The sequence below is a fragment of the Lepus europaeus genome, chromosome 10, assembly GCF_033115175.1.
Source record: "Lepus europaeus isolate LE1 chromosome 10, mLepTim1.pri, whole genome shotgun sequence".
NCBI classification, from domain to species: domain Eukaryota; kingdom Metazoa; phylum Chordata; class Mammalia; order Lagomorpha; family Leporidae; genus Lepus; species Lepus europaeus.
The window spans coordinates 110272296-110335680 of NC_084836.1; the positions used below are offsets into that span (position 1 = coordinate 110272296).

The window sequence follows — 63385 nt, forward strand, 5'->3', positions numbered from 1 at the left end:
GGTGTTACATATTCGGTAGCTGAATTAAGTCCTCCCTGCCCAAAAGTATTGATGTTTGGGGCCAGCATTCTGGCATAGCAGGTTCAGCCACCTCCTGCAGCGCCAGCGTCCCATGTGGGCTCCAGTCCAAGTCCGGGCTGCTCCACCTCCCATCCAGCTCCCTGCTAATGGCCTGGGAAAGCAGTGGAGAAAGGCCCAAGGCTTGGGCTCCTGCACCCACATGGGAGACCCAGAAGAAGGGCTCCAATCTGGTCCAGCCCTGCCTGTTGCCGTCATTTGGAACCAATGGATGGAAGACACTTTCTCCCTTTCCCTCTCTGCAACACTGCCCTTCTAATAAATGCAATAAAAGGTTTAGAAAAAAATGTTGATGTTCTAGTTCCCAAAACTCACCTGAGGGAAGGAGCTTTGCTGATGTGAAGAAAGGTGTGCAGACGTGGGGGGTGGGGTGAGGGGCAGGGGAGGAGGTCAAAGGTCAGAAACATTTGCCATGAAAATGGCAGCAGTCACACTTGGAGACGCCACGCTGCTGGCACAGGAGATGCAAGGAAACACGCTTGTGCCCGGGAGCCTCTGGCAGGGGTGTGGCCCCACGAAGCTCCAGGACCATGAGAATAGAATTGTGCTGTTTTAAGCCACTGAATTTGTGATATTTATTACCACAGCTTCAGAACACGAACATGACAGAAATCTTAAACATTTCACAGCTAACCTTAAGGTCTTGCATCTCTGCGGTCACTGAAGCCAGCCAGTCAGTCCAAGGAGGAGAGACGCAGGGGCTGGAGCTACCCTGTTAGTGCCAGTCACCCGCAGCTTGAAACAGCCCAGCCCTGATCTGCCAACATGCAGAAATGTGAAAAAGTAAAGCGTGGTTGTGTGCCACTCAGTCTGGGTGTTAGCGACAACAGCTAACTGAGCCAGCGCGCTGCTAGTGAACCACGTGGGGCAGGAAACACTAGTCAGTGTTTCACAGGTGATGGCATCTCACACAAGGGTACTCTGAAGACGTGCCTTTCACTTTGCCTAAACGGACTGTCTTCCACTGCCCCTCCCACCCCCATTCTCACTTCTGAGCCTCAGCCCTTGCCCTCTGGTTTCTGCCCGGGGTTCACCCATCCACAGTACCGGCAGGAGGGAGGAGATTGAGGTGGCTGTGTTTTCCCCCACTCCCTCCCTGCGGGGTAATTGAGACCACTTGGCCCAAGTTCCGCTACCCAGTACCTTCTTGCCTAGCCCCTGGTTCTTATGCTAGTAAGTGTGACTTCCCCACGTTGTGCCCGCACTGTTGAATCCGTGCCAGGCACTGTTCTAAGACTAACTAGAGACTCAGTGGTGAAGAGAAGCAGTGACACATCTGTCCTCTCGGAGCTCCTACTCCGTGTAAAAAAAAAAAAAAGGTGAGGGGTTGTCAATGACCTCTGTTGTATCCTCTTCAGATTAGTTGGAGTGTGTGTGTGTGTGTGTGCGTGCTTGCATTTTATTAGGGAGAGGGAGGCAGAGAGAGCCAGATCTTTCAGATCTTCTATCTGTTGGTTCACTACCCCAGATGGCTGCGGCAACAGGCAGAACTAAGCCAAAGTGAAGCCAGAAGCCTGGAATTGAATCCAGGTCTCCCATGTGGGTGGCACAGACTCAGGTACTTGACCATCATCTGCTGCCTCCCAGGATGTGCATTAGCAAGACGCTAGAATTGGAAGCAGAGCCAGACTTGAGCCCAGACACTGATAGGAGACAGGGAAGTCCCACACAGCAGCCTAACCACTGTACCAAACACCCGCCCTTCTAGTGTGCCCCTGGTTTTTCTCATGATCATAACAAATGATAGCAAGTCAACTAAGCAATATACTGTGTGTTTCAGTGCACTGTAAGCTATTATACTTGTTTGATGTAGATTAAGCAAATTTATCAAGTTCGCTATCAAAAGCCAGGGAGAGTTCCCTGAATTGACCATTGTGCCAAGGGATCTTATCCTTGACCTTTAGCTTTCCCAGGGGGGAGCCACCCACTGCCCCTCCCAAGTACCTGACTGACGCGTCAGTCCCACTGTGTCAGTGCCTGGCTTGTTCCAGAAAGCTGATGTGTTTGCTCCTTAATTTGAGTGGAGGAAAACAGGAGATTAGCCGGTCACTTCCTGGCAGGTCACTTCCTGGCAGCCCCATCGTAACAGCTGAGTGTGGAATGTGAAGCTACCTGACAAATGGAACCAGAAGGCTGCCTGGGGCAGACAGAGCCAGAGCAAAGCGAGGCGGTGGCGGCTTCAGAGACTCCCAGGTTCGCGGGTCACCTCTCCTAAGTGATACCTGTCTCCATGTGCCAGGAAATTCCTTGGGGAGGAAGTCTGTGGTACAGGGAAATAAAGCATTTCGTCCTACTTCAGGGACAGGATTCATCCATCATATAATACAGTCCGGGGGCCGGAGCTGTGGCACAGCGGGTTAACATCCTGGCCTGAAGCACCAGCATCCCATATGGGCGCCGGTTCAAGACCGGCTGCTCTACTTCCAATCCAGCTCTCTGCTGTGGCCTCGGATGGAGGACCTCTCTCTCTCTCTCTGCCTCTCCTCTCTCTGTGTAACTCTGACTTTCAAATAAATAAATAAATCTTTAAAATAATAATAATAATACAATCAGGTCTTCCAATTTGTGTGCTTCAGCACAACAGCCATGATAAACAGATACTTGTCCTGCACGCACTGTGTTCAGGCACTGTTTATTTGTTTTTGTAGATAGATTTATTTATTTATTGGAAAATCAGCATTATAGAGGGAGAGACAGATCTATCTCCCATCTGCTAGTTCACTCCCCAGATAGTCACAATGGCCGGGACTGGGCCAAGTGAACCCAGGAGCCAGGAGTTTCTTCCAGGTCTCCCATGTGGGTGCAGGGGCCATCCTCTACTGCTTTTCCCAGGCCATTAGCAGGGAGCTGGATGGGAAGTGGAGCAGCCAGGACTTGAACCAGTGCCCACAAGGGATGCTGGCATCTCAGGCAGCAGCTTCACCCACCACACCACAACACCAGCCCCCTGGCACAAGAGATTTGGTGATGAACATGGCCAACAATGTTGCTGCCCCTTGGAGCTGTTACTCCATGGAGGGAGACAGTGATGAAATAATAGGGGAATGGACACTGTGGCATAACAGAAATGCCAATGGGAGGCCCACATCCCATATCTGAGCACCTGGGATCAAGTCCTGCCTCCACCTCTGCTTCTGATCCAGCTCTCTGTTAGTGCACCTGGGAGGCAGCAGGTGAATGTACAAGTACTGACAAGACCACGATGATATTCCTGGCTCTTGCCTCTGGCCTGGCCCAGTGCCAGCTGTTGGCAGGCACTTGAGGAGTAAAACAGCAGATGGAAGATCTCACTGTGTGTCTGTCTCTGTGTCACACTGTCTTTCAAATAAATAAAGAATAAAGGCCGGCGCCGCTGCTCACTAGGCTAATCCTCTGCCTTGCGGCGCCGGCACACCGGGTTCTAGTCCTGGTTGGGGCGCCGGATTCTATCCCGGTTTCCCCTCTTCCAGGCCAGCTCTCTGCTGTGGCCCGGGAGTGCAGTGGAGGATGGCCCAAGTGCTTGGGCCCTGCACCCCATGGGAGACCAGGAGAAGCACCTGGCTCTTGCCTTCGGATCAGCGTGGTGCACCGGCCATTGGAGGGTGAACCAACGGCAAAGGAAGACCTTTCTCTTTGTCTCTCTCTCTCTCACTATCCACTCTGCCTGTCCAAAAAAAATAATAAATAAATACATTTTTTTTAAAGTGCTTAATTTCAGATGGTAATACATGCTCTGAAGGAAAAGTTGAAGGGCAGGCATTTGGCCAAGCAGTTAAGATACTACTTGGGGGGCCGGTGCTGTGGCATGGTGGGTAAAGCTGCTGCCTGCAGGGCCAGCATCCCATATGGGCACTGGTTTGAGACCCAACTGCTCCACTTCAATCCAGCTCTCTGCTATGGCCTAAGAAAGCAGTGGAAGATGGGCCTCTGCACCTGTGTGAGAGACCCAGAGGAAGCTCCTGGCTTTGGATCGGCCCAGCTCTGGCCGTTGTGGCTATTTCGGGGGTGAACCAATGGATGGAAGATCTCTCTCCCCCTCTCTCTGCCTCTGCCTCTCCCATTCTGTTACTCTTTCAAATAAATAAATAAATCTTTAAAAAAAATAAAAATGCTACTTGAAATGTCTGCATCGCATATCAGAGCACCTGAGTTCGAGTCCCTACTGATTCTACCTTCCTGCCAGTGCACACCCTGGGAGGCTGCAAGATATGACTCAACTTCTGGAGTCCTTGTCACACACATGAGAGACCTGGATTGAGCTCCAGGCTGCTGACTTCAGCCTGGCCTAGTCCTGGCTGTTGTGGGCATTTGGAGAGTGAGCCAATAAATAGAAAACCTCTCTTTCCCTCTTTCTCTCTCTCTCCCTCCCAAGCCCTCTCTGCCTTTCAAATAATTTTCTTTGAAAAGTTGAGAAATAGTTACATGAAAATTCAAGGAGGGTCGTTCTGGGTAGGGGGAACAGCAAGTTCAAGGGGCAGAGACAGAAGCAAACTTAGTTGAAAAGTCGTGAGGCCTGGAGATGAGGGGACAAAAGACCAGGGGCGTAGGCAGCCTCCATGAGGAGCTCGGGTTTTATGTGAATGGTCACAGGCAGCCTGTGGAGTTGACACTCCTTGAAAACCCTGGCTCCAGTGTGGACTTCCTGGAGTCCCAGAGGGGGGTGGTGGTTGGGGAGGGGACCTGACAGCCTGTGTTGGACCTGGGCTTTGGGAGGCAGTACTGATGGGACTTGCTAAGACGGGGAATGAGGAGTGTGAGTATGAGGCAATGTTTTATTACATTTTTATTTTTAGGCTGACGGTTTTTTGTTAGGAGAACTCAGAATCTGAGCGTAATTGAAATTATAGTGAAACATCAACTGTTAATTAATTTATAACTATCGAAAGGCAAATTTGGTTTAGAGATCTAATTGGCTTTTATTTGTGATTCTGAAGTCAGGCGCCACCTCTTAGTATAAAATAGAGTGAGTGTTCCAGTGAGCCGAGCCAACGGAATTGGCTTTATAGGCAGAGACGAGCTGAACAAGGCAGAAAAGGGGCAGAAGGCAGACTGGGGAGAGGGCACTGGGCCTGGCCGTTGACTCTCTGGTTAGGATGTCTACATCCCGCGTCGGTGTGCTTGGGTTTGATGCTGGCTCCAGCCTCCTGCTAATGCAGACACTGGGAGACAGCAGTGATGGCTCTAATAATTGGGCTTCTGCCACCACATGGATTGAGTTCAAGACTTCTGGCTTTGGCTGGTCCAGCCACCATCATGGCCATCGTTTGGGTAGTGAGCCAGCAGGTGGGAACTCTGTCGGTAAGTCTCTCTGCCTCTCAGATTTTTTTAATGAGAGACAAAGCAAACAGAGGAGGGAGGCGGAGCAAGATGGCAGCTGACTGAAGCTCCAGCCTCTCCCCATGGAGACTTCAATTTGCAAAGCTGTTCATACATCAGGTCCCCATCACAAGAGCCAGGGAAGTCAAGTGAGAGACCGCAGTGCCTGGTTTTAGTCTAACGGGAAAGGACACCCTGGGGAAGCAGGCAGGAAAGAGTTACTGGGTGTTCTTCCACCAGTTCCAGGTAGCACAGTGCAGAGAGGAGAGGGGAGGTGGGAGAGATGAAGTCCAGCCTAAACTTAAAACAGTGCCAGGCCTGCTCAGAGAAACCTGGAGTTGGACAGGACCCCACAGGACCCCACAGCCGCTGCCTCCAGGCCAGTACCTGCAGATTGAGCCTTTGGCCAAAGGTCCACCTTCACAATTCCTCTTTCAGCCTCCCTCTGGCACACAGTAGGGCAAGACTCCAGCACTGGGGAGAGAGATAGGAAAGTGAACTTCAGGCTGTGACTTGAAGCTAAGCTGGCTTAGCTGGCATCAGGCCAAGACATGCACCCCGTAGGGATGGATTCATTTCACTCGTATCAGTGCCAGCATCGCTCAGGCCAGATGTCCACGCCAGGATTGCACAGTGCAACCTGGTGACTGAGAGTCAGCTGCCACCCAGCTTGGTGTCAGCCAGGGTGGCCGAGGAACTGCACTTCCTCTGCCCTCCGGCAGACAGCAGAGCAAGATTCTAGCCTCTGGGGAGTAGGATGGGCAAGCGAACTTGGCTTTGCCTTGAAGCTCAGAGCAGAGCCTGCCACAGTGAGACTCAGCACCCAGATAAAGCCCAAAGTCCACTATGCCTTGACCATTACTCACAGACTCAGCCTCTAGGCCTGCCCTGGCATCAGGCAGATGCCTGTGCCCTGGTAAGACAGACAAGTGTTTCATCCTGCATCACCCCCTAGCCTCATGCATGCTTGGTGTACATCCACAAAACCGTGAGTGCAGGGCCCTGTGGCTGCAAGACCCACGTGCAACCCAGGTTAGTGTCAGCCTGAGCAGCCAGGAAACTATCTTCACCACCCTCTCCCAACTGTACACAGACAGCAAAGAGCAAGATCCAGCCCTGCCAATAGGGCTCCAGAGCAAGAATAAGACTGCATCTCAGATCTGTCAACACCATCACAAGACAGATAATAATGGCCACTGTGGTTGGAGCCCCTGGTCCTGCCCTGGTTTCAGCTAGAGCCTCACGGCCCCAGTCAGTTGGACTTAGATCCCAATCAGCATCAACAGTGGGTGACTGCAGTGGCCTCAGGCTACAAGTGGGCCTTGGCCCTACCTCATGCTGTGCTGGGCTTTGGGGGCTGTGGGCTCTGGCTGTGATCCAGCAGCTGTTCCCCCCATTGCTCCTCCAGCACCAGGAGGCATAACACACAAGCAATCGTCTGCTTGAGGGAAGAAAGGGCCTGTGGGTGCCAATACACCGCATGGAATTCTGAGGCTGGCACTGTGCAGACTTGGTGCCCCTGCTGGACTTCGCATTGCCACAATTCCAGGTAACCAAGCAGGTAACCAAGCAACCTCTCCAGGAATCCAGGCTGGTGCTTCTACAGTTCCAGCCACTGGTGGGCTGGGGCTGGTGTTTCATGATTCTGGACCCTGCTACTGATACCTGTGCACCCTGCTGAGTCTGAGGAGAGCACCCCATGCCCCCATTGCCACTACTATCATTTGCTGTGGAGAAAGAATACGGGGAGGCCAGTGCTGTGGCATAGCAGGTAAAGCCGCTGCCTGCAGTGCTGGCATCCCACCCATATGGGCGCTGGCTCGAGTCTCGGCTACTCCACTTCCAGTCCAGCTCTCTGCTATAGCCTGGAAAAGCAGTGGAAGATGGACCACGTCCTTGGGCCCCTGCACCCCCATGGGGGACCTGGAAGAAGCTCCTGGCTCCTGGCTTCGGATCAGCGCAGCTCCAGCCGTTGAAGCCAACTGGGGAGTGAACCAGTGGATGGAAGACCTCTCTCTCTCTCTGCCTCTCCTTCTCTCTCTGTGTAACTCTGACTTTCAAGTAAAATAAATAAATCTTTTAAAAAATAAAAAAAGAAAGATATGGGGAGACTATACTACAGCATCCAGCTGGAAATATAAACAAAATAGCCCACGAAACTGAGACCTGAAGACATATCTTCAAAAAAAAAAAAAAAAAAGCCTTCTGCCGCTGTAAATGCAGCTCATTAAAAGTAACAGCAGGGGCTGACGCCGTGGCACAGTAGGTTAATCCCCCGCCTGCTGTGCCAGCATCCCATATGGGCACCAGCTCTAGTCCTGGCTGCTCCTCTTCCAATCCAGCTCTCTGCTATGGCCTGGGAAAGCAGTGGAAGATGGCCCAAGTCCTTGGGCCCCTGCACCCACGTGGGAGACCCAGAGGAAGCACCTGGCTCCTGGCTTCGGATAGGTTCAGTTTCGGCCGTTGCAGCCATTTGGGGAGTGGACCAACAGAAGGAAGACCTTTCTCTCTGTCTCTCCCTCTCACTGTCTGTAATTCTACCTCTCAAATAAATAAATAGAATCTTTAAAAAAAAAAAAAAGTAACAGGAAGATCTGCTGGATGCACAAATATCAATGTAGGGACTCAGGAAGTATGAAAAAGCAAGGCAAGAAGATGCTCCAAAGAGCCCAATAATGCTTTAAAAATGATTTATTTATTTGAGAGGCAGAGTTACAGAGAGGGAGAGACAGAGAGAGAGGTCTTCCATCCATTGGTTCATTCTCCAAATGGCCAGACACAGGCGGAGCTGGGTTGATCTGCAGCCAGGATCCAGGAGCTTCTTCTGGGTCTCCCACATAGGTGCAGAGGCCCAAGGACTTGGGCCATCCTCCACTGCTTTCCCAGGTGCATTAGCAGGAAGCTGGATCGGAAGTAGAGCAGCTGGGACTTGAACCAGTACCCATATTTGATGCCAGCGCCACAGACAGAAGCTTAACCTACTGTGCCACAGCCCAGCCCCCCAGTAACAGACTCCAAAGAAAAGTAGACTGATTAAATGCCTGAGAAGTAATTCAAAATAATTATTATAAAGCTATTAAGAGATACAAGTGGGCCAGCACTGTGGCGTAGTGGGTAAAGCCACTGCCTGCAGTGCTGGCATCCCATATAGGCACCTGTTCAAGTTCTAGCTGTTCCACTTCCGATACAGCTCTCTGCTATGGCCTGGGAAAGCAGTAGATGATGGCCCAAGTCCTTGGGCCCCTGTACCTGTGTGTGATACCTGGAAGAAGGTCCTGGCTCTTAGCTTTGTATTGGTACAGCTCCGGCTGTTGTGGCCAATTGGGGAGTGAAACAGTGGATGGACGACCTCTCTCTCTCTCTCTCTCGCTCTCTCTGCCTCTCCTTCTCTGTGTAATTCTGACTTTTGAATAAATAAATAAATCTTAAAGAGAGAGAGAGACAGGGGCCGAGAGAGAGAGAGAGAGAGAGAGAGAGAGAGAGAGAGAGACAAGGGCCGGTGCCGTGGTGCAGTAGATTAATCCTCCTGTGGCGCCGGCATCCCATATGGGCGCCAGTTCTAGTCCCAGCTGTTCCTCTTCCAATCCAGCTCTCTGCTGTGGCCTGGGAAAGCAGTGAAAGATGGCCTAAGTCCTTGGGCCCCTGCACCCACATGGGAGACTGGAAGGAGACACCTGGCTCCTGGCTTCAGACCGGCACAACTCCGGCCATTGTGGCCATTTAGGGAGTGAACCAGTGGATGGAAGACCTTTCTCTCTGTCTCTCCCTCTCACTATCTAACTCTACCTATCAAATAAATAAAAAATCTTTAGAGAGAGAGAGAGAGATACAAGGGAATACAAACAGTTGAAAAAATCAGGAAAACAATTCATAACATGAATAAGAAATTTATGAACAAGCACTTTAAAAAGAACCAAACAGAAATATTGGAAACAGGCCGACGCCGCGGCTCACTAGGCTAATCCTCCGCCTTGCGGCGCCGGCACGCCGGGTTCTAGTCCCGGTCGGGGCACCGATCCTGTCCCAGTTGCCCCTCTTCCAGGCCAGCTCTCTGCTGTGGCCAGGGAGTGCAGTGGAGGATGGCCCAAGTGCTTGGGCCCTGCACCCCATGGGAGACCAGGAGAAGCACCTGGCTCCTGCCATCGGAACAGCGCGGTGCGCCGGCAGCAGCGCGCCTACCGCGGCGGCCATTGGAGGGTGAACCAACGGTAAAAGGAAGACCTTTCTCTCTGTCTCTCTCTCACTGTCCACTCTGCCTGTCAAAAATAAAAAAATTTAAAAAAAAAGAAATATTGGAAACAAAGAACTCAATAATTGATCAAATAAAAAACATAGCTAGGAGCCAGAGTTGTGGCAGAATGAGTTAAGCTGCTGTCTGCGATGCTGGTATCCCACATGAGTGCTGGTTTGAGCCCCAGCTACTCTATTTGTGATCAGCTCCCTGCTACTGTTCCTGGGAAAGCAGCAGAAGATGGCCCAAGTGCTTGGGCCCCTGCAACCCATGTGGAAGACCCAGATGGGGTTCCGGGTTCCTGGCTTCAGCCTGGTCCAGCCCTGGCCATTACGGCCATTTGGGGAGTGAACCGGCAGATGGAAGATCTCTCTCTCTCTCTCTCTCTCTCTCTTCACCTCCTTTCAAATATATCAATTTTAAAAAATACAGTTGAAGGCCTTGGTAACAAACCAGATCAAGCGTAAGGGTCTCTGGATTTGGGGGCAGGCACTGTGACACAGTGAGTTCAGCTGCCACTTGGGATGCAGCATCCCATTTCAGAGTGCCTGGTTTGAGACCAGTTTAACACTTCCAATCCAGCTTCTTGCTAATGTGCCTGAGAGGTAGCGAATAATGGCCCAAGTGCTTGGGTTTCTGCTACCTATGTGGAAACCTGAATGGAGTTCCTGCCTCTTGGCTTTGGAAGCTCACTCTGCCTTCCACTCACTCTCTGCTTGATAAATGGATTCAGTAATGTTGTAGGATGCAAAATTAGCATGCAAAAAATCATCAGCCTTTTTATACCTTAATAAAGAATCCACTGAGAAAGAAACTATAGGAGTGATCTTGTTCACAGTAGCTGCCAAAGAAAAAATACCTTGGAATAAACTTAACTAATGATGTGTTAAGATAGCTACTTGGTATTTGGCCTAGTGGTTAATATGCATGCTTCTCTGGGGGCCAGCATTGTGGTACAGTGGGTCAAGTAGCCACCGGCCGGGCTGGCATTGTGGCATAGTGGTTAAGCCACCACCTGCAGTGCCAGCATCCCACATGGGAGTCCCATCTGTTCCACATCCGATCCAGCTCCCCGCTAATGTGCCTGGGAAAGCAGTGGAGGATGGCCCAAGTGCTTGAGCCCCTGCATCCACATGGGAAGCTGGGACGAAGCTTCCAGCCCCTGGCTTCGGGCTGGCCCAGCCCCAGCCATTGTGGCCATTTAGGGAATGAACCAACTAATGGAAGAATTCTCTTTCTCTCTCTCTCACTGTAACTCTACCTCTCAAATAAATAAAATAAATCTTAAAAAAATAGCCACCTGTGATGCCAACATCACATATGAGCAACTCTTGGTTGTTCCACTTCCAATCCAGCTCTCTGCTAATGCACCTGGGAGAGCAGTGGAAGATGGCCCAAATAGCTGGGCCTCTGCTACCCATGTGGGAGACCAGGATGGAATTCCAGGGTCCTGATTCAATGCATTGCCATTTGGGGAGTGAACCAGCAGATAGAAGATCTCTCTCTCGTCTGTCTGTCTCTCTCTTGCTCTCCCTCTCTCTCTTTCAAATACAATAAAAATAAATTTTTTTTTTATTTTTATTTATTTATTTTTTTTTTTCTTTTTGATAGGCAGAGTGGACAGTGAGAGAGAGACAGAGAGAAAGGTCTTCCTTTTGCCGTTGGTTCACCCTCCAATGGCCGCCGCGGTAGGCGCGCTACGGCCGGCGCACCGCGCTGATCCGATGGCAGGAGCCAGGGGCTTCTCCTGGTCTCCCATGGGGTGCAGGGCCCAAGGACCTGGGCCATCCTCCACTGCACTCCGTGGCCACAGCAGAGAGCTGGCCTGGAAGAGGGGCAACCAGGACAGGGTTGGTGCCCCGACCGGGACTAGAACCCGGTGTGCCGGCGCCGCAAGGCGGAGGATTAGCCTAGTGAGCCGCGGCGCCGGCCAATAAAAATAAATTTAAAAAATTTTTAAAGTTAGATGAAAATTATTAGCTTCTCAGAAGAGAGAAGATATGAACTTGTCTCTTTGATCCAGTTACCTGCCTTTTGTATTGAAAATGCAGACATCAGTGCACTGGGTAACTGTGACCTCGTGCCACACAGGACAAGGCTACCAGTAATTAATTGTACCCAGTTCTCCTGGCTATGATAAGTCTTCACGGACAGCCTGCTGGCCTTTTCCGACACTGGAGTCTGCCCTAGCTATTTTATATCCAGTCTGCTATGCTGGCTCATCTTTTTTTTTTTTTTTTTTTAATATTTATTTGAAAGACAGAGTTACAGAGAGATAGAGATAGAGATAGAGGTATTCCATCCACTGGTTCACCCCCCAAATGGCCACAACGGCCGGAGCTATACCCATCCGAAGCCAGGAACCAGGAGGTTCTTCCAGGTCTTCCATGTGGATGCAGGGGCCCAAGGACTCGGCCATCTCCTACTGCTATCCCAGGGCATAGCAGAGAGCTGGATTGGAAGAAGAGCAGCCGGGACTAGAACCGGTGCCCATATGGGATGCCGGCACTTCAGGCCAGTGCTTTAACCCGCTGTGCCACAGCGCCAGCCCCAATGCTGGCTCATCTTTTGCATACCTGGAATTCCCTTGGTGCTTTTTAAAAAATCTATTTGTTTACTTTGTTGAGAGGCAGAGAGATACAGAGCAGTCACCCCTGGTTAATTTCCCAGGTGCCCACAGTGGCTGGGGTGGGCCTGGCCAAAACCCCCAGCTAGGAACTCTCCCACGTGGGTGGCAGGAGCACATTGACTTGAGCCATTACAGTTTGCCTCCCAGGATCTGCATTAGCAGGAAGTTGAAGTCAGGAGCTGGAGGTAGGTGGGCAGACACTCTGATGTGGGCCTCGGGCGTCTGAACCAGTAGGCTAGAAGCCTGGCTGCCCCTTGCATTATTTGTTTTAAGATTATTTATTTATTTATTTGGAAGGCAGAGTTACAGAGAGGCAGAGGGAGAGAGAGCTTCCATTCACTGATTCGCTCCCCAAATGGTCACAATGGCTGGAGTTGGGCCAATCTGAAGCCAGGAACCAGGAGCTTCTTCTGGGTCCCCCACGTAAAGGCAGGGGCCCAAGGACTTGAGCCATTCTCCACTGCTTTCTCAGGCCATAGCAACAAGCTGGATCGGAAGTGGAGCAGCCAGGCCTCGAACCCGCCCCCATATGGGATGTTGGCACTGCAGGCGGCGGCCTCACCCATTATGCCACAGCACGGGCTCTGCTCGTTGCGTTTTTAAGAACCCGAGTTCCACCGTCCATGTCTGTCACAGCATTGTCCATTTCCTTTACTCTCCTACTCTTTAATTCCTGTATCCTGCCCCACATTAGGCAAGAGAGAGCACAGATGTCCAGGCTCCAGCAGCTGTGGATTCAACAAGGCAATGTGGCAGCATCAGTGTGAGTGTGGATGGAGGAGCTAAAAGTTCGGCTATACCACCCGTGATGATATGATCTCCCTGTTAAATGACATCTATGGGAGGCCCTTTTGTTGTTGTTGTTGTTTTTGACAGGTAGAGTTATAGACAGTGAGAGAGAGAGACAGAGAGAAAGGTCTTCCTTCCGTTGGTTCACCCTCCAATGGCCGCTACGGCTGGAGCTACACCGATGCCAATCCAAAGCCAGGAGCCAGGTGCTTCTCCTGGTCTCCCATGCGGGTGCAGGGCCCAAGGACTTGGGCCATCCTGGGAGGCCCTTGTTTTGAGCTGAGCTCTTGCACTAGGCCCCAACAGATCAGACCAAAGCCAATGGAGTTATTCATGCCAAAGGTCTATGTCATCAAATGGGAATTCTGAGAAGTCAGGAGAGAGATGAGAGCCAAATTCCCAAACAAGCCAGTGGTAGCTGCGTGATAAGGACGTCCCCCCTGCAGTGAACTGCAGTTCCTTGTTGCTATCCAGTCTCTCTGTGTGATGCTGCTTCCTTCTTCCTGCTCCAGCCACTTTACAAAAGGCAACTTCATGCAACCGAGCTCCTTTCTCAATCTGCTGGTGACGCACTCCCCCATTCATGAATCACTTGAAGAAGCCAATTCCATCTTTAAGCTAAATGTGTTGAAATTCTGTTGTTTAATGTTGCTAAACAGTAAGAAAGGGAAAAGCAACCGCTGGCAGTGAGGAGCTGTCTGGGCACTTGCTGTGGGATACGGGGCTCTGTTGAACACACACATTTTCACAGAACACCAGCCTCAGACAAGGCCACTTTGAGACCACAGGGGAGTGAGACAGAAATAAAACTACTCCATAATCATAGCACAACCAAAACCCAGAACGTTGTCTAAACCTCAAAATGACTGCGTATACCCTGAGGCTGTCTCGTGAGCCACAAGCTGTCTTTACCAATTATAGGGTAATCTCTGCTCTGCAGTTCCACTTTCAAAAAAATTATTGGAGGGAGCATTGTGGTGCAGCGGGTTAAGCCACCACTTGGGATGCCCACAAGAGGACGTGGGTTCAAGTCCCGGCTACACTGCTTCAGATCTAGCTTCCTGCTAATGGACCTGGGTAAGCAGCTGAGGATGGCTCAAGTGTTTGAGTCTCTGCTACCCACATGGGAGACCTGGATGCTACTCCTGGCCCCTGGTTTCAGCCTGGTCCAGCCTTGGCTATTGCAGGCATTTGGGAAATGAACCAGTGAATGGAATCAATCTCTCTTCTCTAACTCTTTAAAAGGCAAAAATTAATTTTTTTTTTTCTTGACAGGCAGAGTGGACAGTGAGAGAGAGAGACAGAGAGAAAGGTCTTCCTTTTTGCCGTTGGTTCACCCTCCAATGGCCGCTGTGGCCGGCTCATCGCGCTGATCCAAAGCCAGGAGCCAGGCGCTTTTCCTGGTCTCCCATGAGGGTGCAGGGCCCAAGGACTGGGGCCATCCTCCACTGCCTTCCCGGGCCATAGCAGAGAGCTGGCCTGGAAGAGGGGCAACCAGGATAGAATCCGGCGCCCCAACCGGGACTAGAACCCGGTGTGCCAGCGCCGCAAGGTGGAGGATTAGCCTGTTAAGCCACGGCGCCGGCCAGCAAAAATTAATTTTTAAAACATCATTTTTACCAAGTCATTGAATTACCCCTGCTTCCTGACCTCATCAAATCCAGAGCAAAGCCATGGTTGAGGCTCAGAAAATGGTGCCCTACAGGTTGGCATGCTGAGAACTTTCCACATTAAAAGCAGTCCCAGAATCAAAGTCTCTCTGTCTCTCCCCAAGCACAGGGGGAGGTTTTCCCTTAGATGACAAAAGGAAGTTCTTGCAGAAGCAATGCAGTTGTCATAAGCCTACTCCCTATAATCTCATCAAACACCCGAGATTAACTCAAAGGAAAGAAGACGATGGTGGATGCCACACCCAGAATCCAAACAGTCTCGGGTTATTGCCTGGCTTTTGGGTCCCTTCATTTCCCCTAAGAAACACTACTGTTCCTCTAAAACTGCCTACCCTCCCCTCTGAAGAGGGTGTTTAAGCTTCTAAATCTTTTTTTTTTTTTTTAACCTAGAAACCTTTTATTTAAGGTATGCAAATTTCATGCATTTCATATATACACTCAGTATATATCCGGGACAGTCACTCTGCAGGCCAAGTATGAGCTGAGCTGACTGAGCTGTCGAGAGCTTCCCAGGCACACCCTCAGAAGCCCTGTGCCCTGCGTTTGCCACTCACTCCATATATCCACTCCAAAAAAGAAGCCTCTACCTGGTTCTACCCTCCACATTGCCTCTATAAACTGAGGATAAGGTTGGCAACATTTACAAGCCAACCTCACCAGTGCTGGCACAAGCCCTTTGCTTATTCCAGAAAACTTATTTTAAGTTTGTGTTTCCTGTATTCTTTAGATCTCCCTAATTTAAATTTTTTTTTTTTAATTTGAGACACAGAGACAGAGCTATAGATAGACAACTCCCACCTGCTGGCCCGCTCCCAAGATGCTTGTAGCGGCTCCTGGTTGAAATCAGGAGCTCCAAGTTGGGATTGGGGAACTTAATCCAGGTCTCCCACACGGAGGTAGTAGGAAACCGACTATTTAAGCCGTCATTGCCGCCTCCCAGGGTCTGCCGCGTCAGGAAGCTGGAATCGGAGCCAAGAATGGAAGCCAGGCAGGAAGAACCACCCATGGATTCCCTGAAGTTCTCATCCATTTTCCGAAATTTACACCCGGAACTTTGTTCTCCTTGGGAGCCAAGCACCCTCTGAATCCCAGATTTAAAATTCTGTGGTTTGATGGATTCTCTCTTAGTCTTTTATCATCACATCAACCCTCCATGAACACAGCATTGCTTGCCACTTATTTCAGTGTTCTTTAATTTCTCTCATCAATGTCTAATGGTCTTCAGTGTACACATTGTGTGTATCACCTGTCACATTTCCCCCTAAGTATTTCATCATTGTGATGCTATGGTAAATGTTATTTTTAAATTTCAATATCTGGCCAGCGCTGCGGCTCACTAGGCTAATCCTCTGCCTGCGGCGCTGGCACTCCAGGTTCTAGTCCTGGTTGGGGTGCCAGTTCTGTCCTGGTTGCTCCTCTTCCAGTCCAGCTCTCTGCTGTGGCCTGGGAGGGCAGTGGAGGATGGCCCAAGTGCTTGGGCCCTGTACTCGCATGGGAGACCAAGAGGAAGCACCTGGCTCCTGGCGTACCAGCCGTAGCGGCCATTTGCAGGGTGAATCAATGGAAGGAAGACCTTTCTCTCTCTCTGTCTAACTCTGCCTGTCAAAAAAAAATTTTCAATATCTGATTATTTGTTACAAATATGTAGAAATATGATTTATTTTGCTGTATTGATCGCGTGTCATACACCTTTGATAAATGTGCTTATCAGTTCTGTTCACGTTGTAGATTCCATGGAACTATGCTGTCTGTGAACAAATCGACATCAGTTTTACTTCTTCTCCAATCCAGATGGCTCTTACTTCATGTTCTTGTCTTTCTGTACTCTCTGGAAGAATCTCCAGCACAACGTTAGATGCCTTGCCTCATTCATGATCCTAGGAAGACAGCGTGTAGTACTTTACCATGGGACATGACATGAACTGTGGGTTTCTCATGTGTCCTTTATCAGGTTAGGGAAGTCTCTCCTATTCCTACTTTGCTGAGCTTTTTTCCCCTCCACAACTTTATTTTTTCGAATGATTTATCTGCATCTATTGTGATATAATGGAGGCAGGTTTCTTTCTTTCTTTCTTTCTTTCCTTTTCTCTTTCTTTTTCTTTTTCTTTCTCTCTCTCTCTCTCTTTTTTTTTTTTTGAAAGGCAGAGTGACAGATGGAGAGAGAGAAAGAAACAGAAAGAGAAAGAGAGAGAGATCTTCCACCGTTGGTTCACTAAATGGTCACAGGAGCAGGGGCTGGGCTAGGCTGAAGCCTGTCTCCCATCTGGGTGGCAGGGACCCGGGCACTTGGACCATCCTCCACTGCCTTCCCAGGTGCATTAGTAGGGAGCTGGATCAGACACAAGACAACCATGACTCAAACCAGGCCATTGATATATGATGCTGGCATCTCACCTGCTACAATGTCAGCCCCAAGTGGGCTTCTTTTTTTTTTTTTTTAAGATTTATTTATTTAATTGAAAAATCAGGGTTACACAGAGAAAGAGAGGCAGAGAGAGAAAGAGAAAGAGAGAGGTCTTCCATCCGCTGGCTCATGCCCCAGATAGCTGCAATGGCCAGAGCTGCGCTGATCCAAAGCCAGGAGCCAGGAGCCAGGAGCTTCTTCCGGATCTCCCATGCAGGTGCAGGGGAACAAGGACTTGGGCCATCTTCTACTGCTTTCCCAGGCAGAGAGCTGGATCAGAAGTGGAGCAGCCGAGACTCGAACCGGCGCCCATATGGGATGTCAGCACTGTGGGTGGCAGCTTTACCCGCTATGCCACAGTGCCGGCCCCTCCAATTGGGCTTCTTATAACAGGGCAAATTCGGGCTCTCTCTCCTCCCCTCTCCACCCCTGCAAGAAGATACTCACCAGATGGTGGCCTCCTGATCGTGCACTTCCTGGCCTCCGGAACTCTGAGAACAGAAACTTCTGTTCATGACAAAGTACCCAGCCTGGCGTGTTTCGTTACAGCACACAAATCAGAGCATTCAGTGAAATACTAATCAGCACATGTGTGTGTGACCCAAAACTCGCCGAGGTTATTTTTCCTGGCCATGAGTAGTATCTGGTCAGCGTTGGCACCTGGCTCACTTGTGTGAACACCTTCCGTTATGAAACCCACCTCAAATCTGTGTTCCTTATTTGTTCCTGAGTCCTCCTCGCTCAAATTCCATTTGTCTGTCTGAGTCACTCAAAGATGCACTTGTTATTGAAACGCCATGTGGTTGAGTAGGTTCGCCACTTTCTTTTAATCTTGAGTGCCGAAAATAAGCCTTGTGGATTCTAGATCAGGCGGAGTCTGGGTGGACATGAGAGAACGCTGAGAGGCTGGCTGTACACGTACGCTGTGCCATTGTTATGGCAACCAGCATGCTCACTGATTCAACTCTGCCCAATAATATGAGATGGGATTAAAAACGGACATGGCAGAACACACGGAACGCACTGGCGTGTCAACCAGAAGAGTTACATCCAGCACAAATGTAACCCTAACGGTCAGGGCAATTGGTGGGATTTACCCACAATTAATTAAGAACCCTTTCCAATGGGAACTGGGAGTCAGGAGCCTGGAGGGCTGACTGGTGGCCACAACCTCAGGCCACATAGACTTGGGTGAATTTAGTCATTGGTGTGGGAGACAGGGCTAGGGTTCCAAGCTATACCAATAGTTGGCCTTTTGGGCAGGCGTTTGGCAAAGCAGGAGACCTTCATTCCACACCACAGTGCCTGCTTTGAGTCCTGGCTCCTCGCCTTCTGATCCGGCTTCCTGCTAAGGGTCATCATGGGAGGCAGCAGGTGAGGATTCCAGGACCTGAATCCCTGCCACCCAGATGGGGAACCTGGATTGAGTTCCAGGCTCCTGGCTGCAGGCTGGTCCAGCTGTGGCTGCTGTGGGCATTTGAGGAGTGAACCAGCAGACGGAATATCTACCTCTGTCTCTCTCCCTCTCTGCATTCCTAATAGAAATGGAAAAAAAAGTTAAAGAGTTGTTTTGTTTTTATATGCACGCAGTAACCTATTTAGTCCATTAACCGATATTTGCTGAGCACCCCATTCTGTTAGGAAAAGACGGCTTGGGACTCTCACATCACATCTGAGAGTACGTCGGTTTGGTGCCAGGCTCCAGGCTCCAGCTTCCTGCCAAGGCAGACCCTGGGAGGCAGGGGTGAAGGGTCAAGGAACCGGGTTCCTGCCATCCACATGGGAGAACTGGATTGAGTTTCCAGCTCTGCATTTGGCTGGACCTGCAGGCATTTGGGGGAGTGAATTAGAGGAAAAGAGCTGTCTCTCAAATAAAATTAGAACAACAACACTGGGGCCGGCACTGTGGTACAGTATGTTAAAGTCCATGCCTGCAATGTTGGCACCTCATATAGGCGCCAGTTCGAGTCCCAGCTGCTCCACTTCCGATCCAGCCCTCTGCTATGGCCTAGGATAGCAGTAGAAGATAGCCCAACTCCTTCGGCCCCTGCACCCCACATGGGAGACCCAGAAGAAGCTCCTGGCTCTTGGCTTCGGATCAGCTCAGCTCTGGCCATTGGGGTCATTTGGGGAATGAACCAGTGGAATGGAAGACAGACTTTCTCTCTCTCTCTCTCTCTCTCTCTCTCTCTCTCTCTCTCTCTCTGGCTCTCTCTGGCTCTACCTCTTTCTGTAACTCTGACTTTCAAATAAATAAAATAAATCTTAAAAAAAAAAAAAACCCTAATGCATTTCTTTCCTTTTGAAGCTTGCAGTCTTAACCTCCTGAGCGACTCAAATCCATTTGCAGGTACAGCTGTGATGGGCGTGAAAGAGACGGGTATTTTGTGTTTTAAGAACCAGTGCGGAGGAGATTCCAGTGGGGAGTCAGTGCAGACAGCAGTGGTTACTCAAGGTGACACCACGACAGTAACTGTTACTGGAAACAACCAGGTGCCACGAAGAAGGTGAGTCTTCGCGGAGGCTGGCGTGGGGAACCAGGAGAAAGCGGTGTTTCCCAGCACCCAACATCAGCCAACAGCGGTGGGGTCGCCCAAGCGCAGGCACAGCTGATGCTGCCCTTTATGCCACGCGGGGCGGGGACCAGACCCCTCGCCATCCTTTCCTCCGGTCGTACACGCCCTTCACCCCTCCTGGGGACAGTTTCTGAAGCTCCGAGGCGCTCCTCGGGGGTAGGGGGAGACAGAGTAGCCAACCGGGGGGCGCAGCCACCGCTCCGCTCCGGGGCACATCAAGCTCTCGCTTCGGGCTCGGTGGTCCCGGCTCGCGGCTGGCGTTGATGTAGGCAGTGGGGGACTGGAAGACTCGACCTGCCCCGCCGGAGCCGCAGACCGGACGCAGCAGGAGGGGGCATCACGCTTGAACAGCCAGGACTGGGGAGGACAGCGGGAGGGCGCCGGCGCCGCAGAATCCCCGGGCCCTGGCGGGGCAGACTTGCCCGCCGCCGGGTGTGCGCCTTGCGCCCTGCGCCCTGCGCCCTGCGCCCTGCGCCCTGCAGGGAGCCGGGCCCGCCCCACTGTGCGCGCAGGCGCGCGCCGCGCCCGGCTCGGACCGCAGATCGGCGCTGGGCGGCCGCTGGCTGGCCTTGCAGGTAAGATCCCGCGGGCTCGTGGACTCGGACCCGCGGCCGGGACGCCGCGCCGTCCGCCGGTCTTGCACGGAGAGCGCTGGGTCCCGCAGTCCCGGCGCCTGCGGCTGGGGGCGCGGGCTCGGGAGCAGCCGAGAGGGAGGCGGGCCAGGAGCGGAGCGGAGCTGCCCGGCGGGTGCGGGGCCCGAGGGCCGGCCCAGCCGGCGGCGCTGCTGCGGGCCGCGGTCGCGAGGGGTGGGCGGCGGGAGGCTAGGCTTTTGGAGAAATGCCATCAATTAAGAGTTTTTCATTAATGGAAGAGAGGGTGTAGCGGGTGGGGTTTTGATTTCCTTAGGAAATGGGTCATTTGGCAAACTTTCTCTTGCTGAGCGTGAATTTTCGATTTTGAGAGTGGAAAACGGGGTTTTGTTTTTGCCATAAGGGGAAAGAATAAAAAGAATTCCGCCATTTTGGCATTTAAAAAGTAACCGCTCTGCGGAGCTGCGGGGTCGGGGGCCGCCACGCCCGCCGCGGGCTGTGGGAGTCGCAGGCGGCAGCGAGCGGGTCCGGGTCCTGGACCCCGCGTCCCCAGCACCTGCGGCGGGGGGCGGGGCCGAGGCCCCAAGTTTGCGGGCTCTGTGGGTTGGGTGCGGGGTACCTGTGTGGGCGCTGTCTCCGCACCTCCGTCATCTGGAGCGGGGGCATTTATTGGGCGTCTGTTGTATGCAAGGCCTGGAAGGGCCAGGGGTGGACTCGGTCGCTCAGCGTTTGTACATCTGCGGTGCGCGCCGCCCCGGGCGTGCGGTGTCACGATGGCCTCGCTCGGGTTCCCTGGAAGCAGTCTGCGAGGGAGGTCTGAGTCTGCGCTTTGGGAGGGACACCTGTGCGCAAGTGAGGACAGCGGGGTTGGGCAGCCAGGAAGTTAACCCCTGGTGTGGCCCCCAGGCCGAGCTCTGGAGCTTGGCACCGAGGGTGGGGGCTTTGAGCCCCGCGTGCACCAATCATTGGGTGGCAGCTTCCAGAAGCGAGCCCTGGTACAGGGGCGAGTGCCGAACCCAGGAGTGGCCGCTGAGGGCCGGCAGCCGCTTCTCCCGCCCGCGTTCGCTACATCCTCTTCCCAGACCGCACCTCCTGGTGCGCACCCGGGCTCCCGCACTGTCGTCGACTCCTGGTGGATTCAAGTCTGCGATTCCAGTCGCGACCGTCTCCGTGTTTTCCTTTGCAGTGGAAGCTTCGCGGGGCCTCCCGGGCTTGTTTGCGGCCGGCCAGCTGTGTCCCCAGAGCCTTGCTGGCCCCCTCCAGGGTCTGCTGATAAAGGGATAGCGAATGTGAATAGAAGGGGCCCCCTCCTCGGTGGATCCCAAACCGCACAAGGGTTGGAATCCGTTTGGAATTCTTTCTTAAGGACGTGTTCGTTCTTAATGGTGGCCAAGATTTGGGATAAGATAGTTAATTTTACTTAAGGGAATTTTAAATGGGGGTCAGTTCTGAACTCCTTGGCATTTCTGTGGCATAGCAGGGAAAGCCGCAACCTGCAATGCCGGTATCCCATATGGGCACTGGCACCGGTTCGAGTCCGGGTGCTCTGTTTCCCATCCAGCTCCCTGCTAATGCCCCTGGGAAAGCAGTAGAGGATGGCCCAAGTCCTTGGGCGACTGCCAGCCACTTGGGAGACCCAGAAGACGCTCCTGGCTCCTGGCTTCCCACCAGCCCAGCTCCAGCTGTTGGTGCCATTTGGGGAGTTAACTAGCAGATGGAAGATCTCTCTCTCTCTCTCTCTCTCTCCCTCTCTCTCTCTCTCTCTCCCTCTCTCTCTCCATAATTCTGCCTTTAAAATGGACAAATCTTAAAAAGAGAGAGAAAGAGAAAGAATTTTAAGTGGTGTAAATACTTCAGTGGTACAAAGCAAAATAATTGAAATTCAGGAAATTCTGTATTTTATAATTGTCTTTATTATTTTATTTTTTTTTTTAGAGAGAAAAGGAAACAGAAAGAGAGAGAGAGAAGGAGGGAGGGAGGGAGGGAGATCTTCCATCCACTTGTTCATTCCTCTAATTGCCACTTCAAGCCGGGGCTGGGTCAGGCTGAAGCCAGAAGCCTGGAATTCTATCAGGGTCTTCCACATGGGTGGCAGGGGTCCAAGGACTTGGGCCATCATCTGCTGCTTTCCTGTTAGTAGGGAGCTAGATCTGAAGTAGCACAACTGGGATGCCAGCATTGCCAAGTGGCAGCTTAACCCTCTGGGCCACAACACTGGCCCCTCTATTTGTAGTCTTTGCCTATCTGATAACACCAGCACTACATACCTCTATTATTTTATTCATCTATAATATAGAGGATTCACTCTGTGTTTTAAAGAGGAAAAGCTACAAAATAAGTATCTACACAAGAACAGCAAGAGAGAGGGAGGGCAGGAGAGACAGCACCTGTTTTGTTTTGTTTTTTGACAGGCAGAGTGAATAGTGAGAGAGAGAGAGAGAGAGAGAGAGAAAGGTCTTCCTTTTTGCTGTTGGTTCACCCTCCAATGGCCGCTGTGGCCGGCGCATCGCGCTGATCCGAAGCCAGGAGCCAGGTGCTTCTCCTGGTCTCCCATGCGGGTGCAGGGCGCAAGCACTTGGGCCATCCTCCACTGCCTTCCCGGGCCATAGCAGAGAGCTGGCCTGGAAGAGGGGCAACCGGGATAGAATCCGGCACCCCAACCGGGACTAGAACCCGGTGTGCCAGCGCCGCAAGGCAGAAGATTAGCCTGTTAAGCCACGGCGCCGGCCAACAGCGCCTGTTCTAGCTGGCTTTGCAAGCAAGCAGCCTGCACATTCCAAGCTCCTTGGCATTTCTGTAAATAGGGAGTTGGTTGGTATTTGTTGGGAGCCTGTTGGTATCAAGACTCCATACATGTTTTCCATGCCCCAACCTCCCCAAAGACTTTGATATAGAGATTACTTCTACCTGCAGTTTGCACTTGAGGGCACTGCAGCATGGAGAGGGTGAGCTACTTGTTTGGAGTGACGGGTATTAAGATGGGGAGCTGATGCTCAAACTCAGCCCAGCCTGTGTTCTCTTTAAGCATTTTTAGAAGATTGTATTTGAAAAGCAGAGTTACAGAGAGCGAGGGAGGGAGGGAGGAAGAGAGAGAGAGAGAAAGAGAGGGAGATCTTCCCTCCTGCATGGGTGCAGGGGCCCCAGGACCCAGGCCATCCTCTGCTGCTTTCCCAGGCATGTTACCAGGGAGCTGGATTGGAGGTGGAGCAGCCAGGACTCAAACTGGCACCCATAAGGGATGCTAGTGCTACAGGCCATGGCTTAAACCCGTTATACCAGAGCGCCAGCCCCATGGAGCTGTGTTCTTTACCCTGTGTGCCAGAAGCCATTGTCATGTACTGCCAAAACTTAAAAGCAACCAAATATCGATCAAATTCAAACAACTGACAGCCAGCACAAATATTTAGTGAGCACCTACTGTACACTGGGTGTTATTCTAAGTGCTGGGAGTAGAGCAGTGAACAAGAGTCATTGCAGTTATGTGGGATGACTAATCAGACACAGAAATAGAGGTCATTATTGATGATAATGAAGAATATGAAAGAAATCTATAGTGATAAGGGGCCAGCGCCATGGCGCAGTAGGTTAATCCTCTGCCTGCGGTGCCGGCATCCCATATGGGCACTGGTTCTAGTCCCAGCTGCTCTTCTTCTTCCCATCCAGCTCTCTGCTATGGCCTGGGATAGCAGTAGTAGATGGCCCAAGTGCTTGGGCCTCTGCACCCATGTGGGAGACCAGGAGGAAGCTCCTTGCTTCAGATTGGCGCAGCTTTGGCCGTTGCGGCCATTTGGGAAGTGAACCAGCAGACGGAAGACCTTTCTCTCTGTCTCTTCCTCTCACTGTCTTTACCTCTCAAATAAATAAATAAAATCTTTAAAAAAAAAAAAAGAAATCTACAGTGATGAAATAGACAGTGGTGGGTTGGGGGTGGGGGGGCATGCTGCTTGAGATGACGTGGCAAGGAAAGACCTCTTCCCAGGAGGTGACCACAGAGGGGAGGCCTGGTGGATGGGCTGAGCCAGCCAGGTGGAGAGCTCGGCGAAGAGCAAAGGCGTAGTCCTGGAGGTGGGAACGCTGGTCAAGCAGTGGAAGGAGATCTTTCTGTTGGGTGCAGAGAACGGGGAAAGAGTGGTGGAGGATGAAGTGAAGGGGACGAGTTGTCCTGTAGGAGAAAGCACTTGGATTTTATTCTAAGGACAATAGGCAGCCACTGGAGAATTTTAGATAGGGTAACGATGGGGATTTTTTTTTTTTAATCTTTTTAAAGCAGGGAGATGGGTTAACAACCAATTCCAGTTAGAATACGTGCAAAGTTGTGCCCAACAATACATTAGTCACGGCCACTGTTGCTGTGCAGATTTAACTAAAGTTAAATACGCTCAGCGCCTCAATCACACTAGCTACATTTTGAGTGCTCAAAAGTCACATGTGGCTGGCGGCTACTGTGCTGCACGGTGTGGATGGAGGACACTTCCATCATCACAGACGTCTACCAGGCAGGAGACGAGTAAATGGTGGGTATTAAGTATGTTACGTCCTTGGGGTTTTTCCTCGATGTATTGACCTGTGTAATCAACTCGTCATGAAATGCGTCCACTACCTTTGTTTTATTAAAGCAAATTCACGCCCGACTGGGTTTCATACACTGCCTCTCTGCTCTTCATATGCATACATTTTTTTTTTCAACAAATGTTTAAGTGCCCATGCTGCACTTGGGGTTGGTGGCAGTGGGAGACGGTGGCACCAAAGACGGCAGTCTGCACAGATCCCGCCTGCCAGGGTCTTTGAAGGAAAATGGGCTCTGCTTGGGTGAAGCAGAGCCTGGTCCTTGAGTGTCCCAATCCCCAGAGGGAGAAAGAGTGGAGGAAAGAAGTGGGCTCGGCCTTGGCCTTGGCCTGGGCTATGTCGTGAGGATACTGGCCTGACAGAACCTGGGCCTGTGTCGCGCTCCTAGGAGTCAGTTCTGCAGGCCACAGTTTACACACCTGCCACCATGCTTGACTGTACAGAGACCAGGGCAGGTGCAGGGTCTGGCTAGAGCCCCCACACTGACCAGGCTGGAGCCAGGAGCCAGACCTAGTGCTGGTCTCCTAAGATGCCCGCCTGCCCTCCACGCTGAGGCCTTTGCAGATTGCTGGCCGGAGACTGGCCAGCTCCTCTCCAGGAAGCCTCTCCCCTTCCTGGGGATTGCTCGGCTTGTAGGCCTGTGAAGATGGAGGGCTCCGCTGAGATGGAGATGCTGAGGACACTGAAGGGGCCTTCCGCAGGGGAGGTCAGCGTGCACCTGGTGACCAGAGACAGCCCAGGCTCCGGTCCTCACCTGCCCACTACCGCCTTCATCATTCCAGGTGGGTCAAGCCAGGGGCCTGGGAGGGAGGGGCAACCCTCTACCTGCTAAGCAGGTGAGGACACTGGGAGAGGATGACACACCAGAGAAGTGACCAGGACGACACTCCTTGTCGTTGTCCTATGTGACCTTCCTTAACCTACTTATTCAAACGTGGCTGGACTAGGCGGCTGCCAGACTTACCTGTGGTGTGTCTGTCTGTGTGTCTGTCCTCAGCCAGTTCGGCCACGCTTGGCCTGCCCAGCAGTGCCCTGGATGTGTCCTGCTTTTCCCAGGAGCCAGTCCATGTGGGCGCCCCAGAGCGGGTGTCCGGCAGCGAACCCGTCACGGCCGCCGTTCTGCCCCAGCTAACCGCTGGGCCAGCGGGCAGCTCTAGCGCTACCACAGTGCGGCTCCTGGAGTGGACAGAGGCCGCGGCCCCGCCCCCCGGGAGCAGCCTGCGGGTCAGTGGGGATTGGTCAGGTCATACCCGCAGCTATGGGGAAGGGCTCTAGGGGCCAGGGGTGGGGCCTGAGGCAGACGAGGGGCGGGGGAGGCTGGCTGAGATGTTGGACCCCGGGGGTGGGGCTTCGATTGAGGGCTTGGCTTGGGTGGAAACACTTGGAGGCCCTCGTGGTGGGGGCGTGGCTTCCAGTGAGGCACCCTGGCACCGGCCCTGCAGGTGCTTGGGGTCGTGGCTTTGAGGGCGGGGTTCGGGGGGCGTGGCCTGGAGAGGCACCAGAGGCACCGGCGGGAGACTGAGCGGGCATGCGGCGGTGAGGGGGCGGCCATGCTGTTCCGAGGAGGGTCGAGGGCTGGTACAGGAGTTGCCATCCTCAGACCCTCCCGCACTCCAGTTCCGGATAAGCGAGTACGCGCCCCTGAACATGGTGGGAGTGGAGCAGCCACCGAGCCCCGAGCCGCGGCGAGAAGGCGTGGCCGAATACGAAGATGGCGGGCTCCCGGCCGGGGGTGGCGACTCGGGCACCCCACAGCCCGGTAGGAGCCCCGCTCCCTAGGCCCTGCGTGGGGGCGCTGCGTGGGTGGGGCGGGGCCCGAGCTCCCCAGGCACCTCGGCCGGGGGCGTGGCCACAGGTGTCCCCAGGGACTGGTCCAGAGGTGGAGGCCGCTGGGGGAGGCTGTCCAGTGTTGGCGGGGGGGGGGGGGCAGGCGGGGCCTGAGGAGGCCCCAGAAGGGGTGAGGAGGCCTGAGACCCACTTGGCCCCCACAGAGACCCTCCCCCAGGAGCCTCCAGAAGACCCCGCTCAGGACCCTCCCGAGGATGGTAGCGCCTGTCCGTGCCGGGCCTGTGGGCCTCAGCACAGCGCCGGTCCAGATCCTGGTTCCTCCAACCATGGCTGCGCTCCGCTGTTCCAGGAGCGGTACGGGGCTGCAGCCACACCTATTCTGTCTTTGGCGCCCCCAACCCTGTTCCTGTTACGGGCCTGGGTGGCGCGCGCGGGCGCGCGGTGGGGAGGGTACTTCTGTCCCCCAGACTGCCCTCCCCCTGCCCCGTCCACCACCCCAGGTCAGTCATAGTGGAGCACTCTTCGAGCTGCGCCGGGGCCGAGCTCCTCAAACCCGTGAAGAAAAGGAAGCGCAGGGAATACCAGAGCCCGTCCGAGGAGGAGTCGGAGCCAGAGGCCGTGGTAGGAGGGTACAGTGGGCAGGGAGGCAGGGATGGGTCTCGGGCCTCAGTTCCCACTGCCCCCTCCCTCAATCCGCATCACGGGCCTGGGTCAGAGAAGACACCCGCCCCTGGTATTTTGGGCTCCCACGGTGAGTCAGGTCCTGAACCTGGCTGGAGGGAAACGAGTAAATTGCCCCCCTGACTTTCCCACCGCCTGTCATAGTCAGGTGTCAGGGTTAAGGCGGATTCATGTGAATGAGCTCCCAAGGTAGATGTGCCGGCCGGGGCGGGGGAACCCTCCCTAGGGAGGGAGCACAGAGGTCCAGCTGCAGAGCCTGGGAGGGTGTTTGTGCTCGGGGAAGTTTGTGCTGTCCCCAGGGGAGTCTTGTCAGCCTGTGTGTCTGGGATGCGTGAGCCCGCGGGTCAAGTGGCAGGGCTTGGTCTGCAGGAGCTGTGTTCCCGGGGGCAGGACACTGTGTGGCCAGAGAGCATGCAAGTGCCAGGGTCACGGGCTGGGCTTCACTCCAACCCACAAGGACAGGAAGCTGGGACCAGGCTTTCCTTCCACAGGAGAAAGGAGAAGGAGGGAAGGAGCCAGAGGAACGGCCCGCGGCCAGCCCCCCCGAGAGTGAGGAGCGGAGCAGCAGCCAGCCTGCAGCGGCGGCTTGTGCGTATACGTGCTTGGGAGGCTGGGTTGTGTTGCAGGAGCATGGGTTAGTGTGGGTTAAAGAGAGACACAGAGGGACAAGCTAGGAACAGTCCAAGCTTGTGCATTGGCATGTGTGCGTATGTTCCCGAATGTTACATTATGTATTTGCTTTTTTTTTTTTTTTAAAGATTATTTATTTGAAAGACAGAGTCAGAGAGAGGGAGAGGCAGAAAGAGAGAGAGAGAGAGATCTATCTATCTATCTATCTATCTACTGCTTTACTCCCCAAATGGCCTGGGGCTGGGCCAGGTGGAAGTCAGAAGCCAAAGGCTCGCCTCTCTTTGGTTTATGGCCTCTTCAAACCTAAACATGGGGGTGGGGGTGGACATCTGGTGGTAGTTGAGATGCTGTTTGAGACACCTGCATCTTTTTTTTTCTTGAAATGCAGAGTTACAGAGAGAAAAGGAGACATGCGCGTGCGCGCACACACACACACACAGATGTTGAGAGACAGAGAGAGATCTTCCATTTGCTGGTTCTCTCCAAATGGCCACAACAGCCTGGGTCTGGGCCAAGCCAAAGTCAGGAGCCCAGAGCTTCTTCCAGGTCTCCCACGTGGGTGTAGAGGCCCAAGCACTTGGGCCATCTTCTGCTGCTTTCACAGGTGCATTAGCAGGGAGCTGGATGGGAAGTGGAGCAGCTGGGTCTTGAGCCAGCACCCATATAGAATGCCGGCATTGCAGGTGGCAGCTTAGCCTGCTTTGCCACAACGCTGACCCGGAGACACCCACAGTGGGTGATTTGAGTCCTGGCTCCTCCCCTTCTGATCCGTCTTCCTGCTGAAGCACACCACTGGGAGGCAGCGGGTGGTGGCTCCCAGCAGATGTTGGGAGACCTGTTTTGAGTTCCAAGCTTCTGGTTTTGGCCTGGCCCAGCCCTGGCTATTGCAGGCATTTGTAGAGTGAACTAGTGGATGGAAGATCTCTGTCTCTCTTCCTTTCAAATGAAATAAAAATAAAAAAGTAACAATTCTTTTTAAAAAGACATTCATGAGGAAACGACAGTGTCTAGCTACTATTGGCTCAACTGTTCAAACTAATTTAGGAAGATAGTTTCATAAATCAAGATTCTTCAAGCTGGGTCTTTTTTCTGATTCATACTACTCACTAGTGCACTATGAATATTAGTGTGATATTGCTTTCTGGACATTCTCCCCCCCCCCCCAACCCCATGCCTTTTTTTTCCCCATGGAAAGAAACTTACCAGTAGACAAAAGTTTGCACTTATGACTAAAATATTTTCCACTCATTATCTGGGTCTCCTGATAGAAGATTCTAGGGGTACGGATGGGGATGGGGTGGTGGGATTGCTGGAGTTTCCTATGCATGTACAGAATATGTCTTGGCTGGCGCCATGGCTCAATAGGCTAATCCTCCGCCTGCGGCACCAGCACATTGGGTTCTAGCCCCGGTCGGGGCGCTGGGTTCTGTCCGGTTGCCCCTCTTCCAGGCCAGCTCTCTACTGTGGCCCGGGAGTGCAGTGGAGGATGGCCCAAGTGCTTGGGCCCTGCACCCGCATGGGAGACCAGGAGAAGCACCTGGCTCCTGGCTTCAGATCAGTGCGGTGTGCCAGCTGCAGCGTGCTGGCCGCGGTGGCCATTGGTGGGTGAACCAACGGCAAAGGAAGACCTTTCTCTCTGTCTCTCTCTCTCACTGTCCACTTTGCCTGTCAAAAAAAAAAAAAAAAAAGAATATGTCTTATCTATATTCTTTTTTTAAAAGATTTATTTACTTATTTGAAAGGCAGAGCTACAGAGAGGCAGAGAGAGAGAGAGAGAGAGAGAAATCTTCTATCTATTGGTTCACTCCCCAAATGGCCGTAATGGCTGGAGCTGGGTTGATCTGAAGCCAGGAGCCAGGAGCTTCTTCCAGGTCTCTCACGCAGGTTCAGGGGCCCAAACACTTGGGCCATCCTCCGCTGCTTTCCCAGGCGCATTTGCAGCGAGCTGGATCAGAAGTAGAGCAGCCAGAACGTGAACCAGTGCCCACATGGGATGCTGGCACTGCAGGTGATGGCTTTACCCACTACACCACAGCGCTGGCCCCTTATCCATACTCTTTATGGTGGTTGGACGGCCAGCTAGGGAATTCATGTTCACAGCCCTCACATAACGAGGCCCAGGGGCCTGCTCCAGTGGTTGCAGAGTTAGAGTCATGTGACTCTGTCCATTGGGCCTTTTCCCCCACACAGGTACCTCCTTAGCTTTCCAGCAGTGGTCACTCTTTGACGCACTTAGAGAAGCCTGCGTTTATTTAGCCACTAACAGCTGTTCTGATCGTGTTCCCAGTGCTGGTCTCATGTCCTCTCACATTCTGCCCACAGTCAGCTCCAGTGCCCCTAGTGCCATTCTTCAGCTTCAACTTGTCTTAGCCTTTTTAGATTCATAGCAGCCTGTTCCATTTGGTTGTAGTTCTTTCAGGCCAACATAGTTGGGTTATTTATCTTCTTACTATTTTTTTTTTTTAATTTTTGACAGGCAGAGTGGATAGTGAGAGAGAGACAGAGAGAAAGGTCTTCCTTTTTGCCGTTGGTTCACCCTCCAATGGCCGCCGCGGTTGGCGCGCTGCGGCCAGCGCACCGCGCTGTTCCGATGGCAGGAGCCAGGTGCTTATCCTGGTCTCCCATGGGGTGCAGGGCCCAAGCACTTGGGCCATCCTCCACTGCACTCCCTGGCCACAGCAGAGAGCTGGCCTGGAAGAGGGGCAACCGGGACAGGATTGGTGCCCCGACTGGGACTAGAACCCGGTGTGCCGGCGCCGCAAGGTGGAGGATTAGCCTATTGAGCCGCGGCACCGGCCTATCTTCTTACTATTAATTCTTTACATATCCTAGATGCAAGTCCTTTGTTAGATATACAGCATACCTATATAAATATTTCTTTTAGTATCTTCTCTTTTTTTTTTCTAAACGGTTTCTTTTGAGGACCAGAAAGTTTTCATTTTGATGATATCCAATTTATCAATTTTTAAGTGGTTAGTACTTTATACATACTTTTTAAAAAAGATTTTATATATTTGAGAGGTAGAGTTACAGACAGTGAGAGGGAGAGACAGAGAGAAAGGTCTTCCATCCGATGGTTCACTCCCCAAATGACCACAACAGCCGGAGCTGGGCTGATCCAAAGCCAGGAGCCAGGAGCTTCTTCTGGGTCTCCCACAAGGGTGCAGGGGCCTGAGCACTTGGGCCATCTTATACTGCTTTCCCAGGCCATAGCAGAGAGCTGGATCAGAAGAGGAGCAGCCGGTTGGGCCGGCGCCACAGCTCAGTAGGCTAATCCTCCGCCTTGCGGCGCCGGCACACCGGGTTCTAGTCCCAGTCGGGGCACCGATCCTGTCCCGGTTGCACCTCTTCCAGGCCAGCTCTCTGCTGTGGCCAGGGAGTGCAGTGGAGGATGGCCCAAGTGCTTGGGCTCTGCACCCCATGGGAGACCAGGAGAAGCACCTGGCTCCTGCCATCAGAACAGCGTGGTGCGCCGGCCGCAGCGCGCCTACCACGGCGGCCATTGGAGGGTGAACCAACGGCAAAAGGAAGACCTTTCTCTCTCTCTCTGTCTCCCTCTACTGTCCACTCTGCCTGTCAAAAAAAAAATTAAAAAAAAAAAAAAAAGAAGAAGAGGAGCAGCCAGGACTCAAACCGGCACCCATATGGGATGCTAGCACTGCAGGCAGAAGATAAAACTACTGAGCCATGGCGCTAGCTCCTATCCATTTATTCTTATAAAGTATAAGTTTTTAATAGCTTTATCAGGATGTAATTTACATTCCATACAATTATCCATTTGAAGCATACAACCCAGTGGTGTTTCAATACATTCACAGTTGTGTAAGCATCATCACCATCAGTTTAGAATTTTTTTATCCCCCCTAAAAGAAACCTATCAGTTACCGTCCCTCAACCCCTTACACTCTCTCCAGCCCTAGGTCCCCGCCAATCTGCTTGCTATCTACATAGGAATTCTTCTATTTCTGACGTTTCGTATAAAGGGAATCATACATGTGGCCCTTTGGGACTGGCCGTGTCCGCTTTGCACAGTGTTTTTAAGGTTTACACATGTTTTAGCCTCTGTCAGCACTTCTTGTTGCTAACTACTGTTGCATTTTATGGATCTACCACACCTCATTGGTGGATGTATAGGTTGCTTTTACAGAGGGGCTATGATAAATAATGCTATTATGAACGTTTGTGTACCAGTTTTTGTGTATATGTGTTTTCACTTTTCTGGAGTACATGGAGCACTATGTTTAACCTTTTGAGGCACTTCCAGACCATTTTCCGAAGTGGCTGCACTGTTTTATGTTCAAGCCAGCATGCTGTGGGGACGTCAGTTTATGCACATCCTCACTATGGCTCTTCATTGTCCATCTTCTCACTGTAGTCATCCAAGTGCCTGGGAAGAGTTATCTCATTGTGGGTTGGCTTTGCACTTCCCTGATGGCTAATGATGTTGAACATTTTTTGTGTGCTTATTGGCTATTTATAATTTCCTTTGGAGAAATATCTTTCAGGTTTTTGCTCATTTTAAAATTAGGTATAAGAAGCGGATTCCATATTGAAATACAAGGAGTGCCATATGGAGTTGGGGAACAAGTGGAAAATATGAGTGTGTAATTCAGTACAAGACATTGATCAGTATGCCACTTGCAGCAACACTTTTTTGCTGAGGTCCTTAAAATCTGTTTACATGCAAAATTCTGTGCATTGTTCATTTTGCAGGGGAAACAGCCTGTGGTTTTCATGATTTTTTTTAAAAATTCTAATAATAGGGGCCAGCGCTGTGGCGCAGTGGGTTAACGTCCTGGCCTGAAGTGCCGGCATCCCATATGGGCACCAGTTCAAGTCCCGGCCACTCCACTTCCAATCCAGCTCTCTGCTATGGCTTGGGAAGGCAGTAGAAGATGGCCCAAGTCCTTGGGCCCCTGCACCCATATGGGAGACCCGGAAGAAGCTCCTGGCTCCTGGCTTCGGATCGGCGCAGCTCCAGCCTTTGTGGCCAATTGGGGAGTGAACCATCAGATGGAAAACCTCTCTCTCTCTCTCTCTCTCCCCCCATCCTTCTCTCTCTCTCTGTCTCTTTCTCTCTCTCTCTGCCTCTCTTCTCTCTGTGTAACTCTGACTTTCAAATAAATAAATCTTTTAAAAATTCAAATAATAGGCCGGCGCCTTGGCTTAACAGGCTAATCCTCCGCCTTGCGGCGCAGGCACACCGGGTTCTAGTCCCGGTTGGGGCGCCGGATTCTATCCCGGTTGCCCTCTTCCAGGCCAGCTCTCTGCTATGGCCCGGGAAGGCAGTGGAGGATGGCCCAAGTGCTTGGGCCCTGCACCCGCATGGGAGACCAGGAGAAGCACCTGGCTCCTGGCTTTGGATCAGCGCGATGCGCCGGCCGCAGCGTCCATTGGAGGGTGAACCAACAGCAAAAAGGAAGACCTATCTCTCTGTCTCTCTCTCTCACTATCCACTCTGCCTGTAAAAAAAAAAAAATTAAAATAGTATCTTTTTCATAAATTTTATTTATTTGAAAGGCAGAGCATCAGACAGACAGGAAGAGAGGAGGATCTTCCGTCTGCTGGTTCACTCCCCCAAAAGGCCGCAACAGCCAGATCTGAGCCAGGCTAAAGCCAGGAGCCAGAATCTCTATCCTGGTCTCCCACATGGGTGACAGGGACCCTGGCACTTAAAGAGCTCAGAGTCTAGTTGCAAAGATCGGTTTTGTAAAGAGGTGGTTATATAACAGCATAGTAAGTGTTGTGTTTGAGGGACTGTCACAGAACAAACTCTGCCTTATGGAGTCGAGGAATAGATCAGATGATCTCCATCTGCTACTCTCTGGAGTAGATCAGATGATACTCCTTCCTTGCATTGATCCACCCAGCCATCCATCTACCCATCATTTTTTTTTTTTTTTTGACAGGCAGAGTGGACAGAGAGAGAGAGACAGAGAGAAAGGTCTTCCTTTTTGCCGTTGGTTCACCCTCCAATGGCTGCTGCGGCCAGCTCATCGCGCTGATCCGAAGCCAGGAGCCAGGTGCTTCTCCTGGTCTCCCATGCGGGTGCAGGGCCCAAGCACTTGGGCCATCCTCCACTGCCTTCCCGGGTCATAGCAGAGAGCTGGCCTGGAAGAGGGGCAACCGGGATAGAATCCGGCGCCCCGACCGGGACTAGAAACCGGTGTGCTGGTGCCGCAAGGCGGAGGATTAGCCTGTTAAGCCACGGCGCCGGCCCATCTACCCATCATTTAACAAACACTTGGTGACCGTCTATTTTGTGTAAGGTCCCATTTGAGGAGCTAGATTTATGACTGGATCTTGAAGAATGATGGAACAGTGGGAGGCTGGCACAAGGTAGAAAGGACCTTTGAAGCAGGGGGGTTGGCCTCTGCAAAGGCCCAGTGGCAGAGGGTATGGAAATGCGTCATGAGGCTGCAGTGATAGAGTGGCTGGTTCACTGAGTCTCTGTGCTGTGGAAAGCTGTTTGGATTTTTGTCTTTTGGGGAAAATGAAAAACCCTTGTGGAACTTTAAAAAAAAAAACAGAAGTTTTTATTTTAGAGATGTTCTGGCAGTAGAATAAATTTTAAGCAGAGAGATGAATGAAGAGGCTCTTGGACTAGTTTGAAAGCAAAAAGGATGGCAAACATGGGTGGAGAGAGAGAGCAGATCCAAGAAGGAGCTGGGAGTCGGAGTCAGCAGGACTGCAGGGCCCTGGGGAGTACGAAGAGGCACAGAGGGTGGCTCCCAAGTTTCTGGCCTGTGTGACAGGATGGGTGCATGGTGGGTCCTCAAGCTTGGGCAGAGAAGTTACAGGCTTGGTTCTGGACAGGGGGCACTTACCAAAGCAAGTGCTGGCCAAAGGCCTGTGGTCTAGGGAAACAGGAATAAGAAAAGGAGCCTTTCTGGACGTCAAGGAAGATCAGCATGGCCGCTGGCCTCCACGGGGCCTTTGGACAAAGTAGAGAAAGGTGCCTCTTCCCAGCGGACTGATTGGAGAGAGGCAACCTGCTTCAAAGAAGACTCCTACGTGTGGCCTGGCAAGCAGCCCCGCTGGACTTCAGTCCCCGTTCACGCCCTTGGCCGGGCAATCTATGTACCATGCACAAATTACACGGCTATACGTGGAAGCTTTGGGACTAGGCTCAGCCCCTCGAGGCTCAGCCCATTGTTACCCCATAGAAAAGGGATGTAGAGAGGAGGCCGGAGGCTTGGTCAGGAAAGGCATCTGGCTTGGTGGTCAGGCCAATTTCCAGTGGGCTTCGGCTCTGCTCGTCAGTGAAGGGGATTGTGGACTCCGCCTAGCAGCAGGCATCGGGAGGACTAAGGGAAATCAGGTGTGTGGCGTGGAGGTCTCCAGAGCAGCTCTGAACACTCAGTTTCCAGCAGCAGACGTGGCACAGAGGGGGTAGAACGCAGTAACCTGAAGAAGGTGCACTGGCTGTGGGCAGTGACCAGCGAGACTGTCAAGACAGCACAGGCCCGGGGAGGAATGTGGCCGTGTTGGGAGGTGTGTGTGTGGGGTGGGGGGGTAAGAGACACAGCGGAGAGGGTGCTGGTCAGCGGCGTCTGCTCTGGAATGGGGGTGTTAGAGCTTGGCCATGTCCGGGTATGGCTAAAGGGAGGTGAACTCAGAATTGAAGTTCCGGGAGCTGCAGAGGTGCCTGAGATGATGAGGTACGGGGCAAGTGGTCAGCCTTGTAGCTTACGTTTCGGTTTGGGAAGAGGAAGGCAGAAGGAAGAATGTCATCCAGGGAGGGCGGCGTCATCACAGTGACGATTCCGGAAAAGTAAGCAGCATTCCACACTGGGATGGGGAATCCGAGTGGCAAGAAGACTATGCTTCCTCTAAAGACCGAGTGGAGAGCTGGAGGGAACCAACTCAGCGATGTGTGGACGAGGGATAGCAAAGAGGCGTGCCAGGTGCCCTAGCTTGCTGGGCTGGCCCAGGGCTCTGAGGGCTTGATGGCCCATAGATTAGCTGATGGTCAGAGCCCTGGCTCTGGCCTAACTGGGCCAGATAGTTAGTTGAGTATCCAAGCCTTGCTCCAGTGACTGGGGGGTATAGTTGGCTGCAAGACAAATAACTTCTAACCACCTAGGCGCCAACTAAGGGAAAAGACATCTTGCTTGGACACAGAGGACGTCAGGGCTTTGCAGGATGGTGGCCAAGAGAGCCAGGGAAGGTGGAGCTGGAACCCAGGACAGACAGACTTGGCAAAGACCCAGGAAGGATGGAAACTCGAGGCCAGCACTATGAGTTTGGGGGCAGAAGACGGGAGTCTCTCATTTTTGCGTGTCCACTCTCCTCTACTTCTTCTTTGACTGTACTTCACCTCCTCTTCCTCTGTGTTCCTTCCTTGTGAGCGTAGGTGGCACTGAGATAAGTTCCCCAGCTAGGACTCCTCCTGCATTACATGTCCAGCTCAGGCTCCCTCCACGGCAGAGACCTTGCGGCCTTCGTTGGTTGCTGTATAACCCAAAGAACCTCTGCTGACTGTGGCCTTGGGGGCGGGGCGGGGGGCAGCCTCACCTGAGACAGCGGCTCGCCATCGTGGCTGGTGGGACCCGAGGGTATATGTGAGTTCAGATACGGTGTATCGGAGATGTTAAGGCAGACTTCAGTCAGGGAAAACCGAGGCAAGCGGCTCGTTAGGAGCCGGCCCATCTGTCTGTTCCCTACAGCATCAGGCGAGAAGGAAGGCTGGTCCTGGGAGTCCTACCTGGAGGAGCAGAAGGCCGTCACTGCCCCCGCCAGCCTCTTCCAAGACGTGAGTTGGGCAGTTTCCACCTGGGCAGCCTTATCTTCCCAGTCCAGGGACTCACACCAGACTCGCGCCTTCTGGTGTTTTCTGTCCATCAGTCCTCAGTGAACTGGCAGAATGGAAGGAGAACTAAGTAAGAGCCATAGGTAGAAAAGGTCCCCCAAAGGGGCTTCCAGGGAGGGGAGACCTGGGGGGTGGGACCCGGGCTCAGCCATCACTGGGCCTGCCGGCTTCTGAATGCTGGTGCCTCCCACTCAGCCCAGCGCTTACCTTTCCTTGACTTGGGCAAGAAGGAGCCTTTAGTCCAGCCCCGATTCAGCCCCCGTTTTTCTAAGGACCTGGGGAGCTTCTCTACCCCCTCCATCCCTGCAGTGAAGATCCCCAAATGCACTGCCCTTTTGGAAGTCCAGGCAGGTGGGGCCTAAAGGCAGCTCCTTCACCCCAAGCCCGCTAGGCAAGGATAAGGCTGCATGGAAGCTGGGTGCTGTCCATTGTGTGCATTGGCAGTCCCAGGCGGTCCCTCCTAACAAGAATGGCTTCAAACTGGGCATGAAGCTGGAAGGCATTGACCCCCAGCACCCGTCCATGTACTTCATCCTCACCGTGGCTGAGGTGAGCTGGGGCCTGGGCTCTCCCTTCTGATGACGTCTGTCCGTGTGGAGTGATGGAGCCCCCTGGGGGATGGAGGCAGACACGGCCCCAGCTTGTCTTGGAAAGCACAGTCTAGCAGGGGATTTGGTAGGAACGCACAGAAAGTTTCTTTAAATAACAACAACAAACAGAAGTGTCATGGGACGGTGATGCCACCAAATGCTGGGGGCTTAGGGAGCCGAGGGCTGGAGAGGTTGGCGTGAGTCAGCAAGGTCCTTGTCCTCTGGAAGCCCACAGTTGTGTAGGGAGTCAGCCAGGTGGAGGTGTCAGTGGCATGCCCCAGGGGTGCAGGGAGGGGCAGGGAAAGAGCACTGAGTTCAGCTAGGGGGGCAGGGGAGCATAGAGGAAGGGCCTCCTTCGCTGGGTCCTGCAAGGTGGGTTGCAGGTGAGGAGGGGGTTGCAGGCAGAAGCAGCAAGTGAGCTGGGGCTGCGGGCTCAAGGAATCACTGTTAGCCCAGAAGGCCAAAGCAGGGCACGTGGAGAACAGCCCTCAGCCCTGTGGGTGTTCTAGGGTCTACTTGTCTTGCACCCAGGCCTTGGGGCTGGGATGTCCATCAGTGTCCTCACTGTGGGGAGGGACAGTGCGGGGCAGAGGTCAGGATAGGGGAAACCTGGGAGTGACAGAAGGGGAGGGAGAGGGAGTGGGCCATCCGCGGGCACTGTAGCCACCATGATTCCCCCCGCGGGGCAGGTGTGTGGCTACCGCCTGCGTCTGCACTTTGATGGGTATTCCGAGTGCCACGACTTCTGGGTCAATGCCAACTCCCCTGACATTCACCCTGCTGGCTGGTTTGAGAAGACCGGGCACAAGCTGCAGCCTCCCAAAGGTAAGCCTGGCTGGGTCGGTCCTGGTGAGCCAGGGGGTCCTCCCACCCCGCCCTTCTCCCCCTCCTTCCAAAGCCAGCCTCTCTTCATCGCACCCCACGACTCTGCCCCAGGGCCAAGTTCACCAGAAGCCCCGGGGCTTCTGCTTCCCCAGGTCCTGTCCTGCTTCCGCAAGGGGTCCCCGGGCAGGTTCTTGAGGGTCGTGGGGTCTGCAGGCCTCCCCAGTTCTGCTGCTTCCATGTGGCATGCCTTCGCCGCGGCCCAGCCTCTGCACAGCGCTCTGTTCGTCCCCCCCGAGGGGCCTAGGTTACAAGGAGGAGGAGTTCAGCTGGAGCCAGTACCTGCGCAGCACCAGAGCTCAGGCTGCCCCCAAGCACCTGTTTGTGAGCCAGAGCCACGTGAGTGCCCCTAAGCAAGAGCGGACATCCCCTGCAGCCAGAGCCCCGCAGCTGGCCCGGGGAGCCATCTGGACAGAAGAGGGCTCAGCCTCTGGTGCTCTCAGCCTGTCCTGGTCTCTGCTGCCACAGGGGAGGGCCAGAGCAGAGACGCTCACTGTGTCCCCCAGACCCCCAATTCCTTTCCTCCTTCCTGTTTTAGTACGTATCTTGTGCTGTCATGAAATACCTGAGGCTGGGTAGTCCCAGCTGGGCGGCTCCACCTGCTGGGCCCCTAGAGAGGGTCTCATGGCAGATGCGGTGTCAGGAGGGTGGAAGCACCATCACGCAGGGAGGGGAAACCACAGGAATTCCGGGCCAGGCTCACTCCTTTAGAGCAACTTGCTCTCAAGGGACCTAACGGGGTCCTGCGAGAACTACGTGACCCTCTCCCAAGGGTGAGGCCCCCAGGGACCTCAGTAGCTCCCACTAAGCCCCATCTCCCTCTGTGTCCGCCGCCTCCCAGCATCACCACACTGGGGGCCAAGCTTCCAGCACATGCACCTTTGTGGGACACCTTTTCCCAACACACACACACACCCCGACCCCCACCCTCGGGACCCCTGGCCTGCCTCCGTTAGCCTGGGCGCAGACTCCCTGCTGCTCAGATGTCTTGCTTCGATTTGCTCTGCAGTGCCTTGGTGTCAGGTCAGTGCCTCTACCCCAGCCCTTTCCTTCCTGTTGCGCCACATGGAAGCTCTCCTGTTCATTCCCGGCAGCTCGCCTCCCGGCCTCTCCTCTGTCCAGAGCATCTGTCAGCCAGCTTTATGCAGCGGTCAACACGTAATCCCAGTGACAGGTCTGGGGATACAGGGAGCCTCCATGCAAAGCCTCACCACATCACAGGTCCAGGCGCCTTGGGCCATGGACTCCACCGTAGGGACTGTAACTCCCCGACCCGCCTCCAGCCCCAGAGACTGTCCTTGCAGGTTCCCAGGTGACTGGGCGTCCCACCTGCTGTTGTGACAGGGCATGCAGACATCGCAGTCACACTGTGTACATGCTGTAGCCCTGCTGGTGGCTGGCACTCTGTCCTGGAAGAATAATGCAGATCACAGATTGTTGTAAAGAGGAAGGGAGGTGATGGCTTTTGAAGCTCGTACCTGGGACCTGGCAGATGCCCACTTAACACTGGTCCCCCCTCTGCTCCCTACCCCACACGTCAGCACCACCTTCCCTTCCACCTACCGCCCCACCACCCCAGGCCATGCCAGACCAGGCTGCGCCAGGTCGGGGAGACCTGAACTCAGCCTGCCAGGCTCTGGGTGAACGCACAGCCTCGCACCAATCACTTTCCTTCTGCTACAATTCCAGCCACCCCTGAGAACACCTTGGAAGCCACACATTCCTGAGTGGCTCAGAGCTTAGGTTACGATTCTGCCCTAGAGGGACCCTCCGACCCAGCCTGTTTCTCCCTCCTTCCCCTGCCCGTCTCCTGGGAAGGCCTCCTAGAGCACCTACTTCTTCATTTGTGGTGGGCCCTGGACTAGCACTGACCAGCCTGGCCCTGGCCGTGCAGCCCCTGTTCTTGCCCCTAGAGTCCCCCACCCCTGGGCTTCCAGGTGGGCATGAAGCTGGAGGCTGTGGACCGCATGAACCCGTCTCTTGTCTGCGTGGCCAGCGTGACCGACGTGGTGGACAGTCGCTTCCTGGTGCACTTTGACAACTGGGACGATACTTACGACTACTGGTAGTGGGAGGGCCCAGACTTGCCTGGGGGCTGAGGGGATGGCAGGGGGTGATTCCGTGCACCTCTCAGGGACCAGCTGGCCCCGCTCAGGGCAGGCCTGGCATTCAGATCTGGAGCAGGGTAGGAGAGACTTGACTGTGGATCTGGGCTGCAGCATCAGAAACACAGCTCAGTGTTCAATGTTTCATCTCAGAATGTCCTGGCTAAGATGAGCAAACCCCTGTGTTTCGTCTTCCCTTGGATGGAACAGTGGCACTGAGTTTTTAGTTAATGTGGCTGTGTTCTGACTTTGTCAACAGCTGTCTGTCTCCCTCACAGTAACAGGTGGCATGAGGGTGGGCCCTAGGGCCCTGCTGTCAGAAGAGGGCAGGCGCAGGGCCTTGGAGCTTCTCTTGCGACAGTGACGGATTCTTGGCTTGCAGGTGTGATCCCAGCAGCCCCTACATCCACCCAGTGGGCTGGTGCCAGAAGCAAGGAAAACCCCTCACCCCTCCACAAGGTGACCCTGGAGCCTGAGCAAGTGCCCGGCCCCACCTCCCCACCCCCAGCCCCTTCCCAGCGCCTCGTTAGTTGGCTGTTTATATTCTGGAGCCTCAGCCTCTTGGTCTGGGAGTTGAGAGCCCTTGGATTTCAGGGGGATTCTGCCACACCCTGACTCTGTTGATGTTTAGGCGAGCAAGTCAGAGGAGCACCTCAAGGGAGCAGGGAGCCCAAAGCAAGGAAAGTGTGTCCTTCCTCCCAGGAGCATCCCACTGGCTCTGGCACCATGCAGGTGCAAGGGAGGCTGGAGCTGGAGGACCAGGACCACAGCTGACGGCAGCCAGGGTCCCCAGATGCCCTGGGAGTGTGGGGTGGGGCTGTGCTTGGCTCGAACTAGGACCCGTCTGCCCTGGGAGCTGGTACAAGCAGCTGCAGCTGTGTGTGTGTGTTGGGGGTGGGGGTGGAGATTCTGCTCCAAGGACCCCTTCCTGCTCCTGCCTGGGGACAGAGCTCTCCCCCCGTGCACCTGGGAGGCTACACCTTGCCCGCACCCTCTCCTCCAGATTACCCAGACCCTGACAGCTTCTGCTGGGAGAAATACCTGGAGGAAACTGGGACCTCCGCCGTGCCTGCCTGGGCCTTCAAGGTGGTGAGTGTGTGCTCCTGGGCCCCAGGGCTGAGCTCAGCCAGGCAGGGTGGGGCCTTGGCCTCCCCTTTTGGGGAGGTCACAGTTTCCCCAGGCACGGCACCCATGCTCCCTGCTCAGCTGGGCTGGGCCTGAGGGCAGCTGTCCCCCTCCTGCAGCGACCGCCTCACAGCTTCTTGGTCAACATGAAGCTGGAGGCCGTGGACCGCAGGAACCCAGCCCTGATTCGTGTGGCCAGCGTGGAGGATGTGGAGGACCATCGGATAAAGGTGGCCCCGGGACCCTGGCACTGGGGGAGTGGACAGGCCAGGTGGGCAGGGATTCTGTAGACTGGTTAGAGGTCAAGGGCATGGTGTGACACAGACAAGGTCGAAGATCTTGGACCTCATTCTCATCTTATCTGTGCCTGACTTTGCGGGCTTGGACAAGTCATTTCCCCTCTCTGAGCCTTTACCTTCTCATCTGTAAAGTGGGCCAAATCATCCTTGTCCCATCATGGATTGACACAGGAGATGCTGATAGTTTAATGGCAGTGTGGTGATTGTTACGGCATTGTGGCATTGGCCCCTTGGATCTTCCACTGATCCAGAATCTTGCTTCTGATGGGCCCCAGGGGTGGATGGGGAGAGGCTGCTAGAGCTGGGGGAGGTGGGGGAGGGACGGAGGAAGGGAGGGAAGGTTAGTGGGGGAGGGGGACCATCCCAGCTGAACTGGGATCCACGAGGAACACCTGACCTCCAAGGACCTTCCCTCCACAGCTGCACTTTGATGGCTGGAGTCACGGCTATGACTTCTGGATTGATGCCGACCACCCAGATATCCACCCTGCGGGCTGGTGCTCCAAGACAGGACATCCCCTGCAGCCTCCTCTCCGTGTGTAACCCGAGGGCACTCTGCCCCTGTCCCTGCCACCTGCAGCCCCTCTGTCCTGCAGCTTGCCCAGGGGGCTCTGACCCCCACGCCCAGCTCTGACACAGGGCTGTGGTGCCCACAGCGAGCTCTGGGTTGCCTCAGGGCGGTGCCACACAAAGCAGTGCTGCTGCCTCCCCCGGTTGCTAGGTTGGAGCTATGGAGGTGTGGAGGGGCCAGCTCACCAGGGAGCTTGTGCCAAGGAGGTAGTTCTGCACCCAGAGACACAGCCGAGCCGCACGTGAGCATGCACGTGTCTGCTAAGGCAATGCTGGCCCTCCACACAGGCAGGGGTTGAGTGCAGCTCCTTCCACTCAGCCTGCTCTCACCCAGAAGGCTCTGCTTCCGTACTTCCCTGCTGCCACCATGTTGCTAGCTGATCCTTCTCGGTGTTTGCCGCCGAGCACTGGCAGAGCATACAAAAGGTTACCCAGGTCTCGGGGCCGAAGAGCGGGACAGGAACGGAGCGTAACGTGAACCTGCCTGCTGTGCCCGGACCAGCGCTAAGTTGATCTTTCCCCTAAGGGAGAGGATCTGAGGCTGAGGGCCCGGCTTGCAGGGTCCAGCGAAGTATGTGAGAGCCGAGGCGTCCTGCCCTGCCTTGGGGCACCTGTGCGGTAGCAGGCGCTCGGGGAGCTCGTTCTGGTGCTGCCCCCACCTTGCCTTCAGTCCCCTCCCCACTGACCAGGACCCTCTGCTGACTTTTTCCTTCCATCTCCTCCAGGGCCCAGGGAGCCCAGCACTGCCTCCCCTGGGGGCTGCACCCCTGTGAGCTATAGAAGCTTGCCGCCCACCAGGACCTCCAAATACAGCTTCCACCACCGGTGAGTGAAGGCCTCCTGCTGGCACGCGCCCGGGCGTTGCTCGGGGAGGGTCTCTGGCACATCTATGTGCGGTGCACCGGGGTTCACCTGCATGTTCTCCAACACAGCCAGGGGTGGGAGGGCCCAGTGGGACCAAGTGCATCCTACCCACCCCAGGCCTTCTTCTGCCCCAGAAAGTGCCCCACTCCTGGCTGCGACGGCTCGGGCCACGTCACAGGCAAGTTCACAGCTCACCACTGCCTCTCGGGCTGCCCGCTGGCGGAGAGGAACCAGGGCCGGCTGAAAGCGGAGCTGTCTGACTCAGAGGCCTCAGCCCGCAAGAGGAGCCTCTCCGGCTTGTCCCCAAGGAAGAAGCCTCGCCACCACGGCCGGTGAGGAGCCCAGGGAGGCAGAGCCAGGGCTCTCCGGCTGTGGGGCTCGTGCCCTGCCGGGCCAGGCATCGATCACCTGCCGCAGACTTTCTCCCTCTCTCCGCAGGATCGGACGCCCTCCAAAGTATCAGAAGATTCCACAGGAGGATTTCCAGAGTAAGTCCCTACTCCCCTTCCAAGGGTCCAGGGCAAGTGCCACAGCTGGTGGGATGGCACACCTGGGATGCCCCGAGCACCAGAAGCGGGCAGGGAGCTGCCTGCTCGTTAGAGATGCTCTGGGGGCATAGAGCAGTGGCAGGAGCAGTGCCTCGAATGACCTTGAGCTCCCACCTTGTGGTCCCGCCGTGCCAGGGCCTTGCTGTGAGTCTCTGGGAAAGACACAGACCTTTTCTGGACCACTGGCTCTGCCCTGCGAGGCAGGATAACACCCCCGGCCCTGCTCTTGGCTGACTCCAGGCTTCCTGGGAAGGAGGCCATCGCTGTCACTTTCTAGCTGTGTGACCTTGAACAAGCCGCTTACCATCTCTGAGCCACAGTTTCCAGGGTAAAACCTGCCTCTCAAGTGCCACTACCTGAAATGATGGTGGTTACTGCTCCAGCTGCTCTCAGGTGGACGCGGTGCATGGCTGCTAACTCTCACAAGCGCCCTTTGATGTATGTGACAGGGAGGTGTGTGAGGCTCCAAGGGTAAAGTCGCTGGCTCAAGATCATCCACTGTGTAAGACACCGAGCTGGGATTGAAACTTGAGTCTGACTTCTGCCACCTGCTGCCGATACACCAGGCGAAAAGCACCCAACTCAAACCTCAGTTCACTCCTCAATGCTTTGTATTAGTTTACACAGGTTGCTGTCACAAAACGCTATAACCTGGGTGGCTTAAGCGACAGAAATTTATTCCTCACACTCCTGGAGGCTGGGAGTGCAGGGCCAAGGTGTCAGCAGGGCGGTTTCTTTCAAGGACCCTCTCCTTGGCTTGCAGGTGGCCACCTCCCAGCCGTGGCCCCACCTGGTCTTTTCCCTGTAGGTGAGCATCCCCACCCTACCCACCCTCTTGCAAGGAGCAGCAGTCAGATCGGATTACAGCCCACCCTAATGGCCTTCATTTCACTCAGAGGCCCTTTCTCCAAACTCACCGGCATTGTGAGGCGCAGAGTTAGTAGGAATTTTGCCAGGGACACAACGTGTTCTGAGGGGAGGGACAGAGCGAGCCTGTAGTGGGTGGTGAGTTCATCTCGTGTCTTCGGCTGCTGGTGCAGGGCCTGCCACCCGGCAGGGACACTGGGCGTCTTGTCTCGGTGGCATGGAAGGACATAATTTTAAGGCTAGAAGAGACCTTGGACACTCACCTGGTTCATTGCAGTTTCTGGGTCGGGCCCAGGCCACTCTGGTTCTTCAGGAACTCTTCTCTGATCCAGGCAGAGTGAGTGTGCGCATAACACAGTGACGGGAAAACACAGCCCTGAAGTCGGATGGCCTTTTACGGGCTGGGAGACCTTGGGCAGGAGCACCACCCGTCCGAGGGCTGGCAGTGTCGGCACCCGGCTCCTAGTGCTGCGGCTCTCTGTCCGGCGCCCTCTTGCTGCCGTTCCACCCTCTTCTCTTGGTGGAGACAGAATTCTTGCAGCCTCGGGCCTGAACGAGGATGAGAGCCAGGGCTTCTGAGGCTCTCGTGGTGGGGGGTGGGGGGGCGGTCCCATTGGTCAGCTTCCATTGCAGGGCCAGCACATGACCACCAGAGGGCACCTGTCTACCGTGTGGACTTCTGAGCAGTTAAGTCCTGGAGACTGAGACTGGCCCAGAGAGAGGAAGGAAGGAGGAGGCCAAGGCCTCCAGGTACTTCAAGGACAGAGCAGAGGACAGAGTCCGTGTGTCCACCTGCTGGCCTCTGGCAGAAGGCACACTGGCCACTCTGGGTTTTGTCCCCAGGGAGACATCTGTGGATAGGTCTCAGGGTGGGCTCGGACTTTGCTGGTGAGCTGCTCCACCCGGAGTCTTCCTGGCCAGCACAGGACTTGGCTCTGCCTGCCCTGTAGTCTTGGGAGTGTCCACTGTTTGAAGAAACCAGGGCGGCCGTTTCTGACCTGGTGCCAAGTAGGTTGCAGTTAGATAAGATGGCGGAACTGCCCACGAGAGCTCCCGGCCTGTGCTCTGGAGGAGAAAGAAATGGAGGGAGGTGCCCTGCAAACACCATACTGTCCCCCAGAGCCCACCCAGGTTGCAGGCAGGACCCTGGGCAGGGCGTGGTCAGGAGGCCCAGCCTGTGGCAGGTAGATGAGGTTGCTGTGCTGGGGGCTCTCACGGGAGATCCTGGTGCGTCCCAGGTGCTGTGGGGCCTGGCTGGCAGTGCAGAGGGAGCAGCCTTGGGTGATACCTCAGTGGGGCAGTTGGGGCCCAGGTGGGCACTCTGGCTTGGGCCTGGGGGCAGACGGAGCCCAGGGAGGCAGAGTCACAGAGCAAAGTGGTCAGGCGGGCTCCTGATGAAGCCACCAGAGGCTCAGGGGGCGAGTGTGAGAGACAGTGCGGGGCCTTGTAGCACCCAGGGTCGCTTAATAAGGGCAGTGCTCCTGGAGGTGGAGGGCTTGCAGGCCCCACGGAGAGTGGCCACGCCTCCCAAGGCTGCTAGGGGTGGGTGGGGCCAGGTCTGGCCCAGCAGCAGGCCAAGCAGCAGCGGTCAGCAGCTCCTCAGAGCCACTGTGCGGCTGAGGGCAGGAGCTGAGCAGGGAGCAGAGTGCCAGGCCACGAGGGCTGGGTCAGGGACTGCCCTCTGGTGCCAGAGCCGCTAGGGCTGGGGTGCAGGTGCCGATGCAGACCAAGCTGGTGGGAGTGGCAGGAGAGAGGCGCTGGGGCCTGGGACAGCGGCAGCAGCCGTGCGGTGGGACAACTGCGATTCTGAATCAGAAGCATTCCAGCTCGGAGACAGCCGGCCGGGGCCCAGAAGGACTTAGGGAAGGAAGGGCAGGCGGAGGCTCTGACGTCAGGGCTGGGCTTGTTTGGGTTTGGGGGACCGTTTGGGTGCAAGGTGTGCAGCAGCCTACAGAGAGCAAGCATCCTTGTGGCCCCCATGTGACACAGCCTCAGAGAGGCGGGGTGAGGGGTCCCCCAAGTAACTGGCCTGCGAGTCTGCACTGAGGGACCCACTTTACCGGGAGGCACAGTCAGGAGACACAATGACCCCCCTGGACTCACAGGATCTCGGGAGGGGCTCCAGGGTCCTGTGTGCTCCACCCACTGAGCAGGCATCCGGGACGGGGTGGGTCCTCGGCTCGGACCTGCCAGCCTCCCTCTGCCTTGCAGCACTCACTCCCGATGTCGTGCACCAGTCCCTCTTCACATCGGCCCTGGCGGCCCACCCGGACCGCTCGCTGTCCGTGTGCTGGGAGCAGCACTGCAAGCTCCTGCCTGGGGTGGCGGGCATCTCGGCCTCGACAGTCGCCAAGTGGACCATCGAGGAGGTGAGGAGTGAGAGTCCCTCCCTCATCTGCCTCCTGCCCCTCTTCTGCCCTGGCGGGAAGGCTCAGGAGAACCCCTGGTCTGGTAATCAGGGACCCAGGACCCCTCCCAACCCGAGCTCCTGCTCATCCCTCTTGTCCGTGGTTCCTTCTGGCTGCATGGCAAGGGCTGATGGGGACCCTGTCCTCTGATAGGTCCGGACTGTGGGTGGGGGTGTGGCCTGTGCCCACAGCAATCCCGCAAGGGAGTCAGGCCTGAGCTGGCGCCTCAGGAGTGAGGAGCCTCACCTCGCCCACACACCAGCCCAGAGACAGGGCTTGCGAGCAGCAGTGGCAGTGGCACAGCCCCGAAGGCACTGAGGCCGCATTGGCTCTGGCCAGCTGCACGCACACACTCCCGAGCCCCGGCCCCTTGTCAGCCTGGCTCCTTTGGTTCCCCAGGTCTTTGGCTTCGTTCAGACCCTGACAGGTTGTGAGGACCAAGCACGCCTCTTCAAAGATGAGGTAAGGTGTGAGTCCGGAGCGGGGGCCAGAGGCGAGGCCACTGTGTCCTCGAGGCGGCAGGAAGCAGGTGCCCTCCCCAGCGTCTGGGGGAAGTCTGGCCCAGCCTGGGGACCCTGTGTGTTCAGCGTCATCTTTAGGAAGGAAAACACACCCTGGAGACAGGACTTGCCTCACTTCTCTGCTCTGTCTTCTATGCCAGACTTATCTTCGCTCGTCAACAAATTAAGCTGATTTGAGTGGCTCAGGCATTTCTGTCTGCTGCAAAGGTCCTAATGCACACTTAAAAGCAGACCTGATTGCTTGCGAAGATGAGAAGCAGTGAGTTGTGGATGAAAGAATGCCGGCCCGGGAGCCTGGGCTGGGATCCCAGGTCTGCTGATGCAGTCCTTGTCTCTGGGCCTGTGTCTTCCCGTCTGTAGAAAGTGGTGTACTGAGGACTGCCCTGCAGGGCCACTGTCAGCCCTGGAGATGAACAGTGAGACATTGTGTTAGGACATCTAGTGTAGTGACATCGCTAGCGTGTTTGTGTGTGTATGCACCATAGCAGTATTATTGAGTAACATGTAAATACATTCCTGTACCAGAATGCCTGATACAGTGAAGGTAATAAATGGTAATTCTGACTTTTAAAGACATTCATTTATTTATTTGAAAGTCAGAGTTACAGAGACAGAGAGAGATCTTCCAACTGCTAGTTCACTCCCCAGATGGCTGCAACGGCCAGCGCTGAGCCAGGAGCTGCATCTGGGTCTTTCACAAGGGTGGCAGGGGCCCAAATACTTGGTCCATCTTCCACTGCTTTTCCCAAGCCATTAGCAGGGTGCTAGATAGGAAGTAGAGCAGCCAGGACAGGAACTGGCACCAATATGGGATGCCGGCATTGTAGGTGGTGGCTTTACCCACTAGGCCACAACACTTGCCCCATCTGAATTTTTTTTAAAGATTTATTTGTGTATTCATTTGAAAGAGTGACTGAGAAAGAGGGCAAGACAGTGAAGGAGGGGCCAGCGCTGTGGCATAATGGGTAAAGCTGCTGCCTGCAGTGCTAGCATCCCATATGGCCGCCAGTTCGAGTCCCGGCTGCCCCACCTCCGATCCAGCTCTCTGTTATGGCCTGGGAAAGTAGTAGAAGACAGTCCAAGTCCTTGGGTCCCTGCACCCGTGTGGGAGACCTGGAAGAAGCTCCTGACTCTTGGTTTCAGATTGGTGCAGCTCCAGGTGTTGCGGCCAATTGGGGAATGAACCATCGGATGGAAGACCTCTCTCTCTCTCTCTCTGCCTCTCCTCTCTCTGTGTAACTCTGACTTTCAAATAAATAAATAAAAATTTTAAAAAAAAAGGACAGAGGGAGAGAGAAATCTTCCATCCTCTGGTTTACCACTCAAATGGCTGCCACAGTCAGGGCTGGGCCAGGGTGAAGCCAGGAGCCTGGAACTCCATCTGGGTCTCCCATGTGGGTGCAGGGGCCCAAGCACTTGAGCCATCTTCTGCTGCTTTCCCAGGTGCATTAGCAAGAAGCTGAATTGTAGGTGGGTCAGTTGGGACTTGAACTTGCACTCCAATAGGAGATGATGGCTTTGCAAGCAGCAACTTCACCTGCTGCACCACAACACCGGCCCCTGGTTCTGGCTTTCAATGCTCAGGTGTCCTTAAATAAAGAACTTCATCATGACTCCCCAGAGTATGAAACAGTAAGGGACCTTCGAGTTTGCATAGGGCTTCCTCCCAAACAATACGGATACCCTCCTGTGCAGCCCCTTCAGCCAGGGAAGCGTGGTCTCAGCTGCCCATCGCTGCCCACTCCAGGTCAGGTGGTCCTAACAAGGCCCCCATTTAACTAGCTTGTCAACCACGGCAGGTGCTCACAAGTGAGGGAACTGGGCATCCTGGGCAAGGGCCTTCGCCTCTGCGCCTCAGCGTCCTCATGTGTGAAATGGGGGCGACACTGGTATCGCTTCCTAAGGTTGCCGTGAGGGTTAAATGCGTTAATGAGTGATGAGTGCTTGCTAAAACGAGTGCGCAGCACCTAAGAAGCAACACGGAATGTCTTCTGTGCCTGATTCCCAAGGACCAGACATAGGAGCAAGGTTCTTCTCAAAACCGGCAGCCCTGGGCCTGCACAGCCTCCGCTGCCCCAGCTCTCTGGTCTGACTTCCTCTCCCACACCTGGCGTCTTCCTTCCCTGACAGTACCCACCAGCCTGTCCCCAGAGCTAGCCATTAGCAACATTTTCTGTGTTTGCTTCGCCTATTTTTGGTTGAAGTTTTTTTTTTTTTTAATTTTATTCATTTATTTGAGAGGTATAGTTGCAGACAGAGAGAGGGAAAGACAGAGAGAAAGGTTTTCCATCCACTGGTTCACTCCCCAAATAGCCGCAATGGCCGGAGCTGGGCCCATCTGAAGCCAGGAGCCAGGAGCTTCTTCCGGATCTCCCATATGAGTGAAGAGACCCAAGGACTTGGGCCACCTTCCACTGCTTTCCCAGGCCATTAGCAGGGAGCTGGATCAGAATAGGAGCAGCTGGAACATGAACCGGTGCCCACATGAGATACTGGTGCTGCAGGCAGAGGCTTAGCCTACTATGCCACAGTGCAGCCCAAAAATTATTTTATTATTTTATTAAAATATTGTAACTTGGCCGGCACCGCGGCTCAATAGGCTAATCCTCCGCCTTGCGGCGCAGGCACACCGGGTTCTAGTCCCGGTCGGGGCACCGATCCTGTCCCGGTTGCCCCTCTTCCAGGCCAGCTCTCTGCTGTGGCCAGGGAGTGCAGTGGAGGATGGCCCAAGGGCTTGGGCCCTGCACTCCATGGGAGACCAGGAGAAGCACCTGGCTCCTGCCATCGGATCAGCGCGGTGCGCCGGCCTACCGCGGCTGCCATTGGAGGGTGAACCAACGGCAAAAGGAAGACCTTTCTCTCTATCTCTCTCTCTCTCACTGTCCACTCTGCCTGTCAAAAAAAAATAAAATAAAATAATAATAATAATAAAAATATTGTAACTTGGCCGGCGCCGTGGCTTAACAGGCTAATCCTCCGCCTTGTGGCGCCGGCACACGGGGTTCTAGTCCCGGTTGGGGTGCCAGATTCTATCCCGGTTGCTCCTCTTCCAGGCCAGCTCTCTGCTATGGCCCGGGAAGGCAGTGGAGGATGGCCCAAGTGCTTGGGCCCTGCACCCCATGGGAGACCAGGAGAAGCACCTGGCTCCTGGCTTCGGATCAGCACGATGTGCTGGCCGCAGCGGCCATTGGAGGGTGAACCAACGGCAAAAAGGAAGACGTTTCTCTCTGTCTCTCTCTCTCACTATCCACTCTGCCTGTCCAAAAAAAAAAAAAAAAAAGTAACTAGTGGTTCACAGGAACCTAACCATTTTTGAAGATTTATTTTTATTTATTTGAAAGGCAGAGTTAGAGAGAGAGAGAGAGAGAGAGATCTTCCATCTACTGGTTCAAAAAACCATAATGGCCGGAGCAGGGATAGGCTGAAACCAGGAGCCTGGGACTCCAGCTGGGTCACCCATGTGGAAAGCAGGGGCCTAAGGACTTGGGCGGTCTTCCACTGCTTCTCCAGGCACGCTAGCAGGGAGCTGGGTTGGAAGTGGAGCAGCCGGGACTCGAACTGGTGCTCATATGGGATGCAGCTGTCGCAGGAGGTGGCTTAACCCACTGTGCCACAACACCAACCCCTATATGAAGTCATTGTAAGGAAATTATAGACATCATGATGTTTTACCCCAAATACTTTCATTTGCATATCTTAAAGCTAAGGGCTTTCTGGCCAGGTGTTTACCCTAGCAGTTAATGTGCCCCTGTCCCACGTCCAAGTACTGGGGTGCGATGACTGCCTGCAGCTCCCGACTTCAGCTCTCTGCTAATGCACACCCTGGGAGGCGGCAGTGACAGCCCAGGGGGTTAGATGCCTGTCACACACATGGGAGACCTGGATTAAGTTCCCAGCTCTTGGCTTTAGCCCCCAGCCCAGTCCCACCCATCTTGGGCTTTGGGGGAGTGAACTAGCAGATGGGACCTTTCTCTCTAAGTCTATTTGTCTGTCTCTCTCTCTCCCTGTGCATCACAAATAAATAAATAAGCATTTTCAAAAGCCACTAAGGATTTTCCCTATGTAAGCCCAAGACTGTTGCCCCTCTCTGAGATGGACAGGAACTCTGTTGTATGACCACGTCCACTAACCAAGTCTATGCTGACGTCTCCATTTCTCCATTTCCTTTGAAGAGTTGTTGGAAGTTTTTGAGGCAGGATCCAAACTGGGCCTGTATGATTGCTATCCGTTGTTTCATCTCTTAAATATCCTCTCTTTGGGAACAGCCCCACTCATTTCTTTTTCGCAATCTTTTTTTTAAAGATTTCTTTATTTATTTATTTTTTTGAAAGGCAGAGGTAGAGAGAGAGAGAGAAAGAAAGAAAGAGAAAGAGAGAAAGAAAGAGAGAGAGGTCTTCCGTCTGCTGGTTCACTCCCCAGATGGCCGCAGAGGCCGGAGCTGCGCCGATCCAAAGCCAGGAGCCAGCAGTCTCCTCCAGGTCTCCCACGCAGGTGCAGGGACCCAAGCACTTGGGTCATCTTCTACTGCTTTCCCAGACACGTTAGCAGGAAAGTAGATTGGAAGTGGAGTAGCGAGGACTCTCCCTGGCACCCATATGGGATGCTAGTGCCAGTACTGCAGGTGGCAGCTTAACCTGCTATGCCACAGCGCCAGCCCCTCACAATATTTTTTTTTTTTTTTTGACAGGCAGAGTGGATAGTGAGAGAGAGAGACAGAGAGAAACGTCTTCCTTTTTGTCGTTGGTTCACCCTCCAATGGCCGCTGCGGCCGGCGCATCTCGCTGATCCGAAGCCAGGAGCCAGGTGCTTCTCCTGGTCTCCCATGCGGGTGCAGGGCCCAAGGACTTGGGCCATCCTCCACTGCCTTCCCGGGCCATAGCAGAGAGCTGGCCTGGAAGAGGGGCAACCAGGATAGAATCCAGCGCCCCAACCGGGACTAGAACCCAGTGTGCTAGCGCCGCAAGGCGGAGGATTAGCCTCACAATATTTTAAGAAGTCTTGTGAAATGTATTCTTCTGGGTTTTGTCCCGTGGCTTCCTTGTGGTGACACTTAACTTACTCTTGTACCTTCTGCAATTCCCCAAAACCAGAAACTGCGTCCCAAGGCTTGGTTAGTGCTGGGTTAGCTTGCTCTGTCTACCTTTGTGTACTGTACACCTAGCACTGCATCGCTCTGGGACGCACGCAGGGTCCACCTGTCTCGCTGTTAGCAGCGCTGAGGTTGACCTCAGGGTCCACGTGGCAGCAACTACAGCATGGGTTTGGGGGTTTTTTGTGTGGTCATTTTTTGGTTGGTTTCTGGCATTTCAAAGACTTGAATCACACGCCAGCGATTCATCCAGAGGTTGTCCAGGTACCGTCTGCAACAGGCGTGAGCCAGAGGACGTGGGCGAGGCAGACTTCCTGGAAATGTGACCCTGCAGTCTGCCAGGGGCCCGATGGGGCCAAGCCCGCCCGGCCCCCTGCTCGGATCTCGCTCTCCTTTAATCCTGCATGACACTTATGTAAGGGCTCTGTGCCTACATTTGGTGCTGAGCCCACCGCGGCAGGTTTTTGAAGCCTCTGTCCATAAGCACTTGAGAGACTGAAAATGCAAATACTGACACTCAGGCTGGTCAGCGCAGGGAGAGAGAGAGAGAGGGGAAGGCTGTGTGCCGTGACGTGGGGAGACCAGTGGCTGCTGCTTTCCTTCTCCGTCCCCATGGCTGTCTCCTTTTTTCCTTTCTCCTCCCTTCTCCTTTCTCCGTGTCCTTCCTCCTCCCTCTCTCGTCCTCCCCCATATCCTCCCGTTCCATTGCACCCCCAATGCACATCGCCCCCGTCCCTCCCCCGGCCCCCCACGGCCCTCTCCACCCTCCCCGATTTCCCCTCCCCTCCCCCGACCCCTCAGATGATTGACGGCGAGGCCTTCCTTTTGCTGACACAGGCGGACATTGTGAAGATCATGAGTGTCAAGCTGGGCCCAGCCTTGAAGATCTATAACGCCATTCTCATGTTCAAAAACGCCGACGACTCCTTAAAGTGACTGTCAGGCCCGGGGCCTTTGCTGGGCCTCCCGCGCCCGCCGATGCTTCTTTCCCGGCCTCAGTTCCTCGTGTCCCGTTCTGTCCCCGTCCTCTGGGTCTGACAGGGGCTGGTCCTTCCTGGGTGGAGCAGAGGGGTCCTGGGAAGGTGGAGTCCTGGGGCTCGCTTGCCACCACACACACCAGGGAGGTGTCCCTGGGCTGGGGGCATTACCGATGGGGCAGGCTGAAGGGGCCCTGGCCCAGGCAGCCCCACGCCAAAGGTCTTTTTCTGAGCAGTGCACAGGAGTGGAGGGACTGGAGGTCTTCAGTCTGCGGTCCCTTCCCCTTGTTGGCTCCACCACGACCGCCCCCTTCTGTCTGCTGGCTTTGCTGCCCTCCTTTTGTGGCCTGGTTTCCTGGGCGGCGCCCCCCAGCCAAGGCCCAGGCAAGCCCCTGGCTCTTCCCCCTAGATGTGTGGGCCTCAGAAACTTGTCCTGGGATCCACTGGGAGCCTCCGGCCACCTTCCACCCTTTAGCTCAGAAGTGGGGGACCCTGCGCCTGGACACCTGCTAGAACATGCCCCATCCTGGCCCACTTGGCATCGTGGTGTCCTACGCCAAGTCCTCGTTCCGGCTGGGGGAAGTGATGAGAGCCCTGTGCAGCTGGCAGAAGTCTCCACTGTGTTCTCCACACACCCGTCCTGTGTTGGGCCTGGGCGGGAGGAAGCCCGGCCTGGCAGGTAGCCCTGGCAGGAGGCCAGCCCGAGGGCCTGTCAAACCATCCCGAGTCTGGCCAGTGGGGCAGCTCCAGCAGGCGTGGGACTCCCCAAGCTGGGCACAGCGTCCTCTGTGTGGCTGTAGATCTCAGCTAAAGTATTGCCCGGAGCGCGAGGGCCCCATGCCCGCCTGCCAGGCCTCTGTCTTGAGAATGTAGCACTGTGTCACGTGACATCGCCTCCCGTCTGTCCCTTAGAGTGTTAGAACGGCCAGATTGGGAAGGTGGACTCCTCTCTTCAAGTACTCCAGGTCCTTTAAGCCCTTCTCCGCACCCCTTGTGTCTTACACTGCCACCTGGAGCCCGACTGGGGCTCTGGGACTTCCTCACCCCGTCAGGTGGGTGCCCAGCCTCCTCCAAGCCACTGCCAAACCTGCGTGCTAGGACGGGCCAGAGTGCCCGGCAGGAGCCAGGGAGGCGAGGGGCCAAGGCCACGCCTCCCCGCCCCCAGGTGCTGAGATGAACCTGCAGGGTGTGGGACCAGGGGCCTTCCCCAAGCCCATTCTCTCAGTCATGTGTGTGCATGTGTGTGTGTGCACGTATGTGTAGGGTACTCTTAGCAGTGTTTGAAAGGGTGCTCAGTGTTGGGAAAACGTCAAGGGCTATTGTTGCTCACGTACAAAGCTTTATTTTTTCCTTAGAAGCAGGATGCCCAAAGCTCTGCTGCTTTCCTGCCACAGTCCCTGGCAGGGGCCCCGTCTCCCAAGGGGGAGGACAGCCGTGCAGCCCCTGCCTTCAGACCTGAGAGGCATCTCTGAGCACAACTTTCCTGGGAGGGCACAGGGCAAGGCCAGCCGTGAGGTGAGGGTCGGGTTTATAGAGGCCATGTGGTGCCGTGTGGCCCAGGGCAGGAGGAGCAAGTCCAAGCCTCTCTTTCATCTTGTCACCTGGGTTAGAACAAAACTCATCAACTGCTCATCCTGCAACACTCGCCAGCTTGTGGGGTGCTCACAGCTGGTGCTGGGGGCCTCCTGGCCCCTAAGGACAGAGGCCATGGCAGCTTTGCTGTGCAGGTGCACCCGGCGTGCCAGCCACCTAAGAACTCGCCTTTCTGAAAGGCCAAGTGAGCCAAGGACCATGGAGAAAAAGACTCAGGCTGTGGGGCCTCAGCGCTTTCTGCACTAACATTGAACTCTTTGGGAAGAGAACAACTCATCAGATGTGGCAAGAAGTCTGGCCTCTGTTCACCTCACTGCCCCTTCACCCCATTCTGTCCCCAGCAGAGATCATCACCCCTTGACCTGGGAATGCAGTGAGGGAGGGAGTTGGCCGTGGCCGCCCCTGCTGCCCTGTGCCCGGCTCTCGAGCAGTGGGTGCCACTTACCCTTTGACTCCTGCAGGCGCGCCCAGCCCCGCCCAGCCCTGGCCTAGGGCGGGGAGGACGGTCCCAGAGTTTGCGAACGAAGCCTTTTTGCACTTTTGATTCACATGCACTGTGGTGGGATTGCATTTCTGTACTTGCCTCTGTGCGTGTGGGTGTGCACGTGTGTGCGTGTTCTCTCAGAATCCACTGGTGTAAGCTGAAGCGACTCCGACTCCGGGGTGAGAACAGGTTGCAGATGAGATGTGTGATTTGTCCTGTACTGAAACATGGTGAATAAACGTGAGCCTCTGGATGAGACGCAGCAGAGTCTGGTCCATTGTCCCCCGGAAACACCCAGAAAACGCAAAGGGAGCATGTCGTGAAGAGGCCGACGGGTTCTCCTGGCTGTACATTGGTCTGTGAGCTGGCAGGGACGCAGCAGAAACACCAGGTGTGATCACCGTACCCTCTCCCTCGTCAGTATCCTTCATAGCTCTGCCTGTGGCTCCTCCAGACCCAGCCGAGAGAGCGCACACCACACAGCCACCCAGGAGCCCGTTACCTCGACCCTGCACTGGCAGCTAGCTTGACCCAGCACAGTGGTGCCAGAGTAGCTTCGTCTCTGACTTTAGCATGAACAAAACCCTAAGGGCTACCCAAGGAAGCCACTAGGGTTTGGGAAGGCTTAGCTCCAACTTCCCTTTTTGTAGTCCTGAAACCTCCTGTGCTGTTACCTTCTCCAGTGTCTCAATAGATGTCCATCGGCGTCACAGAGAAACTGAACATCCGCTCCTGCCTGCTACTACATCTGCTCGTGTCCCCCTCCCGCACCCATCCTTCCCCCTCTCCTGTTCAGGGGGAGAGTTGATGCTTCCACTTGTCAAAAGCAAATCCTCCACCAACCAATGGTTGCAATAAGAGGAAAAGAAGCATGGAGGGACAACGAAGAGTTTTTGGAAGCTTAAAATGTGATCGCTGAGATTTAAAAAATCAACACAGGTTTGAAAGTTGAGGACTTTGCCCAGAAAGTAGAATAAACATAGATGGCAATAGAATGAAAGGAAGAAGTTAGAGAAGCTAAGAGGAATTCCAATGGGCGCGAGAAGAGGACATAAGTTTGATTAATCACAAACTTAAGGGGCAGGCTTTTGGCCTGCTGGTTAAAATGCCCACGTCCCATATTGGAGCACCTGGGTTCAATGCCCACCTCTGGCTCCTGGCCCTAGCTTCCTACTGTTGCAGAGCCTGGGAGGCAGCAGTGATGGCTCAGGTGCTTGGGTTCAACAGAAAATGAACCTAGGTAAAACAACTTATCAACATAGTACGGGGGTGGAGGGGAGCGAGGTTATCTCAATTGCCACAGAAAAGGCATTTGACAAAATCCATTTTCATGATTTAAAAAAAACACTCAGAAAACTATGAAGAGAAGGGAACCATGCTGTGAAAGGCTGAATTTTCTCCCAAATATCACGAATAAGACAGATATGCTTTTTTAAAAAAAATATATTTATTTGAGAGGCAAAATTACAGAGACAGAGGGAGAGACAGAGATCTTCCATCTGCGGACTCATTCCCCAAAAGGCTGCAATGGCCACAGCTGGACAGGGCCAGAGTTAGGAGCCAGAAGCTTCTTCTAGGTCTCCCACATGGGTGCAGGGGCCCAAGCACTTGGGCCATCTGCTGCTGCTTTCCCAGACACATCAACAAGGAGCTGGATTGTAAGTGGAGCAGCTGGGACTTGAACCGTTGCCCATATGGGGTGCCAGCATCACAGATGGTGGCTTAACCTACTGCACCACAAGGCCAGTCCTGACCAATGATGCTTCCTTTCACTTCTGCTATTGAATCTTATACTGCAAATTCTAGACAGGGCAATTCGATAATAAGAAGAAATAAAAGGCATCCAGGCCAGCGCCATGGCTCACTAGGTTAATCCTCCGCCTTGCGGTGCTGGCACACTGGGTTCTAGTCCCGGTCGGGGCGCCGGATTCTGTCCCGGTTGCCCCTCTTCCAGGCCAGCTCTCTGCTATGGCCCGGGAGTGCAGTGGAGGATGGCCCAAGTCCTTGGGCCCTGCACCTGCATGGGAGACCAGGAGAAGCACCTGGCTCCTGGCTTCGGATCAGCGCGGTACGCCGGCCGCAGTGCGCCGGCCGCAGCAGCCATTGGAGGGTGAACCAACGGTAAAGGAAGACCTTTCTCTCTGTCTCTCTCTCTCTCTCTCAATGAATTCAGTCAAGTTAAAGATTATATATCAACACATAAAAATCAGTTGTGTTTCTATATACCAGCAGCGACCACTCAAAAAAGGAAAACAAAAGAAGAAGCAATTGCATTTACAGGAGTATCTAAAAGAATAAAATACCTAGACATAAATTTAAATGAGATGAAAGACTTGTATGCTGAAAGCAATTAAAGACTTAACTAAATGGAAGGACATTTGTGTTTTCGAAGTAGGAAGACTTACTGTTATTCAGGTGTCAAGATTACCAATGTGATCTACAGATCTAATGCGATCCATGTCAGAAATCCCAGCTGCCATTGCAGAGCTAGATCAATCCTCAAGTTCATAGGGAATTATGAGGTGCTCCAAACAGCCAAAACAATCTTGACAAAGAAAAGAGTTGGAGAGCTCAATTCTCGGTTTCAAAACTTACTACAAAACTACAGTAATCAAAACCATATGGTATGTATTGGCATACTGCAGACATAGGGCAATGGAATAGAATGGAAAGTCCAGAAATGAACCCATATATCTATGGCCAGCTGATTTTTTTATGAGTGTCGAGTCCTTTCAGTAGGGAAAAAATAGTCTCTTAAACAAATGGGGCTGGAACGACTGGATTTCCAAGTTGTTGGATGATAACTTCACCTAATACAGAAAAATTAACTCAAAGTGAATCAATGAACTAAATGTGAGAAAACCCTTAGAAGGAAGCATGAAGATAAATATCGTGATTGCCAGTAGATTCTTAGATGTGACACCAAAACACAAGCAACAAAAGAGAAGATAAATTGACCGTCATCAAAATGATATATAAACTTTTGTGCTTCAAAAGACATTATCAAGGGAGTAAAAGATCCCACAGGGTGAGAGAAAATACTTGCCATCATATCCAATAACTTCTTGGCCTTTTGGCTAAGATCAAGTGTAATTATATCCAACAAGGGTTTAATATCCAGAACATAAAGAACTCCTACAATTAACACAACTCAATGAAAAAATGAGCCAAGATCTTTAATTGACATTTCTCTAAACAGGATGTATGAGTACAAATGGCCAAAAACCACTTGAAGAGATACTCAACATCATTAGACATTAGGGAAGTGCAAATTAAAACCACAGTGAGATACCACTTCACATCCATTAGGTTGGCTATAATCAAAAACGAAGAAAAGGGGCCAGTGCTGTGGCTCACTTGCTTAATCCTCCGCCTGCAGCGCTGGCATCCCATATGGGCACCGGGTTCTAGTCCCAGTTGCTCCTCTTCCAGTCCAACTCTCTGCTGTGGCCCGGGAGGGCAGTGGAGGATGGCCCAAGTGCTTGGGCGCCTGCACCCGCATAGGAGACCAGGAAGAAGCACCAGGCTCCTGGCTTCAGATCGGCATAGTTCCAGCCATAGCAGCCATTTGGGGAGTGAACCAACGGAAGAAAGACCTTTCTCTCTGTCTCTCTGTCTCTCTCTCTCTCTCTGTCTGTCAAATAAAAAAAAAAAAAAGAAGAAGAAGAAGAAGAAGAAGAAGAAGATAATAAAATACTGCCCAGATGAGGAAAAATTGGGGCTCCTTATAGTGCTGATGAAGAAGTAAAAGAGTACAGCTGTTTTGGAAAGCGTTTTTCCCCCTCAAAAGCCTAAGCATAGAACTATATGACATTGCAATTCCACTTCTAGGTGGAAATTCAGGAAAATCTACCTGAAAATCTCCACTTCAGGAAATCTACCTGAAAGATTTGAATACAGATTCCTGCACACCTGTGTTCATTGCAGCACTGTTTACAATGGCCAAAAGGTGGAAGTAACCCAAGTGGCCATCAGGAGATGAATAGACAAACAATGGAATGTTACTCAGCCACACAAAGGAACATAGTTCTGAAACCTGCTCAATATGGATGAACTTTGAAAGCACTGTGTTAAGTGAAACCAGCCAGACACAAAAGGACAAATACTATATGATTCCATGTGTATGAGAGATCTAGAATTGACAAATTCATAGACTGACAGTAGATGAGAGACTACCAAGCACAAAGGTAAGAGGAAATGTGGAATTACTGCTTAATAGTTTCAGAGTTTCACTGTAGGGTGTTTAACGCATTTGGGAAATAGAGAGTGGATTTATCAATTAAGTCTCCCCATAAAGTTGGGGAGACTTAGAAATAGTGGTGATGGTTGTGCAATATCATGAAAGTATTTGGATACCACTAAACTATACACTTAAATGGTCACAATGGAAAAATTCATATTTGCATGTATTTCCTGCGATAAACCACTGCTGGTGGCCGTGTCTATTGATGAGCTTTTTACAGTAGTTTGGTAGATGGGTCAAGATTAACCCCAGAACTCCCACTTCAAGGAGTTTACCAGACAGAAATACGACCTCAAGGCCACAGGACATGAATGCCAAGATGTTTTCTTTCTTTTTTTTTTTTTTTTTTTTTTTTTTTGACAGGCAGAGTGGACAGTGAGAGAGAGACAGAGAGAAAGGTCTTCCTTTTGCCATTGGTTCACCCTCCAATGGCCGCCGCGGTAGGTGCGCTGCGGCTGGTGCACTGTGCTGTTCCGATGGCAGGAGCCAGGTGCTTCTCCTGGTCTCTCATGGGGTGCAGGGCCCAAGGACTTGGGCCATCCTCCACTGCACTCCCTGGCCACAGCAGAGAGCTGGCCTGGAAGAGGGGCAACCGGGACAGGATCGGTGCCCCGACCGGGACTAGAACCCAGTGTGCCGGCACCGCAAGGCGGAGGATTAGCCTAGTGAGCCGTGGCGCCGGCCCAAGATGTTTTCTAAGGCTTTGCTACAAGTGTGAAACCAGTGAAAGCCTTAGTATCTTATTAGCAAAGGAACAAGACACAGGGTGGTGACGTGAATCCCACACTGCACTGAGAGGCAGCTGTCAGAAGGCCGAATCTCTGTGCAGTCTCTGATGCATGTGAGGGGGAAAGAAATGAACAGCTGAACAATATATGTAGAATAGGCCAGAATTTTTTTCTGGGGAAAAAGAATGGTAAACAGATACATAGGTTAAGTGTGCGGACAAAAGTCTGGGAAGGTTGTCATCCTCGGCGAACAGCAGCTATCTCTGAAAGTGACGTTGAAGATGAGCCGGAAAGGAAGCTTTTGCTCCAGATCTTATGGTCTTCTGTTGTTGGAATGCTTATGCAGTCGTGCCATTATGTGGATTTGTAACAAAAAAAAAGAACCCGAGCTCAGCTCTGGGAGTGCAGAAGGGGAGCTTGGTGGGGCAGCTCGGCTCTGGGAAGGGGCGGAGCCTCAGGTGCTGCCCTCATTTGCTCTGTGCACCTGGGCTGGCGCCTCCCCTCGCTGGGCGGAGGCCAGACCTGTGCTGATGTGTGTGTTGCTGGAGGCAGGGGCGTGACCACACAGGGCCCCTCCAGAGCACATCTGAGCTATCGGTCTGTAGGGCACTAGCTGATGGGAAAGTTGTTGACATTTACATAAAGGAAAAAAGGAGGAAGCACCGTGAAAGGCAGACTCTGAGACGCCTACTGAGGAGGGGTCACTGGGAAGGGCTTTTCTCACGTGCTAGCCCTGCCCCTGCCCTGAGTTAGAACCCTCGACCCTGGGCGGCCTTGGGTCAGCCATGAGAAAACGTTCCATACAAGCTGGGAGGGGCTGAGCCCTGGTCCCTGAGCCTCAGCTTTGCAAAGGGCAGAACTGGGCATGGGTCCCAACTCACCTGTGACTCACCGCCCAGGAAGGCACCAGAGCAGGTGAGCTGCGGGTGGCAGGCTCAGCTGAATGTAACAGAGTGCCAGAGGTGTCCAGCAGTGAGGGTCCCAGCGGGGAATGAGCTGCCCATCCCTGGAAAGGCCAGGCACTGGGGCTAGCGGCCCCCATCAGGGAAAGGGTAGAAGGGAGGGTCCTGGGAGACAAGTCTTTCCACTGTCAGTTCTCCAGGTTGGAAGAGAAAGGAAAGCGACTCGGCTGATAGAGTGCCAAAAGGATCTGGGGGCGAGTCAGCATTGGAGCTGGACCTTGGGCCCTTGGAGCACAGGGTAATTCCAGAGAATGGACATGTGACAGTGTCAGCGGGCAATTCAGAGACCCTCCCTGGAGTCAAGACACACACACACACCATCCTCACCATGCAGTTCCCACGCAGCTCAGGCAGCTGAAGTCACTTGCCCAAGGTCACACAACTTAATTTGTGCAGTAGCTTTTAAAAGTTTCCAGCGTCCCCAGGGCAGGGCCATCCAGGAGCCAGTGGACACAGCCAGGCTTAGTAATCCACGTCCGGCAGTTAATCAGTAACGGCAAGGTCTTGAGGCCAGCTCCTGGCCGACTGAGCTGGGAGGTTGAACTCCAGCGGGCTTGGGAGCCAGGACGACTGGATGACAGGTCACTCCTGACTCAGAAGGTTGCTGGGCAAGTCAGGATTGGACTTTAGGGTGGAGGAACCATGCAGAGGACGGACAGGAGGGCAGAACCGGGCACGGGGCTGCTGCCCAGGACTTGAGCTGGGACCGAGTTTGCAGGTAAGAGACCCATCTGGGAGAGGGACACCTGCATGCTGGCCTGCTGGTTTGCTGATTAATTGACTAGTTAGCTAACTCCTAGCTACCTATTTACTTCCCTTTTTTCCCTCCTAACTTTTCCTCCCCTCCCTCTCTTCCTTCTTTTCTTATCTCCTAACCTCTTCCCCCTCTTTATTCCCAGCCATCCCTCTGCCCTCTCGGCTGCTGGATTTTCTTTCTCCGTAACTAACCTACTTACATCCTCACTTCCCTCCCGCTTCTACTCCTTCCTTTTCTAACTTCTGGCTTTCCTCTGAAATTCCAGGCCGCAGGATCTGGGGTCGCAGTGCGTGGGGATCAGATTCTAGGTCTGTCGTTTGTTGACTGTGTGACTTGACCAAGGCACTCCCTGCCTCCACGCCTTGGTTTCCTCTTCAAAACAGGGATGGTGATAGCTTTGAACCTGTGAGGTTGTGGGAACCGAGTAAGACCAGGCTGGCACTTGGTGGGGTGGGTGGGTAAATGAATCCATTGCAGTGAAGACGGGGCAACCAAAGAGGCAGGCACAAGGAAAGGAGAGAGGGTTCCTGGGGCCAGGAGGTGATCTGGCAAGGCTCCCAGGGAAGGCAAATGAGAACAGGTTGACTAGGCTGGTTTGCGGCAGCAGGGTTGGTGTTCAAAAAGTTCATGGAAAATGCATATTAAAAAAACTACACTCGGATTTCCAAAAATTTTTGTACCCAGATCAACTTATCTCTTCATTCTGTGTTCCCTCAAACTTCTTGAAGTACCTTTGTGGAAGTCCAGAAATGAGGAGAGAATTGGAACTAGGGAGAGAGATTTGGGAGCTGTCAAGTATCGCTGCTTATGTCATTAAATTGGTTGCGATCGATTAGGGAGTAAGTGTAGACAGAGTTTCATGACCGCCCCTGCCGGCAGGCCTAGTTAAACATAAAAGGAAGGGGCGAATCCAGCAGAAGTGACAGAGGACGAGCAGCCAGGAGCCAGAAGGGACACTGAAGCCAAGTGGGTAGAGTGAGGACGAGCAGCCAGGAGCCAGAAGGGACACTGAAGCCAAGTGGGTAGAGTGAGGA

General features: G+C 53.9%; 1 protein-coding gene across 11 annotated transcripts; it reads left to right on the top strand.

The window, feature by feature from the left end:
* The first annotated feature begins 20203 nt into the window (after window positions 1–20203).
* On the top strand, window positions 20204–57468 carry L3MBTL1 (L3MBTL histone methyl-lysine binding protein 1). 11 transcript variants are annotated; one of them, XM_062204216.1, is made up of 22 exons: window positions 20204–20247; window positions 25465–25610; window positions 25826–26052; window positions 26446–26587; window positions 26820–26970; window positions 27117–27237; window positions 27789–27885; window positions 36597–36682; window positions 37184–37288; window positions 38019–38154; window positions 38459–38550; window positions 40125–40276; window positions 40699–40775; window positions 41320–41405; window positions 41561–41671; window positions 42161–42275; window positions 43036–43135; window positions 43309–43506; window positions 43613–43662; window positions 46801–46958; window positions 47397–47459; window positions 53409–57468. In XM_062204216.1, exons 2-22 carry the CDS (start codon window positions 25475–25477, stop codon window positions 53541–53543), a joined length of 2538 nt encoding a protein of 845 aa, XP_062060200.1. In that variant the 5' UTR covers window positions 20204–20247; window positions 25465–25474; the 3' UTR covers window positions 53544–57468. The 11 variants fall into 11 exon arrangements, with proteins under 11 accessions (XP_062060200.1, XP_062060203.1, XP_062060202.1 ...); XM_062204219.1 differs by lacking the exon at window positions 20204–20247 and having other exon boundaries at window positions 24191–25610; window positions 53445–57468; XM_062204218.1 differs by lacking the exon at window positions 20204–20247 and having other exon boundaries at window positions 24191–25610; window positions 27792–27885.
* The last annotated feature ends 5917 nt before the right edge of the window (window positions 57469–63385 follow it).

Bases quoted from the DNA above. Each gene is read 5' to 3' on its own strand.
- L3MBTL1 (XM_062204216.1), top strand. From the start codon at position 25,475: ATGGAGGGCTCCGCTGAGATGGAGATGCTGAGGACACTGAAGGGGCCT. The intron at 38,155-38,458 runs GTAAGCCTGGCT...CGAGGGGCCTAG, and splicing joins CAAGCTGCAGCCTCCCAAAG to GTTACAAGGAGGAGGAGTTC. The intron at 42,276-43,035 runs GTGTGTAACCCG...CATCTCCTCCAG, and splicing joins TCCCCTGCAGCCTCCTCTCC to GGCCCAGGGAGCCCAGCACT.